This window comes from Camellia sinensis, chromosome 7, assembly GCF_055761805.1.
Source record: "Camellia sinensis isolate YWXY chromosome 7, ASM5576180v1, whole genome shotgun sequence".
NCBI classification, from domain to species: domain Eukaryota; kingdom Viridiplantae; phylum Streptophyta; class Magnoliopsida; order Ericales; family Theaceae; genus Camellia; species Camellia sinensis.
In genome coordinates this window covers 71,818,434-71,890,522 of record NC_138967.1, presented here as the reverse complement: position 1 = coordinate 71,890,522, position 72,089 = coordinate 71,818,434, and the positions used below count along the sequence as shown (strand labels likewise).

The 72,089-nt window shown below is 38.4% G+C and overlaps 1 long non-coding RNA gene across 5 annotated transcripts; it reads left to right on the top strand.

Moving 5' to 3' along the window:
- The first annotated feature begins 24,660 nt into the window (after window positions 1-24,660).
- Window positions 24,661-63,566, top strand: LOC114322481 (uncharacterized). Of its 5 annotated transcripts, none has more exons than XR_014335490.1 (5): window positions 24,661-25,025; window positions 25,182-25,234; window positions 25,339-25,435; window positions 58,979-59,040; window positions 63,252-63,566. It is a non-coding gene; the product is annotated as an uncharacterized LOC114322481 (long non-coding RNA). The 5 variants fall into 5 exon arrangements; XR_014335489.1 differs by having other exon boundaries at window positions 58,979-59,059; XR_014335493.1 differs by lacking the exons at window positions 58,979-59,040; window positions 63,252-63,566 and adding an exon at window positions 37,731-37,998 and having other exon boundaries at window positions 24,662-25,025.
- Window positions 63,567-72,089: the final 8,523 nt, after the last annotated feature.

Genomic DNA, 72,089 nt, shown 5'->3' with positions numbered 1-72,089 from the left:
ATTTTGTCCTTTTGGTCTTTTCCTTTTCCATGAAATGCAAGATTGGCAATCTCCAGTTTTTCATGCTTCAATTTCTCTTCCTTTTGAACACACATGGCCAAAAGTTCATTTACTTACCATTTCTCCTTCTGTGTGTTATAGGAAATTTTGAAGCGCTATAATCCATAGGAAGAGAGTTAAGGATAAAATGTACTAAGAACGACTAAGAAATATCTATCTCAAATGTTTTAAGTTGAGTTGCAACGTTCCGCATTTTCATAATGTGTTCATGCACACCTTTAGAACCATTAAGCTTCATGCTTGAGAGCTTCTTCATTAGGGTGTTGGCTAATGCCTTATTATATGTCACAAATTGCTCTTCAATAGCCTTCATGAAGACCATTACCTTGTCGCAGTCAGGGATTGAACCTCTAATGCCCTTACTGATATGGGACTTAATGAGTATCAAACTTAAGTGATTAGATCATTCCAACCACTCATAAGAAGCCCTCTCAATTAGCGCACTTGATTCCATGGAAATAAGTGGTTCATCCACACGAAGCGCCAAATCAAGGACCATGCACCCCAAAGTCAAAAGAATTTTATCTTTCCTGTCAGAAAAATTTTCTCACTCAAAAACGGAATATGAGATGATTCAGAACTCAATAATGTAGTAGGAATAATTGCAACAACCAAGAACAAATCATGCTATGAAATAATAAAGTAAATTCTTATATCCCTACGGGTAAATATTGCAACATGCATCGAATCTACTTAACTGTATTAATAAGACTAGTAAATATCTCTCACCAAAATAAAAAAATTCCATTATCTATGGACATAGGAAATTTCTATTTCGATATTTAACTAACTATCTTATTCCAGATAAATTAATAAACAATTACATCCCTGTGGGTAAAAATAATTAATTCTACTAGTTTAAATGCAAGTAATACGATGCCATCTAATGTAATTATTTTCTTAATTTATACACATTACAATAATTTAAGATGTTGTGGCTATTCTCAAATTACTATAGTGCTAAACCATCTTATAAATTAGACATAAAAAAACCTTTAATAAAACAAAACACAAATCCATAATGGTCCCAAGATATTATACTTAATTTCTGTAAATAGGTCATTTTGCACCACAAAAAACTTTGAAACAAATTGTTCACAAAACAAAGTTATCAAACATCATGTAAATGTATAGATAATAAAATATGTGTTTTCTATATATCTATACAGAAAATAATATTCTATTCATGTCACTATGATGGATTCGAAAGGTAAATCATTAAAAGAATTAAATAATGCATGATTTAATTCATTATAATATTATGAAAATATGTGCATATACAGTAATAGCATATACCTACACAACTATCAATAGTTAAAAGACTTTATAAAATATTTCAAATAATTCATCTGCATACTGTAAATAAATTAAATTTTAAAATAATTTCTTTTAAATCCATTCCAATTTCATGTACAGTTTGCTAAAGGATAACAATTATTTAATTACAAAACATGATGTGACTGGCATAATATTTATATACACATTGTGAATATGTCAACAGATTATATATATCATTAACAGATAGAAGACATAGTCTAGAATAAATATATAATCAAACTAGTAATTTTTCGATAGACAAACAATTTTGTTTGTAATATAAAATATTTAAATAAAACAAGTTATGATTTCAAGGCATCTCAAAGAGACAACACGTCAAAAAAATCCAAATTTAATAGTATAATTTTAATCGGATGCAAATAGACAAGTTCATGCTAACTATTTATGTAAACCTATTATATATTTAATGTTACATTTTCTAATATATAATCAATATGTATACTGAAAAACATGGATTTAGAAGTAAGCTCTGATACCACAATGTAAGAAAAAATCATACACATATATAATGTTATCATAGTATAGACATACAGCGTAATAAAATTACACTAACCTCCTCTAACCATTGTTGATCAAGTTGTGTGATGTGTGTATATCTTCTGAATCTCTCAATATTATATTACTTACTCACACTTTAGGAATAAATGTCGTCTAACCTATGCAGAACTTGAATGCCTCATTGGTGGAAAACCACAGGCCTATTTATAGCTGCTAGGTTAGGGACCTTTATCAGATAGATACTTTATCAGAGAAACCTTATTACTTTTCTTCCATCAAGGAAACTTATCAATTAGTAGAAATTGATAGGCCTTAGCCAAACCACTGTTAGACTTCTTAGTGTTTAGGAGACCTGAATTATTATCACCCATAACCTTAAATAATTAATAAAATAAAAGATAAATATACATGAAAGGACAAATATACAAATAATACATAATATATACTTTATATAATTAATGTGTACGTGGGCCAGATTAAGTCTCTTATTGGGAGACTTGGCTTACACACTAGGCATTCAAGTAAGTCACAACACAACCATTTCTTTTATTTTCCTCTTTCAAATACATGTTCTTAGAGGTTCCAAACATTATTTTTAGATGTGTTTTAATGGTGTTCTTGTGTTAAAAATAAAAAGAGTTGAGCCTTGTTCCACCCTTGTGTTTTCTCTCAAAAGGTGTAAAACTATTCTATTCTACACCTATCTCACATAATTTCCAAAAGCACACCTTCAATCCAAATTTTTGAGTTTAATATATATTATTTAGCATGTTTTCATCATGATATAATTGAAAAATTATTCATGGTTACCCTTTTTTCTTACTTTTTCTCTTATTTTAAGTTTTGTGCTTAAAGAACTAGTATTTACAGCGCACTTGCAAAAATTCTACAAAAAGGCAAGAAAATATCCTTAACCTCATTTTTATGTCAAAACCTTTATCTAAGTGTTAGATTTCATGGGGAAAAAGTTTTATCAGAAAAGAGTAAGTGGCTTGAGAGAAAACTCGATTTTCGTATCAGTTAACAAATCTGGATAGCGCTGCAGTATTTCTTAAATAACTAAAAATCTAGGAAATCTATGCCACTTCTAAAAAATGTTTTGAAAACTAGATAAAATTCTATACAAATAACAGGATGGCCAAGTTGAGAAAAAAAAATCTTAAAATGTCTCTTTAATTGCAATCTTTAAAGTGCATCAAATCTGGAAATTTACTTTTGTTGATGAATTTATATTCTTAACTTCATGGATGTGCTTATTATCACTTGATTCATGCTTTGGTATGATATCTACATTGCTGTGTCGATATTTCTTTACCATGATACTGTAGACACCCCATTTTTAATGACCCTTACGACTTGGATGTCATCGCTTGCACACCCGATGATGAGTTTGTATGCTTGTCAAGTGCTCGAAGTCCTCAGCGAAATGCCACAGTTTTGAGCCTTTCAAACCTTGCACCTTTTGGACCCAAAACCTTAGCTCTTCAAGCCTGCAACCCTTGGTGGCCTACCGGCCACCTTTTTGGGCTGCCGGCCATCACTCTTGGTTACCGGCCACTAGTGATGGCCGGCCATCAGTGTCTTTTGCAGATATTTTGTGACAGCTGTGCCAGCTGTTTGCACAGATGCTTGCATCTACTCCCACGAGTAGGGCTGGATGTTCTTGAGGGAAATTCATGTTTTCTATATATAGAGAGCCTTCCCTTTTGCCATGGGATTAGAAAATTTTGGAGCAAAATTTTTCCTCTCTCTTTTTCTTCAATTCTCTCTCTCTAGCAAATTCCTTAGTCTTTGCCTATACACTTTTCATCTTTGCCTATATGCTCTTAACAAAACCTCTTTATCTTCAAGTTGAGGTGTCTTTGAGCCTTGTTTGAGCTCTTGAGGGTGTGTGTGCTTTGTTTTATTGCTTGGAATTGAATCTTCTCTTCAAGAGGTATAAGGCTTTGCCTCTTTACTTGCTTTAACTACTCTTTTTCTTTCTATTTTCCAGCTGTTTTTGGGCTGTAAAAACTGTATATTTTTGGGCTGAAGCTTGGGTTTTAAGGCCATTAATGGTTGAGAGGTGATTCACCCTTCTTTGCACCTTGTTTTGAAGGTCTTTCCCCTTGTGTTTCCCATCCTTTTACTATCTATTTTTAAGCTTTTAAACACTATTTTTCAGAATTATTTCAGTGGCCAAAATCATGTTTTGAAGTCCAAATTTTGAGGCGTTAGCCTCTCCTCCTTGTGTCTTGCTTACTAGCCTAGCTTGTGCTATGTTTTAGCTTATTAATCTAGCTTTTTTTTGTCTCAATTCCAACATGTTTTAGGACTATTTTTGGACTGTTTTAGCATTGTTTTTAGTTGATAGTTGCATTTGAGCTTTGTTTTGCATGTTTATAGTGTAATTGTCCTCATAAGTTTGGTGTTCTAGGCCTTAGACACCATCTTATTTGAGTTGATTTGGTTTATTTATGGCTTTCCATACTTGTAATCACTCTTAATCACCTCTGCAACCTCCCTCATTTCTTGGCTTTTGTTTTGCTTTGAAAGTGGTTTCAAACAACTTGTTTGTTTAAACATGAGATTGAGATGTCATGCTTAATGGTTTAAACCCTTTGAGGTTCATTACTAATGGTATGATGTCTCTTTCATGCCCAACACAACACTTGGTTTGAGCCTTCTTTCCAGTAGAGGACTTAAGCTCACGTTTGGACTCAATTTATTAAAGAATGGATGGTAATCTAAAATGAAGTAATAAAATTGAGCCTAAAACGGTGCATGATAATAATTGATTTTGTGTTCAGTTGAACGTTAATTGAACACATGGAAGCTTGAGGCATTTCATGCTCATTACTGATGAAATGATTCAAGTTTCCAAGGTCACCACTTCCCTTGATCAAATCCATGAAAGGGTGGACGTTAGAGTCTTGTTTTGTAGTATTTATTGAAATTGCACATTTTAGTTCAGAAGCCATCATGTAATGGAATTGCTTGAGTTGATAGTTTGTGGACCAAGTTCTGTCTCTCCTTAGATCTGTTCATGATAAGGAGGGGTGAATTGTGCAAACAAACCCTTGAGAACACCCTGTGCATGCTCTGTTTGTTTTCTATTGCAGCAAGATGAATTGTGCAGCAGTGGCCAGCAGGACACTTTCTATGGCCGCCCGGCCATCACTGGCGAGCTGGTAGGCTATCACTCCTGGCCGGCCAACCACTAATGCAAAATCTAGCAGTGTGTTTTTTGAGCAGAGCAAGGTTATTCTGGAAGTGGACAAAGGTGTAAGTGTTCTACTGTGTAACAGAGACCTTCTAGAAGCAAAATAGTGACTTTTCGGGTGGAAATCGAGCACGTGCATGAGCATTCCTCGCATACTGAGCATGTTTAAGTCTAAATATTTAACTTAGATATTTGTTGTAATTAATTAGTTGTAGCTAGTTAATTTTGTAAAGTGTTGTAATTAATTAGCTAGTTAACTAGTTGCTTGATTTCATCTTGTAATTATTTTAATTAGCTAGAATAGTTAATTAATTTGTTGCAATAATTAGTTATGTAGTTTAGCTAATTATTCATTTCGTGTTTGTAATAGTTAGCTTAATTAGCTTAGCTTTAATTAGTTAGCTAGTTAGTTTATTCAGACTTCCTTTCATGAGAGCGCAATGTAATAATGTGTATGTCTTCCATCCACACGTCTTTCTCCCTTTTATTTAATTGCTTACGATGGTTAGATTAAAGCATCATATTTTGTTTAGCATAATCCATGTTTACATCCACTTGTATTGCATGCACCGAGACTCGGTTCATCATTTTAGCTTGCATTATTAGTTTAAATATTTCTTTGAATACATGCTTAGACCGCATGTTATCAAATTGCTTTATTCGACATATTAGTAGCCGATCCTAGTAGTTGCATACCGCATGCGTTACATTAGTCATATCGCATAGTTAGGAATCATGCATCTTTCTAACTTTTTCATCTTTTTTGGCTTGGAGTACGAGGTGAGCCTTTACTCACTTTAGCATAATTGCATGAGTGCTGATGTTGCCATGTCTAGCATGCTTGCCATGAGGCTAAGTGCTTAAGTGCTATAATTGCTTGAATGCCTGCGGATGAGGGCTAATTGCATGAATTGGAATAATTTGAGTAATGTTCGTATGCGATCACTTTTTCAAGTGGTACATATTCGAAACAATTTTCAAAACAAACATGAATCAAGTGCTCTAATTCTTGCAAAGTTAGTCTGTACTTGTGTGTGTGCTCATCACATAGTAATGCTAGCCAAATAAACTGGAACAAGAGCATATATTGTAGATAAGATTCATATTATGATTAGTAGAGGCCAATCTTTGATTGGGCGAGCGACGGTGTTCAATTCATGACATTCCCCTCTCGTACCTAAGTTCCCGAGCCAAGACAATCTTGGTGATGACAGACACGTGGCCTTTGGCACGAGTCATGGGTTTCCTAAATTTCCCTAAACATAATATTTAGGTGGCGACTTTGTATCTGGCAAAGCAGTCCGTTTTTGGTAATTTGATTCAAAAATTGATTTTCCAAAAAGATTAGCCGGATTGGGACTCTTCGGTGATTATCTATTTCACATTGCACTTGTGGAATCAGATTCAGAACCACAGGAGTTCGATACTGTAGGGCTTATTCGACTTCCGAAAAGGGGCCTGAAAAAGTCGAGCTACAGTGTCTGGCGACTCTGCAGGGGAAATTAGAGAGAACATGACTTGAAATTCATGATATGAAATTTTATCTACACTGATATGTTTCTTTGCATTGCATTTGCATTGGTGCGTTTATGTCACACCCCAAACCCGCCCCTAAAAGTTTGGGCATGACCTCTTTAGAGACAGACATGTAACCTGGTAATATAACATACGGGGCCTTATCGGAAGCAGAAAAAAAAAATAGATAAATAATAATGAATAACTAAACTCCATTGAGCTACTCCTACATGCCAGGATCTCATTCATCACATGCATTATACCGGATAAATAAAGTTCCAAACTATATCCCAGAGTATGTAGATACACATTTACAGTTCCAGCCCTAAAGTCGGGCGTTTACAAAAACAAACATGAAAGGTATATACAACAACCTTAGATGGACACTCATAAGCAAACCAACATCTTGACAACTTAAGAAATTAAATGACTTAAACAGTGCTTGAACATATGAAGGTTGACAAAAGGAAGCGGCGTCTTGGCTAGGACTGACCGCCTGATTGGTGACCTACAGAAACAGACATAACAAAGGGTGAGCCGGGCTCAGTGAATAGTAATACATAAATAAACCAATGCTTAACTTGAAACATAATTCATATCAATGAATAAAAAGGTGCAGAGTTCACATAGTTAGTCTGAATTTGTACAAAGTACATAACGGCCTTAGGCCCAATCCTGCAACATAAACATAATGGCTATAAAGCCTTTGAAACATGGTGGCACGAGGCCCTTGAAATGTGTGGCACGAGGCCATTGTAACTTGTGGCATAAAGCCCTTGTAACATATGGCACTAAGGCCCTTGAAACTTGTTGGCATTGAAGCCCTTGAAAGTGGCATAAAGCCCTTGAAAATGGCATGAAGCCCTTGTAAACATATTGGCATTAAAGCCCTTGAAAATGGCATAAAGCCCTTGAAAGTGGCATAAAGCTCTTGAAAATGGCATGAAGCCCTTGTAAACATATTGGCATTAAAGCCCTTGAAAATGGCATGAAGCCCTTGTAAACATATTGGCATTAAAGCCCTTGTAACATATACTTGAAACATACCTGAAACATACGTGAACTCGTAACATACTTGAAACATACCTGAAACACACTTGAACTTGTACATAAGTAAACTTGTAACATAGCTTGTAACATACTTAAGCTTGTATCGTACTCAAACTTGTAACATACTTAAATTTATAACATACGTGAACTTGTAACATGCTTATACTTGTAATATACTTGAACTTGTAACGTACATACACTTGTAACTTAATTATTTAAACCACAGTATTATTACCCCTGGGTAAGGGCCATGTGCTAAGGATATCATGAATTCATTAATTCAAACATAACATATCATAACTAGAGCATTTCTTGATTATTTAGACTTGTTGGCCTTTAGCTCTTACATGTATTGGCATTAAACTTGTTGGCATTTAGCCCAAACATTATCATAGCAAACTTATTTCAGAGTCTTACAGAATTCCAGAATCATAGGAGGGTTGTTTCATTCTTTCTCTTACTTATGTACCTTCCTTGAATCATTTACATAAACATATAACATTTATCTTCCTTGAATCATTTATATACATATAACATTTATCTTCCTTGAATCATTTACAAACATATAACATTTATCTTCCTTGAATCGTTTATATACATATAACATTTATCTTCCTTGAATCATTTACATACATAAGTAACGGAATTAACAGAATACTAATGGCAAGCATTAGCGGTGGTAAGGCGTACTACTACTCACAGTGTTCAGGTGTGTGGTCCGCCCTTGTAGCTAATCCTACACAAGTCACGTAATTCAAACATAATTCATCATAGTATAACATCATTTAGTTCATTAACACCATTTGCAATTCAACATAATAGAAAATAAACCCTTGAATCTCATTTTAACATTCCAAAACCGAGTTCATGTCATCCATATCCTTACTAAATTATTCCCCTAATTTTTCCGTTCCATGATAGCATGAATTCCAACATTTATAACAAAGTTCATTCGCAAATTTTAAACATAATTTCCAAATTCCAAATAAACTTGAACACATCTAATTCAATATCTCAATTTCATTACTCTACTTTCAATTTGGGCCAATTCATTGGTTATCATCATTAGTCAACCTAGGGTTTTAAGGAAATGAGGATTTTTAACAAAAAAATCAAACTTCTTAAATCATCACTTTTAATTCCAATTTTCCCAATGATTCTACATCTAGGATTCCCAATCCATCATTTAAACCCACCAATTTAACTCCCAACATCACAAACCCTAAAACCCCCAATTCTCATACCATACACTACATGCTCAAAATGGAAATTTGTACATTTATATAATGAAGATACCATAAATCTATCTATCAATATAAGTATTGAAGTGGATTAGAACCCCTACCTCAAGAACCAAGCAAGAAAAGTAAGCTTTGAGAAGAATCCTTCGCAATCTCGAATTCCAATCGGTTAAAAGTGTTGATCCTCTCTTGTTCTCCATCCTTGATGTAAGAATCATGGTGGATTGTTGATCAAAGTAAAGGAAATCAAGGTTTTGGGGCTAGGGTTTCGGACCTAGAATGAGAGGAAAGAAGAGGGGAAAAGAAAATATCAAGAATGATCTAGAAATCCCGATTTTAAGCTGCTGTCCCCGCTATTCCCGCTCTAGCATCCCTACACCCGCTCGAGCGGACCTGTCCCCAGCACAGATTTCAAAACTTCAAACATGTATAACTCTCCCATTCGGACTCCGTTTTAGGTCATTCTTGTGTCCAAATTGAAGCCCCGGAAATAAGATTTCCAATAGTTCTAACCTCACATCCAAATTCAAAGTGTGGAAAAAGAAAAGGACAAAAGAGTGACGGCTGATCGCAGACGAATTATTCTAATTAAAGCTTTTGGTCCAATCTTACTTTACCATCATATTACCATCTCAATCAATACCCCAAAATAAGATAAGGAGGTTCTAAATACACTAATAAAAATGTCCAAAAACGAACCTACGTGCCTCAGAAATTTAAACTTAACCAGGAGACCCGCTCGAGCGCCCAACCTTGCACTCGAGCGTGCAGACCAACAAGGCAGTCCGCTCGAGCGCCTAATCCCCCGCTCGAGCGGGAAATCACAACTCGCAGAATCTCAGGCCGCCTGCAAAATTTGCTGGGAACCCCAAAATTACGCTCGAGCGCCAACTATTCCGCTCGAGCAGAGGGAAAATTTTCAGGTTGTTTGGTAAAGGTCACCAATCCAGTTTCAAAGGAATAACCCAACGGATAGTTCTTCAATTCCAATAGAAAACACATTAACCCCTAATTAAATAAGGCTAACTTTCTATACGCATTTTTGGGGTCGTTACATTCTCCCCACCTTAAGAAGTTTGGTCCTCCAAACTTGATTCACCTTGTCACCAGTCTAGTTCGTTCTGGACATATAACATTTCTCAATCATTTCATAAATTATCAAACATAATTCAAACTTGGCAAGTTCACTAGGAACTCCCATTATCATAATTCCTCAAAGGTATATGCTTCTTATAACAATTAGACCCAGAATAGAAATTAAGTGCTAAATCAACGACTTTGGGGCTCTTTACTCATTATCTGAATTAGACTTATCAGTTTAGATCAAATCTCTAACAGGCTCAAATTTAAAATTAAAACTGGCTTATCTCAAAGTCAACGTCTTGACATCAAACATATAATACATTTATCCAAAAGTTAATATATTCTTGTCCCATAGTTAGTCAAATGTTCCTAGCATGGACAAAAACATTTTCCAAGAATATGTAATACATAAGTCCTTTAAACCCTTCATAAGTACAGATAATACGTTGTTCAGAGATATTACTCAGAAACTCAGCAGACCTTTCAAAAATATCAGATGATGAAATAATTCTCAATAGTATTAAACTAATGTAAACTTCGACAGAACAATCTCCAAGCCAACTTAGAACAGATAGGACAGTATAGCTTGAAGCTTAACATAGGGCCTTTATCAATTGGAGGACTTATTCATACATAGCGAAATATTTCTTTCAGAAAACTGGCCAAAAGGTTGACCGGTCACGGACTCTGCCATGATGGGAACACAACCCTTGGATCTGAACTACTGTTGTACTGTTTGATCCGCTTTTCACTTCTTGGTGTTAGGTAGAGGGGTATATATTAGGTAGTCTTGCTAAGGTATCTTTCTATGGCCAACCGGCCATCACTGGTGGGCCAGCAAGCTATCACTCCTGGCCGGCCGGTCACTAATGCAAAATCCAGCAGTGTGTTTTTTGAGCAGAGCAGGTTTATTTTGGAAGTGGACAAAGGTGTAAGTGTTCTACTGTGTAACAGAGACCTTCTGGAAGCAAAATAGTGGCTTTTCAGGTGGAAATCGAGCACGTGCATGAGCATTTCTCGCATACCGAGCATGTTTAAGTCTAAATATTTAACTTAGATATTTGTTGTAATTAATTAGTTGTAGCTAGTTAATTTTGTAAAGTGTTGTAATTAATTAGTTAGTTAACTAGTTGTTTGATTTCATCTTGTAATTATTTTAATTAGCTAGAATAGTTAATTAATTTGTTGTAATAATTAGTTATGTAGTTTAGCTAATTATTCATTTCGTGTTTGTAATAGTTAGCTTAATTAGCTTAGCTATAATTAGTTAGCTAGTTAGTTTATTCGGACTTCCTTTCATGAGAGCACAATGTAATAATGTGTATGTCTTCCAACCCCACGTCTTTCTCCACTTTATTTAACTGCTTACGATGGTTAGATTAAAACATCATATTTTGTTTAGCATAATCCATGTTTGCATCCACTTGTATTGCATGCACCGAGGCTCGGTTCATCATTCTAACTTGCATTGTTAGTTTAAATATTTCTTTGAATACGTGCTTAGACCACATGTTATCAAATTGCTTTATTTGAGATATTAGTAGTTGATCCTAGTAGTGGCATACCACATGTGTTACATTAGTCATATCGCATAGTTAGGAATCATGCATCTTTCTAACTTTTTCATCTTTTTTGGCGTGGAGTACTAGGTGAGCCTTTACCCACTTTAGCATAATTGCATGAGTGTTGATGTTGCCATGTGTAGCATGCTTGCCATGAGGCTAAGTGCTTAAGTGCTATAATTGCTTGAATGCCTGCGGATGAGGGCTAATTGCATGAATTGGAATAATTTGAGTAATGTTCGTATGCGATCACTTTTTCAAGTGATACATATTCGAAATAGTTTTCAAAACAAACATGAATCAAGTGCTCTAATTCTTGCAAAGTTAGTTTGTACTTGTGTGTGTGCTCATCACATAGTAATGCTAGCCAAATAAACTGGAACAAGAGCATATATTGTAGATAAGATTCATATTATGATTAGTAAAGGCCAATATTTGATTGGGCGAGCGGCGGTGCTTAATTCATGACATTCCCCTCTCGTACCTAAGTTCCCGAGCCAAGACAATCTTGGTGATGACGAACACGTAGCCTTTGGCACGAGTCATGGGTTTCCTAAATTTCTCCAAACATAATATTTAGATGGCGACTTTGTATCTGGCAAAGCAGTCCATTTTTGGCAATTTGATTCAAAAATCGATTTTCCACAAAGATTTGCCGGATTGGGACTCTTCGGTGATTATCTATTTCACATTGCACTTGTGGAATCAGATTCAGAACCACAGGAGTTCAATACTGTAGGGCTTATTCGACTTCCGAAAGGGGGCCTGAAAAAGTCGAGCTACAGTGTCTGGCGACTCTACAGGGGAAATTAGAGAGAACATGACTTGAAATTCATGATATGAAATTTTATCTACACTGATATGTTTCTTTGCATTGCATTTGCATTTGCATTGGTGCGTTTAAGTCACTGTGTTTGCCATCTGCTATTCCTGGACGGTTTGCTAGAGGCCTTCCTGAAAAGCTTGCCAAAAGGTTGACCGGTCACGGACTCTGCCATGATGGGAACACAACCCTTGGATCTGGACTACTGTTGTACTGTTTGATCCGCTTTTCACTTCTTGGTGTTAGGTAGAGGGGTATATATTAGGTAGTCTTGCTGAGGTATCTTTCTATGGCCAACCGGCCATCACTGGTGGGCCGGCAAGCTATCACTCCTGGCCGGCCGGTCACTAATGCAAAATCCAGCAGTGTGTTTTTTGAGCAGAGCAGGGTTATTCTGGAAGTGGACAAAGGTGTAAGTGTTCTACTGTGTAACAGAGACCTTCTGGAAGCAAAATAATGGCTTTTCGGGTGGAAATCGAGCACGTGCATGAGCATTCCTCGCATACCGAGCATGTTTAAGTCTAAATATTTAACTTAGATATTTGTTGTAATAAATTAGTTGTAGCTAGTTAATTTTGTAAAGTGTTGTAATTAATTAGCTAGTTAACTAGTTGTTTGATTTCATCTTGTAATTATTTTAATTTGCTAGAATAGTTAATTAATTTGTTGCAATAATTAGTTAAGTAGTTTAGCTAATTATTCATTTCGGGTTTGTAATAGTTAGCTTAATTAGCTTAGCTTTAATTAGTTAGCTAGTTAGTTTATTCGGACTTCCTTTCATGAGAGCGCAATGTAATAATGTGTATGTCTTCCAACCCCACGTCTTTCTCCCTTTTCATTTAACTGCTTACGATGGTTAGATTAAAGCATCATATTTTGTTTAGCATAATCGATGTTTGCATCCACTTGTATTGTATGCACCGAGGCTCGGTTCATCATTCTAACTTGCATTGTTAGTTTAAATATTTCTTTGAATACATGCTTAGACCGCATGTTATCAAATTGCTTTATTCGACATATTAGTAGCCGATCCTAGTAGTTGCATACCGCATGCGTTACATTAGTCATATCGCATAGTTAAGAATCATGCATCTTTCTAACTTTTTCATCATTTTTGGCTTGGAGTACTAGGTGAGCCTTTACTCGCTTTAGCATAATTGCATGAGTGCTGATGTTGCCATGTGTAGCATGCTTGCCATGAGGCTAAGTGCTTAAGTGCTATAATTGCTTGAATGCCTGTGGATGAGGGCTAATTGCATGAATTGGAATAATTTGAGTAATGTTCGTATGCGATCACTTTTTCAAGTGGTACATATTCGAAACAATTTTCAAAACAAACATGAATCAAGTGCTCTAATTCTTGCAAAGTTAGTCTGTACTTGTGTGTGTGCTCATCACATAGTAATGCTAGCCAAATAAACTGGAACAAGAGCATATATTGTAGATAAGATTCATATTATGATTAGTAGAGGCCAATCTTTGATTGGGCGAGCGACGGTGCTCAACTCATGACATTCCCCTCTCGTACCTAAGTTCCCGAGCCAAGACAATCTTGGTGATGACGGACACGTGAGCTTTGGCACAAGTCATGGGTTTTCTAAATCTCCCCAAACATAATATTTAGGTGGCGACTTTGTATCTGGCAAAACAGTCCATTTTTGGCAATTTGATTCAAAAATCAATTTTCCAAAAAGATTAGCCGGATTGGGACTCTTCGGTGATTATCTATTTCACATTGCACTTGTGGAATTAGATTCAGAACCACAGGAGTTCGATACTGTAGGGCTTATTCAACTTCCGAAAGGGGGCGTGAAAAAGTCGAGCTACAGTGTCTGGCGACTCTGCTGGGGAAATTAGAGAGAACATGACTTGAAATTCATGATATGAAATTTTATATACACTGATATGCTTCTTTGCATTGCATTTGCAATGGTACGTTTAAGTCACTGTGTTTGCCATCTGCTATTCCTAGATGGCTTGCTAGAGGCCTTCCTGAAAAGTTTGCCAAAAGGTTGACCGGTCACGGACTCTGCCATGATGGGAACACAACCCTTGGATCTGGACTACTGTTGTACTGTTTGATCCGCTTTTCACTTCTTGGTGTTAGGTAGAGGGGTATATATTAGGTAGTCTTGCTGAGGTATCTTTCTATGGCCAACCGGCCATCACTGGTGGGCCGGCAAGCTATCACTCCTGGCCGGCCGGTCACTAATGCAAAATCCAGCAGTGTGTTTTTTGAGCAGAGCAGGGTTATTCTCGAAGTGGACAAAGGTGCAAGTGTTCTACTGTGTAACAGAGATCTTCTGGAAGCAAAATAGTGGCTTTTCGGGTGGAAATTAAGCACGTGCATGAGCATTCCTCACATACCGAGCATGTTTAAGTCTAAATATTTAACTTAGATATTTGTTGTAATTAATTAGTTGTAGCTAGTTAATTTTGTAAAGTGTTGTAATTAATTAGTTAGTTAACTAGTTGTTTGATTTCATCTTGTAATTATTTTAATTAGCTAGAATAGTTAATTAATTTGTTGTTATAATTAATTAAGTAGTTTAGCTAATTATTCATTTCGGGTTTGTAATAGTTAGCTTAATTAGCTTAGCTTTAATTAGTTAGCTAGTTAGTTTATTCGGACTCTCCTTCGTGAGAGCGCAATGTAATAATGTGTATGTCTTCCAACCCCACGTCTTTCTCCCTTTTATTTAACTTCTTACGATGGTTAGATTAAAGCATCATATTTTGTTTAGCTTAATCCATGTTTGCATCCACTTGTATTGCATGCATCGAGGCTCGGTTCATCATTATAACTTGCAGTGTTAGTTTAAATATTTGTTTGAATATGTGCTTAGACCGCATGTTATCAAATTGCTTCATTCGACATATTAGTAGCCGATCCTCGTAGTTGCATACTGCATGCGTTACATTAGTCATATCACATAGTTAGGAATCATGCATCTTTCTAACTTTTTCATCTTTTTTGGCTTGGAATACTAGGTGAGCCTTTACTCGCTTTAGCATAATTGCGTGAGTGTTGATGTTGCCATGTCTAGCATGCTTGCCATGAGGCTAAGTGCTTAAGTGCTATAATTGCTTAAAGCCTACGGATGAAGGCTAATTGCTTGAATTGAAATAATTTGAGTAATGTTTGTATGCGATCACTTTTTCAAGTGGTATATATTCGAAACAATTTTCGAAACAAACATGAATCAAGTACACCAATTCTTGCAAAGTTAGTCTATGCTTGTGTGTGTGCGCATCACATAGTAATGCTAGCCAAATAAACTGGAACAAGAGCATATATTGTAGATAAGATTCATATCATGATTAGTAGAAGCCGATCTTTGATCGGGCGAGTAGGGTTGCTCAATTCATGATCTTCCCCTCTCGTACCTAAGTTCCCAAGCCGAACAATCTTGTTGTTGACGAACACGTGGCCTTTGGCACAAGTCATGGGTTTCCTAAATTTCCCAAACAAAATATTTAGGTGGCGGCTCTGTATCTGGCAAAGCAGTCTATTTTTGGCAATTTGATTCAAAATCAATTTTCCAAAAAGATTTGCCGAATTGAGACTCTTTGGTGATTATCTATTTCACATTGCACTTGTGAAATCAAATTTAGAACCGCAGGAGTTCGATACTGTAGGGATTATTCGACTTTCGAAAGGGGGTGCGAAAAAGTTGAGCTGCAGATACTTAGATGATGCTTATACTTATGTAGAAATTATTGTCTTGATCAGTTTATTCTAATTTTAACTTAAAACATCTAACTCCATGGGAAACTTAATTGGGGTGGTGGCTGGGTTTCGATCATTTGAATAATGTCATGAGAAAATCTTGTATTTGAGTTGAATTGGTTGGCGGTACGTGTTCCCTATTTGAAGTAAAGTCTTGCACAAGTGTGTTTTCGAATCCTAATATGGCACGAGAGGTATTCTGGTTGCTTAATGAAATTGGAAGGTATAAGGGTAGTAGTGAGGGTCTCACACATAGAGAGTATCCCCGGAAGCCCGTTCCTTTGTGGTAGACCATGATGTCACCACTCAGGTATGTGACCTCAGCATGTGGGCATCATTGGTAATTGTGTGGTATGCGATGCATTGGTATTTGTTTAACCAAGGGGCAGTCAAAATTGCCCGTGGCCAGTGTTAGTGGTTGGGTAAGAACGACATTCCGCGAGAAGTTACCTAGAACTAACTTGATTAACCAATATTCTTGAGAACTAATATTTATTTTAAGCTTTGCTTGATAATTTCTTCTCCTACATAGTATGATCATGTCATTATTGTGTATTGGATTGGGAAAAAAGGGACGAGTTGTTTGTACGTTTACTGGGCATTCAAAACTCATGGCGTTTCATGTTAGGTATTGAAGACTATTAGACCAGTCGAAGGCAAAGCTGAAGCATTTGAGGACATATGGCTATCCTAGGAGAATTCCAAACTAGTTTCATAAATGTGTTTTGAGATTGTAAGTGATAAATCTCCTATTGTATTTAAGACATGATTTTGTAATGATCTTTTGTATTACTTATTTCTTATTTTCTCGTCAACTCATGTAGACCTTATGTTAATACGTTGTTAAGATCTGTCTAAAATGTCATTTTGCTATCTAAGGTTGTTGGACTTTGAAGGAGATTATATTGACTTTTCTGACCTTCTTGGGATCTTACTCGGTTATTACCCAAATGACTTATTAGTAACATTTCCTAAACTTGTAATCTTAGATAAACCATGTATTTATTTGTTAATATATTCCTTGATATTCCTGATTTTTGGAGCATCATAACTTACCATATTGTTTTGAATTTTGAAATTCAACATTATTTTTAAAAAGGCTGAGAGTGATTTACCACATTTGTTTCAATTTTGAAATTCAAAATCATAGATAATTAGAGCCTTTTTATGGTAAATTAACTTGATTTATCTAAATTAGATTTTGGATTAATCATAAAAAGACACACATATTTTAAGTATTATAAAATTCAAAAAATATACAAAAAAATTGGATTGAGATTTTCAGCCTCAAAGAAGAGGCAACGAGTTTACTATAATATAATTGTGTAGGATTTAATTATGAGATTAAAATTTCTTTAGGTATGGCTATAAATTACCCCATGGGTCTATAGATTTAGGTATGAGTATCAACAAAATGGTAAGGGAGAAAAAAAATTAATTACCTAAAAAAAGGTAAGGAAAGAAAATTACAAACAAGGGCTTGAGGTTTGGATAATTTAATCTGATTTATATTTTTATTAGTAAAATTTTATGATATAGCATATGCACCATATCACAAATGATGTAACTTTATCATAAAATTTTATAATATCAACCATAAAATACGTAATCTCGTCACAAATTAACGTAATAAAATGTCTAAAATTTTACTATTCATATAACAAAAGTCTGTGGCTTAATTACTAATTTTTTTGTTAAAATAAAGCTCTCAGAAAGAAATGCAAAAAGTCAAAAGTGATGAAGGGTGTAGAGTGGCAAGAGATAAGGGAACTAGAAAGTAGCATGATTCACTTGTATCTCAGGAACAACATAATTTGAGAAGTCATCAATGAGACAAATCCTACAGAACTTTGGACAAAGTTGGAAAGTGAGTACATGTCAATCCTTGACAAATCGATTGTCTTTGAAGAAGCAATTATACGCACTTCAAATTATAAAGAGAGACATTAGTTCAAAGATCGAGGAAGAGGATAAGACGACCTTTTTACTGGTCTACTTACCTGAAAGTATGCGAAATAAATAAATATTTTCTTTTGTTATTTTAAACCAAAAATTATTAAATCTGGATCATCACATTGAACACATATTAAATATATAACATTAATATTGATGACACCTAATTTAGTGATCCAAACGTTTTGCCTCCAAAGGTATTGTAACTCTTATGGTTTTGTAAAATTTTAATGACACTCAAAAAAACAGATGACTAACATTTGATGTCTCTGGTCTTTTATGGACCTCTTAAAATCAAGAGTTTTCATGTTACTGGATCTTTAGGAATCTCTTTATTTTAATTCTGAAAATCAAATGAAGACATATTGAATCTGGATACACTTATTTATATAATATATTTATCATTTATCATTTAATTAACAAATATATGTATATATTTATCCTTTTAAATATCTATCAAATAGATAATTAGACTTCTACTAACTGTAAAAATGCCCATCAATACATTGCAACTAAACCCTAAAAGTAGAGAATTACAAGTGAGACTTTGTCTTACAATTTAGTCCTTCCACCAAAGATTATCCTACATGAGCGAGGCATGTATGATATATCACTGTCTAATCCCTACACTACAAGAAAAGTGGGCTTAAAAGACGGAATTTTTTGTGACGGCACATTTGCCGTCGCAAAATGTGATTTTTTGAGATGGCACAACTTGCCGTCACGAAAAATGTGAATTTTTGCGACGGCACAACTTGCCGTCGCAAAAAATAGAGTATTTGCGACAACAAAAATTGCTGTTGCAAAAAAAAAAAAATAGAGTATTTGTGACAGCAGAGATTGTTGTCACAAAAAAATAGAGTTTTTGCGATGGCACTAGCTGCAGTTGCAAAAAAAAAAAAAGAAAAAAAAAAGAGTTTTTTGTGACTGTAATAGGTACCGTTGCAAAAAAAAAAAAAAGTAAAATATATATATATATATATATTGTGGCTTTGAGACGGCTTCATATATATATAGTCACAAAATGGTTTAAATAAATGCAACGGTATTTTTCTGTCACAAAAAAAAAATTAAAAAAAACGGTGTCGTCTTACTCTTTTGATATAACATTTCTCTTTTTACCCATTTTTTCATCTTCCTGTCTCTCTGTCTCTGTCTCTCTCCTCTTTCTCTCTCTCACTCATCACTCTTCTTTGTCTGTCTGTCTCTCTTTTTCTCTCTATGTCTGTGTCTATGTCTCTGTCTCTCTTCTCTTTTTCTCTCTCTCACTCATCACTCTTCTCTATCTGTCTGGCTGTCTATCTCTCTCTTTCTCTTTGTGTCTCTCGTCTATCTCTCTTCTCTCTCTATCTCTCTCATCTTTCTTCTCTCTCTGTCTCTCATCTCTCTCTGTGTGTTTCGTTCATCTCTCTTCTCTTTATCTCTCTTGCTCTCTCGCTCATATCTCCCTGTCTCTCTCTCCCGTTTATCTCTTTTCGCTCTCTTTCTCTCTATCTCTCTTTTTGTATATCTCTCATTCATCTTTTGTTTCTCTCTTTCTCTCTCTCTCTCTCTCTCTAATTTATCATTCTTTAATCTCTCTTTCTCTCTCTGTCTACCTGTTTGTTTGTCTATCTGTCTGTCTCTCTCCCCCACTATGTTCGCCTTTGTAGACGTGCCCTCGGGCTTTGCTACTACAGTTCGGACTCAAATGTCACGGTTCTGAATCTAATCCCGCAAAATGCAATGCGAGACCGATAAATCACCAAAGAGTCCAAATCCGACAAATTGTTTTGGAAAACTGATTTTTAAGAAAAAAGTGCCAAACATGGACTACATTGCCAGATACAGAGTCGCCACCTAAATATTTATTTTGGGGGAATTTAGGAAACCCTGACTCATTGCCTAAGGCCACGTGTCCGTCATCACCAAAGTTGCCTCGGCTTGGGAATTTGGGTATAAGAGGGGAAGGTCATGCAATGAGCACCCCCGCTCGCCCGATCAAAGATCGGCCTTTACTAACATGATATCTTGTTTTTGAAAACACATGCGTTCTTATTCCGGTTATTAGCTAATCTTTACTACGTGATGCGCACAACACATAAGCGCCTAATTTGGAACAAAGCATCGCATATCCATTTGTTTGGAAATGGTTTAAAGTTTGCTACTAGCGAGTAGGCTAAAATGCGGATTTCAATGAATTGTCCCAATTCAAGTAATCTAACCTTCACCCACAGGCATTCAGGCAGTTATATCATATAAGCAATTAGCCTCATGGCAAACATGTTGTCATGTTAACACTCATATGCATGCAAAATGCTAAAGCATAAACACTCACAGTGTACTCCGAGCCAAAACAAGAAACTAGTTAGAAATCATGCATGATCCTAGTTCATGTTAAGATGGCTAATGTAACACATGCAAAATGCGACTAGAATAGGCTCGGCTAACCTAAAAAGGCATGTGAGATGCGACAACTCGATACATGTATTCAAGTAGGAATTGAAATACAATGCAGTTAGTATGATGCGCCGAGCCAGGTGCATGCAATATAGATGAATGAATGCAAACATGCATGGCATAAGGATGATAAATGGAACATGCCCTAAAACTAACCATTGTAAGCGAGTAAGTAAAAAGGAGAAAGACGTGGGGTTGGAAGACATTCACACACTCACGCACACTTATTACAAAATTCACCCTCTCGACGGAGGGTCCGAAAGAATAATACAAATCATCTAATTAACTAACTAACAAGCTAATTAATTATTACAAAACACTTAACTAATTAAACAAATTAATTAAGCTATGAAAAACAATAAAGCAGCCTCGGGAAGGGAGACAAATGCATGCTCGGTCGGCTTTGCTCGGAAATCCACCGACATGCTACACGTTGCCTCTGTTTGCACTGCTTTGTACCTCTGAAAACTGTGCCAACTTCTGTGACACTGTTGAACCACCTTCGAGGTATGTTGAGAGGCCATCGGCCAAAGGACAAGGCTATCGGCCAAGGAGAACTGGTCATCGACCAAAAGTGGGGCTCTCGGCCAACAATTCTTAGTCGATCGGCACTGAAAATGGTCAATTGGCCATCTCTTCCTGTAAAAGCTGTTTTGCTGCAGCAGAGGACAAACAGAGCATGGCAATGCATTTGCAAGAAAATGTTTGCACAACCACCCTCCCTATCATGTCATGAACTTAAGGGAGTATGGTTCTCGGCCCTCGGACCATCAATCACGCATTTCAATGCATGATGGCCAAAGGAGCCAAGTGTGCAATTCAATATCAAATGAAATGCACATAACACATAAGGGGGGCCCCGACCTGTATCATGCTTGATCAAGAGGCAAGGGATGCATGCACAATGTTATGCAACCTAAGCATGCAAGAAACTCAAGTATGCAACAAATCTAATGCAACATGAGCAGGTTAACGTGCAATATGCAATGTAATAGGTATGCAACAATAATACCAACAACAAGCATGCAATGACATATAATCTAACAAGCATGCAAGATGAATGATCATGCAACAACATGTCAATTAGCAAGCATGCAACAAGCATGTAAGCATAATGCAATAGTACTAGCATGCCACAACATGCAAGGAAACTAATATGAAATAGGTAAACAACCTAAACATGCAAACATGCATAGCATGTAACGACATGCAAAATGAAACAAGCATGCAACAATGTGGTAAGATGGACTTAAACCAAAATAGGTAGCTCTCAAGCATGCCTAAATCAGTGGCCAAAATGCTAAGAAATGAAGGACAAAAGCATATACAAATATGCATGCTAATTGGCCTATCACCTAGGCATGAAGACGCAACTCTTAAGCACACTTAAAAGAGGACAAATATGGATATGTGACATACATTGTAAGCTTTGAAATCATGTTAGGAAAGGTGCCAAACCAACCAAACAAAGCAAGCAAGTCATGCAAAAAGGCTTAAAGCTTAAGGCTAGCCATGGGGTTCAAACCAAGGCCATGCAAGACAAGCCCCGAAGGGCCAAGGGGACCTAAAACAGTCCCAAGGCAGGTCCAAACAAGACCAAAAACATGCTCGAAACTAGCCAACACAAGCTAGAATACAACTCCAAAAGGCACGAGGCATACAAGGCCACCAAAGGGGTGTTACACTACACCTATCAAAACCAAACATGGCATGACATAAACCAATAAAAACAGAGTTATGGCGTGGTAAAACAAGACCAAAAACCTACTTAGATGGCATCCCAAAGACCTAAACATGATGGCATACACAATGAACCATTCATGAGGCATAAAACATCAACTCTTTAAAGCATTAAAGGAGTAATAGATGCAAGTGTATGGGCATGCTATATGGACTGAAATATCATAACAAATGATGCCAAATCATTGAAATGGTTCAAGTAAAGCATGCTAGTGACTTGGACACTTAAGGCTAACAAGCTAGAATGCCTTATGGCTATACAAAGCATGGCATATATGGTCAAAAAGACCAAAATTAGAGCTTAAGCATGTTACAACAAGGCTAAAAGCTTCATAGAGTTGAGCCAAAATCATGCTAGAATGACATGTTACAACATGATGCATGTTAAGGCAAAAGAGGGGATTTCAAGACAAGTATATGGAGGATGTAAGAGGCCATTAAACCAACTTGAAACAGAGGTATATCATGGAAAAATAACACCAAATACTTGTTGAAATGGAGCTAAAACAAGCTAAGCACACATGCTACCTACATAAGCCATTTATGCAAGCATTCAAGACAACAAGGAGAGGGGATGACCCTCTCCTATTCAAGACACCAAAACCACTTTTCCACCACTAAAAATCCTCTAGATTTCAGTGGTAGAAAGGTCATGCAAGACCTAAAACAAGGGCCAAAAGAGATGGCCTAAAACAAGGCCTAACAAGGCCTTGGAAGGAGTAAACAAACCCAAACCAAAAAGAGACCTTAAACAAAGATCTAAAGCATAAAAAATCAGAACTTTTATCAGTTAAGAGCTAAGCTTAAAACAATAAGCAAGAAGGGCTAAAAGCTTAAGCAAGAATGGGGTAACAAAAGCAAGAATGCTCACCCTTGAAGAACCTCTTCAAGAACACCACTCTAGCAACTTTTCCAAGCTTAAATCACTCCAAGAACTCTGAAACTAACTCCCTAGTGCCTCAGCAACAAGAGGATGGTGTAATGCTAGGTGTTTGTGTGCAATAGTGAGACAAAATCACACTTTTAAGCACAAATACACACACAAATGTAAAGATAGGGAGATATAGAGATAGATAGATACAAACTCTCTAAACCTAAAATTCAGAACCTCTGAGAATAGAGGAGGGCCTCCCCTCTTATAGAAATCCAATTTGCAAAGCTTCTTGGAGAAGCTAAGCAAGGGGCAAATCCCTCCATACACGTGTATGGAGGGGGTGAATTGTGCGTGCCAACTGTGCCAGCAGGCACAAAATATCTGCATAAAGCAGATGAACAGGGTTCAGCCACCAAAAATGGCCGATCGACTAACATAAGGGCCGGCCGACCAAAAATAGTGCCGATCGGCCAACACTTTTGGCCGATGGAAAGAAAACAAGGCCGATGGCCTCAAGCCTTGGCCGGTGGGTTGAGGGGATGGAAAACAAGCCACCCTCTTCCCTTAGAAGCAAAACACAAGTGTTTGGTCCACAACCAAGCACAAAACAGACAAGTTGAGAGATCTTGAGGCAAGGCGCGCGACTGAGACCTCCGGGAACTCAAAATGAACACGAACATGGATGATCATCGAGTGTTCAAACGATGGCGTCCAAGTCTTGAGGACGGTCAAAAATGGGGTGTCTACAGCCTTGCTCACTTTCTCCTTTCCATTTTCTCTATTTATCGAGCTCCCTCTCGATTTATCGATCCCCTACAAGAAAATGCACTTTTAGCGACCACTTTGTCTCTCCCTCGCTCATCACTCTGTCTCTGTCTCTTTATCTCTCTTTTCTATCTGTCTCTCACTCATTTCTCTCTCTCACCACCCATCTCCTCTATTACTTTCACCACTATTGCAAATGTCATTCCACTACCACCACTGCTACCACTGTTGCCACTCCACCTTTACAACTACCATTACTACCACCATCACCACCACTCCACTACCACCACTACTACTATCATTACCTCTTCTCCACCACCACCACTCCATCTCCTCTACCACTACCACAACTTCACCACTAATCTCCTTCGCCATCACCACCACCAACACCTTCACCACTACTACCTACTACCGCTTCCTTTCCTCTACCACAAAAAATTAGTTCCTGATTTATAGTAACCAAAAAAATGGGCCGCAAAAAAAAAAAAAAAAAAAAAAATTCATTGACCACAAAAAATTAACTTTATTTTAATAGAAAATATTTTTCATTAAAATATTACCCTTACTTCTACCAAATAAAAAAAATTTTAATAGAAAATATTTTTTTTTTCATTAACATAAAAATGAAACAAATAATTTTTTAATAAAAAATCAAAAATCAAAAAAAAATTCATTAACTAAAAAAAATGAAAAATAAATAAATAAATAAATTCATTAACTACAAAAAAAAAAAAAAATTATTTTGACGAAAAAAAAATGAACTTGTTTTCGTTTTCCCTCAATTTCTATCTCAATTCCCCCTTAATTCCCCCCCTTTTGTTTCTTACGATCTCTTCAATCCCTAACCTAACACTCCCTCTCACTCTCTCTCACTCTCCTCTCTCTTTATCTCTTTGGCCTACGTCGTCGCCTCTGGTGCCGCCACCGACGACCACCACTACCGCCGCCACACCTCCTCCCTCACCACCATCTCTCTCGTTGCCTCTGTGATTTCAATTCATCTCAGAGAGGGGGCGAGAGATTCATTTCAGAGCAATTTCGCTTTTGATTTCAAAGTTCTCTCTCAATTTCGAAGTTCTGTCTCTCTCAATTTTGAAGACCCACCGCTACCATGGTCTGCACTAGTGAGAGTGAGCACCATCATCTACTAAGGTGAGCACCGCTGTCTACAATCTCAATTTCGTTTTCTCTTCCTTCCCATCGATTCTTCTCCTAGGGTTTGCAATCTTGAATCTTCTCCTAGGGTTTTCAATTAGCCATCTATAATAATCTGCTTAACATAGGTACAATGTTCATTTCGTTGTGCAGATAAGGATCGAAAATTGGGATTAGAACGCCTTAGATAGAAGGCAGTTGAAGATGTTATATTCTATATATCTTCTCTCTACTATGGAATTGCCATTATATATATATATATATATTTAATATAAATAAATGCTAGTCTCAATTCAAATTTGTGTGACAGAGACCTGTGTGATGGAGGCCTGATAGATTAGAAGGTGAAAATGCCCACACTTCTAATCTCAACTCCGTTTGCCTTACTGCTTTTGTTTAATTTTCAGGTATGTATCTTAACTCTATTTGCCCTACTGCTTTTGTTTAAATTTGGAGGAATGATTGAAATTCATTTTGGTGAGAATAAGTTGGTTGTTTTGTGTGTTAATGCTATGATTGGGTTAACAAATTGTTGTTGCTATCTTGCCATATTTTTAATACATTTTGCAAATAAAGGATTTGAAGCTGAAATTGAATTCTATTTTGTCATTTTCACTTATTTTACCAGTCAAATTGAAGTTAAAGAACCTATAAGAGCTATGAATTCTATTTGTGATGAAATCTGTTTCCATGATCTTTTTAATATTCTCTTATTAAGGGTTTTCTTAGTTGTCTCCAAATGTTATTGCTACATCCACAGAGTTCCAGTAGGTTGTGAGCAGCATAGTTCAATTGTTAGTCATTTAATCTGAAAGGGGCATAGTGTAATCCTTTTTGTCATATATCAATTTCTGAATTGTAGCCCTTGGAATAGATTTTGACAGGCATACTTTTTGTAGATTGGTATATTATATAAGAAATTGTTTTCTTTCTATTTTTCCTTGCCAATTCAGACTTTATTTGACGTCTTATAAGCTAATACCAGCTCAAAAGAAATTTGCTTTAATAAAGATAGATTTCTTAGACTAGCTCCTTGCCTTAATGTTGCTTTTGCACCATCAAAAGGTATATCTATATCTCCTTTTATCCTTTATATTATCCAACAAGCACATATATATAAGCACACATCATGTTAATCATTGGATCATTTGGGTGATCACCTGATTAGAGTAGCTTAGGGGAGCATTTCCAAGGCAAGTGGTTCAATAACATTATTATATTGAAATATTGAGTATGACTCTTTTAAGAGTGTTGTTTTGATTCTTATGATTATTGAGTTTATTATGTGCTTGTAGTGTCAGATTCTTGCTGTTGTCGTTAAACTAAATTTGGATCATTCTTGAAATAGGCTTCTTAATCCTTGCACATTTGCTGGATGGTTTGGGCGGTCTTAGTTTGAGCTACGTGTTGTTTCATCAATCCATTTCTATTGTTGTGTGAATTTCCCTTTTGAAGTTAAAAACATGTTAAATTGGTTGAAACTCATCAAAATCAATCATTTTTTATAATACGCATGTTATATCTTAAGTTCTGATAAATCTCAAGCTTCCATAATAAGGTTGGATTCCTGGAATAGGTGATGTTATATCGAAATCTTAGTTGCTCGAAGTGGGAATGGGGGTACATAGAAGAGTCTAAGGTTGAGAGTACCTATGGAAGTGTTTACATAAATTCATATAAAATATTATGTTTTAAGTCTATTTTTTTTGGTGGATAGTTGTAATGTATATATTAAACATGAATAAATAATAGAGTTTTGTGTCAAGTGCACATTCTTTTTGTTTAAATATCAACAACTATTTTGTTAATACAAATTACAAGAATAAGTTTGAGCTAATTTTTTCTCTATAATCTTATGGCTGTTGTAGATTTTCTTTTGCTTGGTAGCTTTTGTTTAAATATATTAGACTCAAATAGGGTTCCCGATTTGGGAGTTAGAGCCAAATTTCACTCTAGACAAATTAGTTTCTTAAGAAACTTAGAATTCAAGGTGTTAACGCCCCAAAATCACCAAACAGCGTCGGAGTAGCACAAAACTTGGCACACATGACCGCCTAGGCACGAGAAACTTGTGGGAGAAGATGGGACTCAAATCAGGTTCCAGGTTTGGGAGTTAGAGTCGGATTTCACTCTTAAGAAACAAACTAGTTTTTCAAGAAACTTAGAATTTGAGGTGTTAATGCCCCCAAATCACCAAACAGTGTCGGAGTAGCACGAAACTTGGCACACACGACTGCCTAGGTATGGGAGAAGATAGGACTTGAATCGGGTTCCCGACTTAGGAGTTAGAGCCGGATTTCACTCTAGGCAAACTAGTTCCTTAAGAAACTTAGAATTCAAGGTGTTGACGCCCCAAAATCACCAAACAGCATCGGATTCGCACGAAACTTAGCATACACGACCGCCTAGGCACGAGAGACTTATGGGAGCAGACAGGACTCGAATCGGGTTCCTGATTTAGGAGTCAGGGCCGGATTTCACTCTAGGCAAACTAGTTTCTTAAGAAACTTAGAATTCGAGGTGTTAATGCCTCAAAATCACCAAACGGCGTCGGAGTAACATGAAACTTGGAACACACGACCGCCTAGGCACGAAAGACCTGTGGGAGAAAACAGGACTCAAATCAGGTTCCGGTTTGGGAGTTAGAGTCGAATTTCACTCTTAAGAAACAAGCTAGTTTCTTAAGAAACTTAGAATTTGAGGTGTTAATGGCCCAAAATACCAAACGGCGTCAGAGTAGCACAAAACTTAGCACACACGACCGCCTAGGAATGAGAGACTTGTGGGAGAAGACGGGACTCGAATTGGGTTCTTGGTTTGGGAGTTAGGGCAGGATTTCACTGTAGACAAACTAGTTTCTTAAGAAACTTAGAATTCAAGGTGTTAACGCCCCAAAATCACGAAACGGTGTCGGAGTAGCACAAAACGTGGTACACACGACTGCCTAGGCATGAGAGACTTGTGGGAGAAGACGAGACTGAAATCAGGTTCCCGATTTGGGAGTTAGAGCCGGATTTCACTCTTATGAAACAAACTAGTTTCTTAATAAACTTAGAATTTGAGCTGTTAATGCCCCAAAATCACCAAACAGCGTCAGAGTAGCACGAAACTTGGCACACATGACCGCCTTGGCATGAGAGACTTGTGGGAGAAGACGAGACTCGAATCGAGTTCCCGGTTTGGGAGTTAGAGCTGGATTTCACTCTAAGCAAACTAGTTCTTTAAAAAACTTAGAATTTGAGGTGTTGACACCCAAAAATCACCAAACGGCATTGGATTAGCATGAAACTTGGGACACACGACCGCTTTGGCACGTGAGACTTCTGGGAGAAGACAAGACTCGAATTGGGTTCCCGGTTTGGGAGTTAGAGCTATATTTCACTTTAGGTAAACTAGTTCTTTAAAAAACTTAGAATTCAAGGTGTTAACGCCCCAAAATCACCAAACGGTGTTGGATTAGCGTGAAACTTGGCACACACGACCACCTTGGCACGAGAGACTTGTGGGAGAAGATGAGACTCAAATCAGGTTCCCAGTTTGAGAGTTAGAGTCAGATTTCGGTCTAGGCACAATTATTTACTTAATTATCTTTCTAATTGTATAGTAGGTAAATTTTTATGTTTTTTTTTGTAATTAACATATTAACACATAATTATATTGTCATTAATTTTTTTTTTCTAGATATTTCTGGAGTAGGAGTTTGCTTCTTGTGGACTTCATGCCTGTGAAGAATGCCACTAATTTTTGTTTTTGTACCACGGAGAATACTAAGGAAAACTTTAAATTTTGATTTATATTATTTTGAATTATGAATAACATTATGTATTTAAATATTATATATGTATTATGGAACATTATGTACTGGGTTAATTTTGTTGATGTATAGTTATGAATGCAAAAATATGTTTATTATGGAGAAATTATTATTTCTATACAAGAATTTTTATATTATTATGCAATTATTGGTTTTTTTTTTAATTGTTTTTCATTGAATACAGGTAATTTTTATATTTTTAATTAATTTACAGCAGGTTTTGTTAGTTTAGTTTTTTTTTTTTTTTTGCGACGACACCAAACCATCGAAAAAAACAAGTATTTTATAATTTTTAATAAATATTGCATTTTTTGCAATGGCACCACACCGTCGCAAAAAATCAAAAACCTTTTTTGCGACGTAATCAATGCCGTCGCAAAAAAAAAATATGCGACGGCAATTTCTACCGTCTCAAATAATACTTTTGGCGACGGTAAAACAGTGTCGTCGCAAAAAGGTCTCTATTTTTACACATTATTGGCGACAGTAAAATGTTGTCGCAAATAGTAACATATGCCGTTGCAAAAAAAAGGCGACGGCATGATGCCGTGGTCAAAAAGTTTTTGCAACGCCCTCTATTGTGACCCCCCATTTGCTGTCGCTAAAAGTTTTTTGAGACAGCATAATGAGCATATGCGATGACATTTTGCCATCGCAAAAAATCAAAATTTTTGTAGTGCTAGCTCATGTACTAAAATTCATTTGCACTTTCTAATTGAACTCCAAAAAATATTTTCAAAATTCTTATTATTTATTATATTAATATTATAAAATATTTATATAAAAAGTCACTAGCCAGTTTTCTGTTGTATCCAATATTATTGTGGAAAATTGAATAGACATATTTCACTTTCATAAAAATAATAGATTTCATGTTGAACACTCATATATCTTACACATAATTCAATATGTCCATATATAGCCTTTGAATTAGCATCATTGATTTACAACATCAAAATTCTATGAATAAAAATTAATTTATACAAGCTTTTCAGATCTAAGAATAACAAGTACATTGTAATAGAACTACCCTTCAAAACTACAGTAATCACTCCATAGGGCGTTTGTATACTAGATGTTGTTTAGTGCATATAATTATTACATTGCACCTACTTGTTTGCTTAAGGTCTTTACCTCAATGATAGAGTAAATCATTCTATCATATAAAAGCACAATAAGTATAGGTCATGGTAGTGTAATGCCCAATATACACTCAAAGCCTAAACAATTTAGAGTCTTTTGGTTCATTAACCATTGGCATCATTTTTCTACAATGTTACCCAAGAAACCTTATGTTCACATCGTATGTGACATCATATAATTATTACCCATAATTTTGTACATGATTATAAACTAAAATATCAAGTAATTTATTAAACAAAATAAATAAATCTAAAATTAAGATTTTTTAGGGCATAAATGCTAACAATCTCCCATTTGCACTCAAAATCAAACATACATATATTTGATACTCATTATTCTAGATGCTTCTCAAACACCTTTTGAGTTAAAACTTTTGTTAATAGATCTGCAATATTTTTCATTAAAGTAGTATTTGTTATTGCCACATCACCTCTGTTAATAATATTACTATAAACACTTTATTTTGATTGGTTCTAAGATTTGACCATGTTCTAAAGCTCCTCAATGATGAACAAATGATGGATGATCATGATATTTTCAAAATAAGCTATACAAGTGGTGAGACCCCAAAACCAATCTGAACCCTCTTTTAGCCAAAAACTATTTTCAAGCCTTAAAAATATTTTCAAAAAGAGTTTTTAGAAGAATTCAAGATGTAACTTTAAGAATTTGACTAGTCCAAACTTTGCTTTTCAAAAAAATAAATAAATAAAAGAGCATGTTTCTTTCAAAGACATGAAGGAATTTAGGAACCAAAAAGAGTGTAACTTAAAAATAGTCAATTTTAAAATGTTAAAAAGGGTTTTAAAGTCTTACTACATATAATAAAAGCAAAAAAGTCTTAATTTCTATAAATAAGTTTCTAATTTGTAATTAGTACTGTAGTAAATTGTTATTTATCCTTTTTCCTTGGGAGGGGGGGGGGAATTTAGTGGAAAATCCACTTTCATGTACTTGTATCTCAAATAATTTATGAGATATTATTGTATTCCAATAAGTCCTATTCTTTTGGATATTTCATCCACCCTAAAATGGATGTCAAAATTTCACAATGTGTACATTATGCGAATGTTCTTTTCACATTTACATTACATTTCTACATACATTGAGCAATTAACAATTACTTTCAGATTCATATGGTATTCTTTCACAAATTTGGAACACCCACAAAAATACCCCCAATTGTGTTTGAGGTTTTCACAATCAAAATTAGGGATTTCAAAATAAAACACATATATTACTTCCTAATATGTCACATTTAGAATTTATAAGGCATTGTAGAACTAATAATAGTTTTTCACTATTTTCAAAAGTATTGTAACAACTAGGATTTCAATAGAACACAAAAAAAGAATTCAAATTGACATATGTTTGGTATCCATCTCCAACTCCTCAGAACTATCAATGAGGTGAATGTGAATATTCGTAACAGGATGGGGTTTCGCTCACCAGTGACGAAACGATATGAAACCAATGATCGAATGATACAAAGTCTGGCGTAGATGATGGATGACTGCTTTTCGGTGCATTTGTCACATTGACAAACTTGAATTCAAATCTTAGAAAAGTTTTGGGAACATGGGAGGCAACAATATCTTTTACAAAACCTGTAAGAGTCTTTGAATCCCAACAGCTTTTCTTAAAGAGGGATCTTGAAGAAGAGGTATACATAGTTCAACTTGATGGATTTTCTTCAAAGGATAATCACTTGGTTTGAAAGTTAAACAAATCTATATATGGACTTAAATAGACTTCGTGCCAATGGTATTTAAAATTTCACAACATTGTTACTTCATTCCGGTTTACGAAGAACATTGTTGATAATTGTATATACCTTAAAGTTAGTGGGAGTAAATACATATTTTTAGTCTTGTATGTAGATGAAATTTTACTTGCAAGTAGTGATTCAGGTTTGCTACATGAAGCAAAAGGATTTTTTTATAAATTTTTTGAATTGAAGGATATTGGTGAAGCCTCATATGTCATTGGCATAGAGATTCATAGAGATAGATCACGTAGAACATTAGGACTATCTCAAAAGGCCTACATTGAAGAGGTTTTGGAAAGATTCAACATGAAGTCTCGTTCACCTTCTGCAGCACCTATTGTCAAAGGAGACAAATTTAGTCTAAGTTAATCACCACAAAATGATTTGGAGAAAGAGCAGATGAAAAACATACCTTATATATCTGCGGTAGGTAGTCTCATGTATGCTCAGGTCTATGGAAGACCTGATATTGGGTTTGTGGTAGGAATGTTAGGCAAATATCAAAGTAATCCAGGCCTTGAACACTAGAAAGCTGCTAAGAAGACTATGAGGTATTTGTAAGGAACTAAGGACTACAAGCTTACATATAGACATGCGAATTCACTAGAGGTGATTGGATATTCAAATTCAAATTTTACTGGATATTCAAACACTAGAAAGTCTATTTCAAGATATATCTTTCTTCTTACTAGAGGAGCTATATCTTGGAGAAACATCAAGCAGTCCATAACTGCTTCGTTGACTATGCAAGCGGAATTTGTTGCATACTATGAAGCTACAACACAGGCCTTATGGTTAAGAAATTTTATCACACGACTAAGGATTGTTGATTCTATATCGAGACCACTAAGGATTTATTGTGATAATTCGGCTGCAGTTTTCTTTTCTAAAAATAATAAAAGTGGCAGTCGAAAAAAACACATTGACATAAAGCACCTTATTGTCAGAGAGAAACTCAAGATGCAAGAAATTGCTATTGAGCACATCAACATTGAGCTGATGGTTGCAAATCCCATGACAAAAGCATTGCTGGCTAAAGTACACAATGATCATGTGCCTCATATGGGACTAACTAGCTCATTTGATGTATGATTTTACTTTCTCATTGTCACGCCCTGAAATAAATACAATAGCACATCCATAACATTGACAAATAACAACAATGATAAAGTAATTGTCTTCCATTAGTTTCTAATTAAATTTACAAAAGAGTAACATATACAGATATACATTCATAAGCCTATCCCTGAATCTATAGCATATGCTCTACAATAAAATGAAATTCAGACAAATAAGGAATTCCCTAAAGGCTTACAGCTTTCCAAGATAGTGCTTGGTTACAACAAAATGGATTAAAACCCAACATAGTTAAAGCCCTAGGTTTATACTATTAAATACAACAAAATAAACAAAATGAAGCCTTTGTTTCCAATTCCTCCCAAGCTATTGCATTGGCGGAGGCATGTCATCAATATCTGAAAATGGTTGTCCACATATGGTGAGCCAAGGCCCCGGTAGAAATAATCCAACACAATATATGAATCTTAACAAAGATATAAGGATGAAATACATATGCAATGCTCATAACAAAACATTTTATATCCTTTTCTGAAACCATGCAGTGCTATGTTTATACCACAATTTATGAATCATTTCATTTACATTAGAAAACAGGGGAGTGAATCATAACTCTGGAAATCTCAAGACGAGTATCACATTTCACTGAAATTTCATTTGTGGGAAACCGTAAACCGGCACCCATATAAACGTAGGCTATATAAGCGCTACAATTGCCATTTTATAGATAATTCGTCAGCAGGATCGGCACCCATGTATACGCGTGGTATTTGGGACTTTCCCCCTAGACACACAGGCTAACTTATTTGATGTAATAACAATTTTCTCCCAAATTCACCCTTTCTCAACACAAGATACATTTTCAATGAAATAAGTATGAAACAATGCTCAATGCAAATAGATAAGAAATTAGTTTTCAATTCTCCTAATTCCCATACAATTTCTACAACAATGATAACTATCCTCCACCGATAACCCAAAATAGATATCTCTAAACAAATAGATAATTCCAATAAAGATAAACTTTCTAAATTCCAAGATGTGAGTGATAATATATATCCAACTCCACCATCCTCATCCACAACAACTCAATTTCACCATTCCAAGATCAATTCCATTTATTACTACAAAATCAACATTTGAGAATTCTAGGGCAAAACCCTCTTTCCTTTATAAATCATTTTCCAAGGTAAAACCCATCATTTTAACATATTTCATAAGTAGATATCCATCCACAACCATTCCAATAAACCATTTGAAAACCTCTCTTGGATTTCAAACCAACACCCAAAGTTTGTTTAAAAAAAAAAAAAATCCATTTTTCTTTCACAATGATGTTTCATAAAAACAAATAACTAAGTTAAAACTCATAAAGGAGTGCGGAGAATCTCTACCTCAAGCTTAGAAGAGGAAGAATGAAGAAAAACCCAAAAGTCAACAGAAATGAAACAACGGCTTGCTCTGATCAAAATAAAGCCCTCGACAAGCTCCGCACTTAATCTCAAATGAGCAAGGTAAAGAGATTCTTCTACGTGAGTAGATCTGAAGATCTTTGTGAAAAATGTGAGTTTTAGAGAGAGAGAGAGAGAGAGAGAGAGAGAGAGATTCACGATTTCAAAGGAGATGAAAGAAGATAAAGTGAAGAAAAGGGTAAGTGAGGACCCTATTTATAGTACTAGGTTAAAGTGAAATAAGGCCCCAAAGTCAACCCAAAAGAATAAGTCAAAACCCCCAAAAAGTAGGGCCCAAAACTTGACTGAAATCTGGGAAAAAAAACACAAGGGTCGACCCTCGGACCAGAGGTGTCAACCCTCAGGAATAAATAGAAACACATCAATGTTGGCAACAGACAAGGTGTTGAGCCTCAGACCAAAGGTGTCGATACCAAATTTCAATAGCCAATACTAGTTTCAGTAGCAGACAAGGGTTGACACCTCCTAGACTGGTGTTAATCCCAAAGGTTAACAACAAAAGGTAAGTGTCGACACCATCAAAGGCTGGTATCAACCCTAAATTTCAGTAGCTATCCAGGAACACAACAACACGAAGGTGTCGACCCTTGGAGCAAAATAAGACAAAGAAGAGAAGGCAGTGTCGACACCAACAAGGATGGTGTTGACCCCTGAAGCCAAAACCAAATACTAAGAAGAGGAACAACCATCTCGGATATGTTTTCTCGCGTTCAAAAGCAATAAATGGGTCGGGTCCAAATCAGGATCACTATACTCATTTTGAAGGATTCACAATTGAGAACAATATTAATTTAGAGAATAAATTCATGACCTTTGATTGTCGACATAAAGTATTTGTCATGTTTGTTATCCATTGGGATAAATAAAGTAGGACCTAGATGGCTATTTATTAGTCATTTGTAAATTAAAGTATTTTATTTAGTACTCATTGGGAAGTGTCATACATTTGTAAATTAAGGTATCTATCTAATAACGATCTCTAACCTAGCAGCTATAAACAGGCTTGTGGTTTTCCATCAATGAGGCACTCAAGTTTTGCATAGGTTAGAAGACACTTATTCCTAAAGTGTGAGTAAGTAATATAATATCGAGAGATTCAGAATGTAAAGCCCCTGAAAAATGTACTTTCTTTAAAAACCCTTATGTTTGAATTATTTTCTTGAAGCCCCTCAGTTCCTGGAATTTATTTCGAATCTTGTCGGTTAGCATTTTATTTTTTTATTTTTATCGAAACAGGAATATCCTAGCCAAATTAGGTTCCTTAGCCTAATTTAATTTAATTCTACATAAGTAAGATTCCAATACATTAATTTAATTCCAAGTCCTCACTTCTTTTATTAATTTCAAAAATTACCCCAAAACTAGTACATGTACTTTTATATTATAGGTACCATCAATCAAATTGAGATATATATATATATATATATACATTGGAAGATGTGTCCCTAGTACCTAAATTGAATAAAAAAATAAGCCTCATCACCCTTCCCAGTGGTCGGCCACCCTAGGTAAGTGTGAGGAGCCTATTTTCAAGAATTGTAATCATGGTGTTCTAGAAACCCTAACACCTAGTACCCATAGACCTAGGATTTTGTTTTCAATACTAGTTTCATTTCAACTAGGAACCAACTAGATATTGCCTAATCCCATGATTAAGCTCCCTAATCACTCCTATTCCATTAGACTCCAAGTAAATCCTAACTTTTCCATCCAATTCCAACTAGTGGGCCTTTTATGTCTTTTTACACCAAAATTTGCCTATAAATACCACCACTCCCTAGCTTGGCAAACACAAACAACACACTCACACACACATTCGGCCTAGAGGAGAGGAAGGAGAGCAAGAGAGAAGTCTTGAGAGGAAGAGGAAGGAAGAGCAGAGCCATCTTGTTCAAAGCTTAGCAAGTAAGTCATAGCACAACCTTCTCTTTCATTTTCCTTTTTCAAATACATGTTCTTAACGGTTCTAAACATTGTTTTCAGATGTGTTATTAATGGTTTCCTTGTGCTAAAAATGATAAGAGTTGAGCCATGATTCTACCTCTCTTGTATTTTCCCACATTTCGGTACAAAACTACCTTTTTCATACCAATCTCTCAAACTTTCCAAAGGCACACTTTCAAGCAAATTTTTTGAGTATAATATATGTTAGTTAGCATGTTTTCATCACCAAAGAAACGAAAATTTTCCCTTAGTGGATTCCTTTCTCACAAATCTTTTTGTTTTGGGTATTATGCCTTAGAATCTGTTTTCGCAGCCAACTTTCAGAATTTATAGAAAAATGTAGAAAATTATTCTGGACCTCTAGTTTATGTAAAAATCTTCCTTAAGGAGTTAGCTTTCAACTAAAATTGGTTTCATGGAAAAACAGTTTGCGGTTTACAAGAAAATCAAATTTTTGTAACGGTCGACGAATCTGGATAGCGCTGGAGTGTTTTCTAAATAACTTAAAATCTAGAAAATCTATCCCATTTCTGAAATATGTTCTGGAAACTAGATTAAATTCTCTATGAACCATAGGAAGGCCAAGTCCGGTAAAAACTCTAAAATAGCCCTTTTTATTCCAATCCTTATGTGATATCGAATCTGGAAATTCTGTTATGCATGGGTGTTTTGTGCTCTTGTGTTCATGAGAATGCTTATTAGCTTATGATCATATCTTGGCATGATATTATTCATGTTATGATTATGTTCTTATTCTACTTCATCTTAATGATGCATGCTTATGTGGATATTATTATCTTGTTAAGTTGGTCTAACCTCGATTTAAAACATTTAATTCAACGGAAAAACTTAATTAGGATGGTATTGGGTTTTCGATCACTTGAGGAATGAAAAGATGATAATGTGTTATGTATGGATTGATGGGAGGTGCTCCCTAATTGAAGTTTAAGTCTTGTGCAAGCAGTTGTCGCGTAAACCCTAGAATGGAATGGACGTGTTCGAACTCTTTGCGATGGTTTGATTGGTGAGACAAGGTTGGGTCCGGATGGGACATTCAGGATGATAAAACTTTTTTTGGAAGGATAAGGTTGGATTCAAGAGATAAAACCCTTTTTTTTTCGCTGTCCCTTTTGAGGCCCTACGGTTGGCGCTACGCGGTATATAACCGTTGGTAGGCATCCGAGGTTAGTTCTACAACAAAGCAGCAAAAGGTGGAGTTTCGAATAGTCCGATGTCCAATTCATGTGGTTGGAAGGATGAAATCTCTTTGAGGGATTTCTAGAATACTAACCACTAACATTATAACCTTGTTATCTATTTGAATGACATGCTCCTTTCTCTATTATTTAAATTACTATTATTGGCTTGGATATCATGCTTCACTACTTGTTTGCCATAAATGTGATGGTGTATTGGATTGGGAAAAAGGGACGGGGTGTGTGTGTGTTTACTAGGCATTCAAAGCTCGCGGCGTATCATGCCAGGTGCCGAAGAGGAGCTTATAGCTGGAGACGACGAGCCTGAAACCTTCAAAGACTTTTGGCTATCATAGAAAAGTTAGAAATTTCCTTTTAATATTTTGTAGGGCTCATATGAAGATTAAATTTTCTTTTGGGATGTAATGTTATGAAAACAAGCTTTTGAAATTAAGGATATTCGTGGTTGTTATGTACTTATATTCTAATACATATATATATGTATGAACCTTATCATTGCTTATGAGACCTTGTGTCAATACCTTTTAAGATCTGTCAAAAGAGTAGTGCGCTGCCTAAGAAAGCTGGACTTAGAAGGGAGGCTAATTTGACTCCTCCGGCGATCTGGGATTTTACTTGGTTATTGACCATAGGACTTATTAGTGACTCTCCCTTGACTGCAACCAATGGTGTAGATTCGGGGCGTCACACAGAAAATACACACATCACACAACTTGATCAACAATGGTTGGAGGAGGTTAGTCTAATTTTATTCCGTTGTATATCTATACATTTATGATTATATTATATATGTGTAGTGAAGTGTTTTCTTAATTTCTTTCCTTCTTCCTCTCCTCCACCACCAAAGCTCTCTTTCTTTCTTTTATCTCTCTCTCAACCGAATGTAGAAGTGTGTGGGTGCGTTTGTGCTTCAAAAATAAGGAGGGGAGTGGTGTATTTATAGAGAATTTGCTGTAAAAAGTCCAAAATTGGTTTCAAATGAATTGAATAGTTCTTTGATTTTGTTTGAATGTAATAGAATAAGGGATGATTATGACCTTAATTATGATCTAATTAGGCTTAGGATTAATTTAATCCATTCTAGTTACAAGTACAATAAATATATAAATCAATGTATTCATTGCAAATCTTTGGTACCAAAGTCATGATTTGTTTTTCATGATCAATAATTATAGCCCAGGGGGTGGCCGGCCATGTGCTTGGACTTGGGAAGATTATGTGTACAATTGATGTAAATATTGTAGATTTTGTATACAAATAAATATTGAATTAAGGTACAACATATATATATATATATATATAAAGGTACTAATTTGGGTTCAATTTGTAATTCAAGTAAAATGTGAGGGCTAAGGCCTTAATTTATGAATTGGAACATTTATTTAAGTGTAGTATTTAATTAAATTAGGATTTCGGAGTTCAATTTAGTTAAAGTTTCATTATTTTGAATTAAATGGCGAATTGTAATGAAATCATAAGCCTAGGGTTTTGAGCAACAAATATGATTAGGGAATTAATTTAATTATTATTAGGACTTTGGAAATGATCCCTTAGTTCCCAGGTTTAATCACAGTTTGCGAGTTTTCAGTTGGCGCGCGTTTTCGACTCTATAGCTAAAATTGAAAACAAATAATAAATCGAGGGTCTTTATTGAAATAATTCAAAAGTAAGGGTCTAAATAAAATTACCAAGGTCAAGGGCCTCATAGTTAAATAATTAGTATTAGAGTGTAGAAACGATTACTAAGCTATCAGTGTTGATAAAGGTTTTTCATTCGTGATGCTTTTTTGGTTCTAGGGTTAAATTTACGAATAAACAAGGAACTAAGGGCTCAAAAGTCAAGGGCTCAAAAGTCAAGGACTTAGGGTTTATAAAAGTTAGGGGCCTCACAATCTATCTCCCTTAAATAAATTTCATCCTCAAAATTTCAACCATTCTTCAAATCACGAAATATTGAGGGTAATTTGTCCACATTGCATCCTTGCATTTTTAGATAGATTCTACCAATGTATTTTTAATCATCCAGATCATCTTCTTCTCTTAAGTTCTTTCTCCCTTCTATCCAGAGCCACCATTGGTTTTGTTCTAATAGTAGCATTTTAAATTGAATTTCCTCCCAATTAATGACGTAAGGGGTGCGTTAATCTTCTGCGTTCTTTAACAATTCTAAACTGCTTGTCATACAGGTAATGACAATGCTGCTTCAGTGTGAGGGCTTGTATTTCCAAATTCTTGATGTGGTGATCTACACTCTTGTTAAGAATTGATCCTTTGTTAATTTGCTAATGCCATTCCGTTTGTGGATTTGTTGAATCATAGAAACTAATCTATCCCCCTTAAATAATAAAAGCATTACATTGGATAAGTAACTTGTCTTCTTTTTTTGGCAATTGTCGATCATAGCTTGATGTTCCAATAATAAATCTATTTCTAAGGTGAGGTCGGAGTTGGGTGTCTTCATGTCTCAGAAATCAAAAATTAAACGTACAAACATTTCCTAAGGGTTCACGTACAATAGTTCTAATGACCTAACATACTACGAAGAAGATATGCGATGAATCAAACACTTACTTGAGTGCTAAGATACCAAGCTAAAAGAGAATCTACACCATCCATGCTTGGATTACAAAAGGCTATTCCAAAAGGGTTTTAACTACTATCCTAGTTACATTTTCCCTAGGTTAGTCATTAATCATATTCCTTCATTCTTATCTACACCACTATTATCATTGTGTACCATAAGGTGCTAATGTGGCCTGATTTATAGTGTTCTCCGATCCTTCTCCCCTTAAATAGTCATCCTTAACTTCTTTCCGTATCATTCTTTTTTCCTTCCACAGTCAAGGTCCTAGAGTATGGTGTTGTATTCTTTCAGTTGCTCCTTTCTGGTCTCTCATGAAGTTCGTTCCCTTTTCACAAGCTCCAAATTCTCTTGGATTCTACCTTATCTCATTCAGAATCCAATGTTGTGTCAACTCTAATTGTAGGGTCTAAACTCCACTCAACTTTCGTGCCTTCTCCTCATCATTTGCCATATATTTGGTTGCATATTAGGCTAACTCTTCGAACTTCGCTACATATTGGGTTACTACCATCTTGCCTTACTTTATCTTCTGAAATTCTTGAATCTTTTCCTATCTGTTTTTGTTTAGGGAATACCTCCCTGAAGATAGATTTCTAAACCGTGCTCACATCATCATCGTGATGACCCTAGATTACCTGATTAGAGTCCACCAATAATCTACTTCCCCTTCCAATTAGTTAATTGCCAAAGCCATCTTATCAGTGTGTTGGGCTATTCCTATCGTATTGCGCATCCTTTCAATCTACCAGATCCAACTCTATGCCACTGTAGCAAGCCCGCGGGGGGACCTTCACTGCTACAGTTCGGACTCGCGATTTTTGTTGTCGCGGTTCTTAATCTGAACCAAAGAGTCCAAATCTGGCAAATCGTTTTGAGAAACAGATTTTTGAAAAAGTAGTGCCAAACATGGACTGCTTTGCCAGATACAGAGTCGCCACCTAAATATTTTTAAAATGGGGAAATTTAGGAAACCCTGACTCGGTGCCGAAGGCCACATGTCCGTCATCACCGGAGTTGTCTCGGCTCGGGAGCTTGGGTACAATCGGGGAAGGTCAGCTATGAGCACCCCCTTTCGCCCGGTCCGAAGACCGGCCTCTACTAACCATGATATCCGATTTTGAAAACGTTATGTGTTCTTATTCCATTTATTAGCCTAGAATTACTATGTTATGCACGCAGCAAACAAATATAGACTAGATTGCCTAATTTGGAAAGAAACATTGCATATCCGTTTGTTTTGAAAATGCTTTGAAATTTGCTAGTCGCAAGTAGGCTAAAACACGGATTTCAATGAGTTTTTCCAACTCAAACAATCCAACCTTCACCCACAGGCATTCAAACAGTTTAACACATAAGCATTTAGCCGCATGGCAAGCATACTGTCATGTTAACATTCACACACATGCGAGATGCTAAAGCATAAATACTTACATCGTACTCCGTGCCAAAACAGTAAACTAGTTAGCAAAACATGCGTGTCCTAATTTATATTAAATTGCCTAATGCAACACATACAGGATGCAATTAGATAGGCTCGGCTAATCTAAGCATGGCATATGAAATGCGATCAACTATCACATATTCAATTTTCTTGAATTGAAGTACAAATGCAGTTAGCGTGATGTACCGAGCCTAATGCATGCAGTACAAATGCATGGATGCACGCATGCATAGCATAAGGTATGCTAAATTAAACGTGCCCTAATCTACCATCATAAGCAGGTAAATAAAAGGGAAGAAAGAAATGGGGATTGGAAGACATACACACCACCCACGCACACTTATTACAGATTTTCCCTCACTCGAAGGGACCAAATAAATATTACAAATTAATTAACTACGCAATCTAATTAATAATTACAAATTGCCTAATCAGCTAAGCAAAATAACTAAAACTAAGAAAAACAGGAAAATCGCCTCGGGAAACGCGCCGCCATGCATAGGCTGCCTCTGTTTTCCTTCCTTCACTCCTCTAGAGGCTGTCAAAACCTCAGGACTGCATCCCTGGACACTGGGGAGTGCCACCGGCTGAGTGGAATTACCACCGGCAGTGGTGTGTGGCCATCGGCACAAAATGAAGCTGTCGGCAGAGGAATTGTTGCCGGTCGGCACCTTACACTGCCGGTCGGCAGAGTGTTCCTGCAGAATCTGCAAATGACAGCAACAGAGGGCAAGGCAAAGCATGGCAGCACAATTCAAGGCATATATGCACCAACCATGTCCCTTATCATGATAATGACTCAAAGGGGCATGTGCCTCGATTCTCGGACCACCAATCACGCATTTCCATGCATGATGGCCCAAAGAACCAAGTATGCAACTTTGATTTCAAATGCATGCAAACCAAATCAAACCAAACAAGGCCCAATTCCTATCACCAATTCAAGGAACAAGGCATGCATGCAAGATGCAATGCAACCTAGGCACACAAGCTAAGGATGCAACATGGCATGGCAACAAACTTATGCAAGCATACAAGCATACATATGTCAATGCAAATAGATGGAGAGATGGACTTAAACATGAATTAGGCAACTCTAAATAGGCCTAAAAATAGTAGCCAAAATGCTATAATGAAGGACCAAATACACATGCACACATACACATGTTGAAAGGCCAACACTTAGGCACAAATTGGACAACCCTCAAACACATTTGAAAGGAGGAATCATGGACTAATTAGCATGCAACATAAGCATTGAAATCATGCTAAAACATGGTGCCAAACCAAGTGATAAATCAAGTCAAACATGCAACAAATGGTCCAAATGCTCAAAGCAAATCAATAGAGTATTGAACTACACTTAGCAAGACCAAACATGGCATGAACTCATTGACCAAAAACAGAGTTTTGGGACATTAATACAAGGCCTAAGGACCACTTAGATGGCATCCAAATGACTCAAAAAACAAAGGCATGCATAAACACCAAAACATGGAGCATTGCTACACAAGCTTATGAGGCATTAAAGATGCATCCAAGGTAAACATATAGGCATGCAAATAGGACTGAAATGACATGGTGGATGATCCCAAATCACCAAATCAATGCAAAGATGTCATGCTATACATTCATATGCTCAAGGCCAACAAGGCCAAATACAAAGGAGCTATACCAAGCATGCCAAGATCAACCCAAACACTTATGGACAGACCTAAAACATGTCAAGATAAGCACAAAATCTTCACAAATGTAAGCCTAAAACATGCTAGAAACAAAGGCACACAACCTAAGACATGTTAAGGCATAACAAGGCATTACATGGCAACTATGCTAAGCATGCATGGGGTACCAAAACCAACTTAAAATCATGTTATATTATGGATATATAAGCATGAAAAATAGCCTAAACATGCTCAACACACACTCAAGCATAGGCTCTCTTTAGAGACCAAAATATGCCCTTTTCAAGGACAACAAGGAGTGGGGGTGGCCCTCTCCTTCTTGGGACTTCAAGGCATCACCTTTCAGTGGTGAAGAGACACCAACACCAAAATCCCGGAGTTCACACAAAAGGGCACAAAATGAGGCCTTTCAAGGCCTAAGGGTATTCAAACTTACCCAAACCACAAAACACACTTAACAAACAACCAAGAGGGTCTAAAAACAGAACTTTTTTGTATTATACACTAAGCTCAAAAACGAATTTAAGATAGGTAGAAATACAATGCAAAAATGGGGTAAAAAGGGGTGAGATTCTTACCCTTGAAGCCTTCTTCAACAATGATGCTCCAATGGTCTTCCTTAGCTTGAATCCAACACCAAAACCTCAAAATCAGTCCCTTAGAACCTCAGTTCCAAGAGGAAGGTGGAACACTAGGTGCTTGTGTGCAATAGTATGGACTAAAACACACACAAGAGCACAAAAGAGAGGGAAAGAGAGATAGAATGTGTATCTAACCCTAACCCTAGAACTCAAACCCTAACAATGACTGTCTAAGCTCTCAAAATATCTTAAATGTCTCTCTTTTCTTAAGCCAAGAGACCAACCTCTCTCTATATGGCACTTCTTGTCTTGTAAAGCTTACAAGACAAGCTTCATAAGAGGGAGATCCCTCCATACACGTGTATGGAGGGGAGCAAAAGCAAGACAGCTGTCTTAAAATATCTGCAAAAGCAGATGCACAGTAATCGGCCGGCCAAAAATGCCATCTTGGCAAAAAAGAGTGCCGGCCGGCACTAAATAGTGCTGACCAGCAACAAATAGTACCGGCCGGCAATATACATTGCCGGTGGCAGCAAAAACCAGCCGGTGGCCTCTAGCCACTGCCGGTGGTGGGTGGGGATGGTCTACAAGCCCTACCCTGCCTCTCCAAGGCAAAACACAAGTGTTTGGTGTGAAACCAGACACTAAACAGTCAAGTTCGGAGATCCTGAGACAAGGCGCGCGAGCCGAAACCTCCGGGAACTCTAAACGAACACATACATGAATAATCACCGAGTGTTCCAAGCGGTGACATCCAAGTCTCGAGGACGGTCAAAAATGGAGTGTCTACAGCCACCTTTGGGTCTGACACTCCTAGAAATTTGGGTGGTTTCTACTTCCTAAACTCCGAGAAAAGATGAATTCTATTGGTTTCCTCTTAAATGTCCTAACTCCTCTAGAATTTGATTCTTGATAGGGTTTGGGATTTCAGTCGCGGTTATAATTTCCCAGCGCTACATTCTTATTGCGTTGCTCGCGAGCTTGTGTGTTATTGCTAGTTTCGGGGCAGTCACTGGCTCATGTGTGGTCCACCATTTTCTATTCTTAGTACAGGGTGAGGCATAATTTGAGTTTTAACTATGGAGGCAGTTTCTCAAGGGTAATAAACTAATCTTAAAATTTAATTTTTCCTAACGTGTCTGAAGAAATAAGATCAAGTTGTAAACAACCGATTTAGGAAGACACACAACCCAGCTTCATATACATATAGGCAAAATAATAGCTACAAGAATTTCAAGATTGAATTAAAGAAAGGAATATAAAGTGAAGATGAAAGAATACGAAACAGTTATATTAACAACATCAAGATCAACTAAAATATGGATGAATGGTATGACATTATAGTTTCAAACTTCAATGTGATCAAGGTTATAGAGGCTATGACTAAACTAGATATCTAACCTAAAACAATGTTGGCCATACACATTTCAAACTGAATATCCAAGATTCATCTCTGAGGGAAGAAAATGAAACTATTTACAAGAAGCCTTGAGCGAAATAAAATAATCAAGGCGCAATGGTTTTTAATTTTACAAATGGTAGTATATAAAATAGGACTAGATGGTCATGACTTAATCTTGAAAAAGAATGACATCGAATAAAGATTACGAATATAAGATGAGGGTATGACGATTGATGGAAGACTTGTAGAAATAATAGTACCCCTACTTCTATATTGTATCTAATGCTCAACGTGATGCTCTGTTCAGGGTTAAAACCATGTCCCTTCATAGGAGATCGTCAAATCGTAACACAACGATTCTAAATTTGAAATACGTCCTCACAAGTTGATGTTGTTATGCCCGGAATCTGAACAAACATCCAAAGGTAGGTCAAGAAAATTTCAATTTTTGGTGTCTTTTAGTTGATCGGATAGATAATTTTATAGTAATATAATATAGTCGGGCAAGGTTATCTCTAATTGCAAATCAAAACGCATGGGTAAGGGTTGAACCTAGGCTCTGACACCAAATTGTAACGCCCCAAAAATCAAGAATATCAAGGAATATATTGACAAATAAATACATGATTTATCTAAGGTTAGAAGTGTAGAAAACATTACTAATGAGTCCTTTGGGTAATAGCCAGGTAAGATCCCAAGAAGGTCGAAGGAGTCAATATATCCTCTCTTCAAAGTCCAACCACCTTAGATAACAAAGCTACCTTTTTGACAGATCTTAACAGGGTATTAATACAAGGTCTACATAAGTCGATGAGAAATACAAAAGATCATTACAAAATCATGTCTTAAATATAACAAGAGATTTATCACTTACAATCTCAAAATATGTTTACAAAACTAGCTTCAAATTCTCCTAGGATGGCCATACGTCATCAAATCCTTCAGCTTCGCCTTCGACCAATCTGAAGGGGGATACGGGTCAGTGATAGAAGTACGTGCGTGGGTGCATTGGGATGACTTGGGAGGCCTTCGTCAACTCCTTCTAGGACAAGTTCTTACCTTCCACTGCTAGGGAGAAGTTCTGGGAGCAGTTTCTAAAAGCTCAAACAGTTGAACACACCAGTAGCTGAGTTTGAGGTAGCTTTTACTAGCCTCTCTAGGTTTGTATCTAAACTCGTGGCGACGGAGGAATGTCGTTGCATTGAGTTTGAGAAAAGGTTGAGGATTGGGCATCTTTTCAAAGTGGTTGGGCTGATGATTAGGGACTACGGACGCCTTGTGGAGGTGGCAGCTCATCTTAAGATTGTGGTTCAGATGGATGAGGGCTCTAGAAGAAGTCAGGAGGTGAGGTTTAGGGGAGACACGGGACAGTAAGAGGTAGAGGAGTTCCACCCCACACTAGTCCCAGGGAGCACAGTCTAGGTCCACTTTTCTTGTACCAAATTCTGGGTCAAGGAGAGTTGGTCAAGGAGGGATCACTTGCTTTAAGTGTGGCTAGCTGGGTCGCAAGTCTACAGTTTGCCTGCAAAAGAGATGAGGGGAACAACCTGCACCGTCGACGACTTGTTCTCAGAGCCAGAGTCAGGGGAGGGGGTAGCTGCCTACCTGTTACCAGTGTGGGCAGTCAGGGCATGTGAGGAGGTTTTGCCCTCAATTGGGTGGCACATTTGGTGCGTCTGGTCAGAGGGAGACACAAAGCCATCAGCCTACACCGTCAGCACAAGCCTCAAGGGCCAATCAAGGAGCCTCTTCGGCTCAGTCTGTGTTTCAAACTTTTTCCCCGAGGGGTAAGTAGGTAGAGTAAAGACCTACAGGGTGTGTGTATGCTGTTACCACGCCAAACTAAGTGTCAATGCCTTTAGTAGTAAGAGGTAACTTCTTGTTATGTAATTCTATTACCAATGTGTTGATTGATACGAGTGCATCCCATTCCTTTATTTCATCTGCATTTGCATCGGCATTAAGGTTAGAAATGGCTCATTTAGCATCTCCACTTAGGGTAGAATTGTGTTGGACCAGGGATGTCGGGGTTGTGAGATAGGGATTGCCGGTCACTAACTTCCTTTTGCATTTGTATTGATTGATATGTCAAGTTTCAATATTATATTGGGTATGGATTGGTTGCCTTTCTATCAGGCTATTATAGACTGTTACCGCCAAAGGGCTACTGTATGTATCTCAAGTGGTGATTGTTTTTATTTTATAAGGGACCAGGCTGATAGTGCCTTGTTGCCAGTGTGTGATTCATGTGGTCAAGGCGAGCTTAGTATCCTTCTTCACTACAACAAAAAAGGTCTTTGGTGATGAAAACGCATGATCGAAAATTTTTTTGTCTCCAAATATACATGTTTTAGAGATAAAAGTAAGATTTCGTCTCCAATTGTAGTATTTTTAGAGAGAAAATTCAAATTTCGTCACCAAATGCTTAAAATCAATAAAACAATAGGTGACGAAAATTTTATTCGTCTCTATATTTTATTTTTCGCAAAAAAAATTCCCACCCTTGGAAAATTTCGCAGGATATTTGGCGCCATTTTAGAGACGAAAATTTTTGTCACCATAGTACAACATTTTCCGCGAGAAAATAATTTCGTCTCCTATAGTTTTATTATGCAAAACGACGTGGTTTCGTCTGCTATAGGAAATAATTTCGTCTCCTATATTTTCCTTCCACCACCACTACCTTTACCCTACCACTACCGTTGCCGCCACTCCACATCCACCGCCGCCGCTCCACTACCACCACTACTCCTCTACCACCACCACTAGCACTCCACCTCCACCACTAGCACTCCACCTCCACCAAACCCATTTAAGCCCCTTTATTAAATAGGTGAGTTTGAATCAATTTCATTTGGTTTTAGTTTTCGAAAACTAATTTTCAAGTTTCAATCCTTATTTTGTTAATTTTTAGTGAATTTTTTAATATTTTAATTATTTTTTTAATTGATTAAAATATTGAAAAATTCTAGTTACTATTTTTTTTAGTCGGGGTATATTGATTATTGGCCACTAAAAAAAAATTTAATCGCTAAAAATGCCACAATTGGCGACTAAAAAAATTTTTAGTCGCCAAAAAATGAGTTTTGGCAACTAAAATTATTTAGTTATCGAATGAAAAATAAAAATTTACTTTTGATCTTTGGCGAAAAAATATTTGGTTGTTAAAAATTTATTTTCAGCTATTAAAAAATTTATAGTCGCCAAAAAATGAGTTTTGGCCGCTAAAATTATTTAGTCGTCGAATTAAAAATAATTTTCTTTTTATTGTCAAAAAATAATTTTCAGCTATTAAAAAAATTTTAATCGCCAAAATATTTAAGGGGATAAAAGCGTTTGGCGCTTTCTTTCTCTTCTTTTCTATCTCTTCTTTTTTATCTCTATTTTCTCAACCCCTCTCTCTTTTTCTCTCAATTTATATTTTTTAGGGTTTCATTCTACTTCTCAATGGAAAATCCAAAGGAATCAAGCCCCCTTACTCCAAGGCACTCAGCATAGACGACGATGAGAAGAGAGCCACCAAGCCAATCGTAGCTCCTCACCTCCTCCTATGCCTACTGCGGCAGCGGAAAAGCATTCTCCGCCGACAGCTTCCGGCAACCCCTATTGGACCGCCGACGGATTGCCGCTAGGGTACGTGAACGTCATGAGTGAACCTCTACGTCGAGCTCAGTGGGACTCCAGCCTCTTCGCTTGTCTCGGTCGCACCGATGAGTTTTGCAGCAGCAATCTTGAAGTTTGTGAGTTAAAATTTTAAGTTTTGTGAGTTTGATGCTCAATGTTGATGGGTTTTTGTAGACGTCCCCAAATGCCCCGGGAGGGTGAGTCCTGTTTTGTTCATTTGGGGTCACTACAGCTCGGACTCTCAAATTGTCACGGTTCTAAATCTGAACCAAAGAGTCCAAATCCGGAAAATCGTTTTGAGAAAACAGATTTTTGAAAGAAGTGCCAAACATGGACTGCTTTGCCAGATACAGAGTCGCCACCTAAATATTTTATTTTGGGGGAAATTTAGGAAACCCTGACTCGTTGCCTAAGGCCACGTGTCCGTCATCACCAAAGTTGCCTCGGCTCGGGAACTTGGGTACGATTGGGGAAGGTCACTTCGTGAGCACCCCCGCTCGCCTGATCAAAGATCGGCCTCTACTAACCATGATATCTATTTTTGAAAACATTATGTGTTCTTATTCCGGTTATTAGCCTAGATTACTATGTGATGCGCGCAGCATACAAGTATAGACTGGATCGCCTGAATTGGAACAAAACATTTCATGTTTGTTTGTTTGAAAATCGTTTGATGGTGCTACCCGCAAGTAGGCTAAGACGTGGATTTGCCACCCTCAGGTGGGCTTAGAAAACATGATTTTGCCACTATCTAGTGGGCTTAAAACACACATTTGATGAATTGTTCCAATTCAAATATCCCAACCTTCACCCACAGGCATTCAGGCAGTTATATCACATAAGCATATAGCCTCATGGTAAGCATGCTATCATGGTAGTCACTCACACGCATGCAAGGATGCTAAAGCATAAAAACTTACCGAGTACTCCAAGCCAAAACAGAAGCTACGTTAGAAATCCATGCATGATCCTAACTACACAGAAATGCCTAATGCAACACATGCAAAAATGCAACTATAGCAGGCTCGGCTATTCTAAGATGGAATATGATGATGCTACAGCTAACATGTATTCAACTTGGAATTGAAATAAAAATGCAGTTAGTATGATGCGCCGAGCCCGGTGCATGCAAGACAGATGAATGAATGCAAACATGCTATCATACTGTATGCTAATTGAAACATGCCCTAATCTAACCATCATAAGCGGGTAAATAAAAGGGAGAAAGACGTGGGGTTGGAAGACATACATCACACACACGCACACTTATTACAACATTGCCCTCGCGCAGAGGGTCCGAATAAATAATATACAGTCCCAAATGAATAAATAATGCAGTCCCGAATAAATACAAAAATCCTAATTAATTTACAAATTAATCAAAGAAAGCTATAAACTGGCATACAAGCCAGGGACTGCCTCGACTCTGATGAATGATGTATGTTTGGGCTGCCTTGCGCGGAAATCCACTAGGATGCCCCAATTAGCCTCTGTTTTGCATTTATTCTTGGAAAGCGCGCCAAGCTCCGGAAGGTTGCTAATTCTTGATTTGCTGCAACAAAGAGCAGGAAAGGGGCATAGCAATGTATTTTCACATATGTATGCATGTCTCGATCCTCATGCCACCAATCACGCATCTCGATGCATGATGGCCGAGGGGTCGAATTGTGCAACTCAATATAGAATGAATGCACATGAAAACAAAACAAAACCTAGACTCCATCATGGATAATCCGGAGTGTTGGTGACTGGGAATTGAGACACGTTCCGTCACTCGAAGTACGAAACGTCCCTCGTTTCCCATGCTCGGGCTAACTCCTATCCCAAGCACGATGCAATATGCATGACATGCATGAATGCGACTAAGATACAACCTAGCATGCACAATGCTATGAATTGGCATACACGATGCACGAGATAACATGGCATACACAATGCACTGACATACAACCTAGCATACGCAATGCTATAAAATAAAATGGCATACACAATGCATAAATGGACTTACACTAACACAAGTGGACCTCAGCCACACTCGCATAAGAGGCCATGAGATGAAAATGAGACAACTCGAGATGCGTGCACGTGTGCACGCAAACCGAGGATTGACCCTAAGGCACGAAATGCCACCCTAACAAGACATGACAAAGCATGGAAAATGGCATACTAGCATGCAAATTTCAGGGGCAATAAGTGATGCAAAACAGCCCCGAAAGATGGCAAAATGACACCCAATGCACGGAATGGTCCCGAAATGCAAGATTAAGCACATGAAATGACTTGTAGCTACATCAAGAATGCATTATTTGAACATGAAATGTAAAGACAGACTCAAGGAAGCCCCAAAAAAAGCATGTTTACAGTTTTAGGTGAGGCCAAAAAATGAACACAAATGGGGCTAAGCTAGCATGCAAAAATGGCCCTAAATGTGAGATGAAGAAGCAAGTCATGGCTGCTGGCCTCAAACACGAGAGGGCCCTTCAAAAATGTTGAAGAGGGACCCAAAAAATGGCATTTTTCAGTTTATGATCAAACCCAAAACAGTGCACAAGCATGCTCAAAATACTATGCAAAACAAGGCCAAAAAGAGAGCTATAACACAAAGTACAAAAAGGATGCCTCAAACAGTAAAAGACCCTTAATGAAACATGAAGAGGGGGTCAAAATAAGGCTGTTTTAATTTCGGACCAGAGTCCAAAAACAGAAGCACAAAAGGCTAATAAATCATGCAAAAATGGAGCCAAAAAAGGGATATAAAGGCAAGTGAAAGATGGAAGCCTCAAACAGTGATGAGACCTTCAACAACATTGAAGAAGGGCTCAAAATAAGTAACTTTATAGTTTATGACATGCCTCAAAACAATTTATACACAGGCCAAAAATACTACACAAGAAAATGGCATACAAGAGAGGTAATGAAGCAAGTGCAACAAGGAGGCCTCAAATAGTGAGAGGCCCTCAAACAAACATGAAAAATATCTCAAAATAATCCTAGTTCCAGTTAGGGTCGGAGCCCAAAACAGCAAGCAAGTGTGGCTAATGTATTGAACAAAATAAAGCACAAAAAAGGATAATAGGGACTCACCCTTGAAGACTAGTCTTTGACACCCTCTTGGACCAAGATGCAGCACTCCTAGGCTCTGAAGAACAACCTCCAGCTTCTGGGATGGAGGATGGAAGGGTGGGGCTATGGGTTGGTGAAGAAATGAGTGTAGGACTTGAGGGTTTGGAGCTTGGAAGTATAGAGAGAGAGAGGTTGAATGAAAGAGGCTTGGGGGAAATTTTTTTGTAACCCCAAGAACAGAGCTGGAGCTGCTATTATATAGACAAAAGAGGGGGGAAAATGGGGGAAAATGGAGGGAAAACAATCCAAGTTTCCCCCCAAAATGCAGCCCCCCGGATACAGAATCTGGGGGAAAAAAGAGGGTGTATCTGCACTGTACTTGATGCAAGGATTCTGGTCGGCCAGTTATTGAAACTGCAGGTGGCCGGTCGGCTTTCCCCATGGCCGGCCGGCCAAGGGTCAAAACGGTCAATGAGAATTAATGGCCGGCCACCACAGAAAGAGGGCCTCCCATGTGTGCACAACACAACCCTGTGGTCAAAAACTGGAGAAAGTGAACCAGGAGAGAGAACAACCCACTTTTCAAAGGGGTTCAAAAGGTTCAAAAGCAATTACTGGCCGGCCACCAAATATTGGTGGCCTCCCAGATGTGTACATCACAAATATGGGGTTTAGGGTGCAAGAAAATGGCCCAATGGTGGTCAACATTGGCTTTGAAGTGAGAAAAATCGGGCGACGGAGGGCGATGAAGGGTTAAAGTTGGCTGACAGAACAATTACTGGCCTCCCATCCTTGTATGACCTTCCTAGCAATGAAACAGAGGTCCCTGCCAAAAATGAACCAAAACCGATGCAACATGGAGGTTTGGGGGCCGCAACGCGCAGTCCGGGGCCCCGAAAACTGGCTGTTAGGCACCAGGAGTGGTGTTCGACCACGAAGTCGGTCTCTCGGACCGTAGTGTCCCTCAAAAGGGAGCAAATAAGATGTATGCCAAAAATCGGGGCAAACGGAGGTGGTTAAGCGGTCCCGAACCGAGGCACACGGCCAACGGCTCCAAAAAACCGGGAACCGGGCTCCAAACAGGCAAAATGGCCTACGACCACGAAACGTAGCCTACGGCCACTGAGAGATGATCTACGAAACCTCTCCCTCCCTTCGGGAGCAGAAAATGGAGAAAACGGAGCCTGGTTCGCAAACTGAGGCAAAGCACGAAAGAGTCCGAAAGTCCGGAGGCAAGGCTTGCAGCCAAGACTCTGAAACTTTTGAACGAGCACAATATGCAATATCACCGAGCGCTCAACTGGTGACGTCTGAGTCTCAAGGTCGGTCAAAAATGGGGTGTCTACAGTTTTCCTATTTAATTTTCCCAATTTGATCGCTAATTGTTAATTTTTCCCATTGTGAAATTGGCTAATGAAGTCGAATATTACATAGGTATGTTTGCATTGGTATGTTTATGCGTGTGTAAATGCATTGACTATTAACGGATAGAGAGGGAAATTGATCGGCTGGTGAATTATTTATTTATTTATTGTTAAATAATTATGGAGTCTGATGTAATTGGACCTAGTGATACCATTTTGTGTGTAGATTGCTATGATTGTTGTAGGATATATGATTGCAGATTCAAATATGAAATATTTATGATACATCAATTGATTATTATCACTATTAGTTGTAGCTGAATTTATGATGAAAGAAAAAATACGTCGTGTGTGGAAGAGCATCAAATTTTCGTTTTTTTTTGTACATGGCAATTTTCTTAACGGTAGTCATGCTAATTGAGAAGTCTAATTTCTCCATATATATATATATATATGTATGTATCATATTTGATCATAGTGATTATTTGCAACCATGGTTAGAGTGACCCAAGTCCCCAACTTAATCAGATTTTCTCTAATTTGATATGTTATTGAGTGAAAACTTCTTGCTGTTGACCTTCCCCTGAATTGAGTTTGTTCATCAGCAGTATATCTATGTTATCCTGATGGAGATTAGCTATTAGGAAGTTATCCAAATATTCTAGTTTATTTGCCATATCTTATTGTCCTTGTATACTTTTCCAACTTAAATTTATCCATATTTTTTTGCTCGAGTCTCCTTTAGGTTTTTGGTTCCTTATTGTAATATTTAGATGGGTTCTTTAAGGATCTGTCAGTTATGGGGATTTAGATGGGAGTCATTATGTAGTTTGTAATAGGCGTCCTTCACTCTTAAGTCCTATATATGTAATTATATCACTTTTTGTGGCTATCCTCCTAAAATAGTGAAGAAAATGCCTAAGAAGGATCTTGTGAAGGAGGTGATCATATATCTCATAGTATCCCTTTCCATTTTATATCTATTTAAGTACGGTAGTACTGTCTACGAACGAGTCTTTGGGACTACTAAGTGTAGCACGTCCGCGAGGGACCCCGCTACAGTTCGGACTTGATTTGTGTCACGGTTCTTAATCTGAACCAAAGAGTCCAAATCCGGCAAATCGTTTTGAGAAACAGATTTTTGAAAAGAAGTGCCAAACATGGACTGCTTTGCCAGATACAGAGTCGCCACCTAAATATTTTAAAATGGGGGAATTTAGGAAACCCTGACTCGGTACCGAAGGCCACGTGTCCGTCATCACCAAAGTTGCCTCGGCTCGGGAGCTTGGGTACCATTAGGGAAGGTCAGCTATGAGCACCCCCTCTCGCCCGGTCCGAAGACCAGCCTCTACTAACCATGATATCCGATTTTGAAAACGTTATGTGTTCTTATTCCGGTTATTAGCCTAGAATTACTATGTTATGCGCACAGCAAACAAGTATAGACTAGATTGCCTAATTTGGAAACAAGCATTGCATATCCGTTTGTTTTGAAAAGCGCTTTGGAATTTGCTACTCGCAAGTAGGCTAAAACACGGATTTCAACGAGTTTTTCCAACTCAAACAATCCAACCTTCACCCACAGGCATCCGAACAGTTTATCTCATATAAGCACTTAGCCACATGGTAAGCATACTATCATGGCAACATTCACACGCATGCAGTATGCTAAAGCAAAAAATACTTACATCGTACTCCGTGCCAAAACAATAAACTAGTTAACAAACATGCATGTCCTAGTTCATGTTAAAATGACTAATGAAACACAAGCAAAATGTGATTAGGATAGGCTCGGCTATTCGACGATGACATGTGAAATGCTACAACTAACACGTATTCAATTTGGAAATTGAAATACAGATGCAGTTAGAATGATGCGCCGAGCCCGGTGCATGTAAGACAAATGTATGGATGCACGCATGCATAGCATAAGGTATGCTAATTTAAATATGCCCTAATACTAACCATCAAAAGCAGGTAAGTAAAAGGGAGAAAGAAGTGGGGGTTGGAAGACATGCACACACGCACCCACACTTATTACAAATTCGCCCTCGCTCGGAGGGACCAAAAGAATAATACAGTCCGAATAACAAATCAACTATCCTAGCTAATTCATTATTACAGACCCTTAATTAATTAACAAAATAAATGCAGACAGAAGGTGGCCGCAGCCGTGCCTCGGAATGCGCAAATGATGCATGCTCGGTCCATTTTGCCTGGAAACCCATACCATGCCACTGTTGCCTCTGTTAATGCTGCCCTGCTCCTCTGAAAATTGCCAAAGTCTCAGGGTATCTTCAATGAGAACTGCATAACACCACCGGCTAAGTGAAATGACCACCAGCCATGGGAAATTTCCATCAGCTGCTTTCAAGTCCATCGGCCTCATATCTTTTGCCAGTCGGCATTCTTCAGTGCCGGTCGGCAGAAACTTCCTGCAGAAGCTGGTTTTTGACAGCAACAAGGACAAACAGTGCATGGAATAGAATTTCAAGCACATGTATGCGCGGGCACACTCCCTATCATGCAAGGGACTCAAAGGAGCAATGACCCTCGACCCTCGGGCCATCAATTATGCATGATGGCCTAAGAGGCCAAGTTTTGCAACTTTGATATCAAATGAAATGCAAGCACAAAACACATCAAAGGGCCCCAACCCCTATCATGATTGATCAAGAGGCAAGGGATGCATGCTCGATGAAATGCAACCTAGGCATGGAGGCTACATGAACATGCAAATGAGCAGTGTATACTAGGCGCGCAACCTAAACATGTAAGCAAACATGGCATGCAACAACATGCGATGATGGACTTAAACTAACATGGATAGCTCGCAAGCATGCCAAAATCAGTGGCCATTAGATGAAAAATGAGACTCTCGAAATGCGTGCACGCATGCACGCAAACCGAGGACCAAACCTAAGGCATAGTATGCAACTCTAACAAGGCATGGCAAGGCATGAAATATGGCATACAAGCATGTAATTCCAGCACTGAAATGTGATACAAAACAGCCCCAAATCATGGAAACATGGCACCCGATGCATGGAATGGCCCCGAAACGCAAAACTAGGCATACGCATTGGCCTATAGCTATACAAAGCATGCATTATTTGATCATGAAGCATGAAGACAGATGCAAGACAGTCCCAAAACATGCATATTTCCAGTTCAAAGCATGGCCAAAAGATGTTAGCAAGACGGACTAAAATAGCATGCAACTTTGACTAGCAAACATGGGTTGTATGGCAAGTATATGATGCACATGGAATCTCACCAAACCATCAAAAATCAGTGAATAAAATATGTGAAAATAGGCCCAAATAACCACTGATATGCAACCATGGCATGCAAAAATGATGAGTTACTTTAGAGGGCCATCCAAGGAGTTATTAAGCACATGCAAGATAGACATCTAGCAAGACCAAATCAACTCTGAAAATGAGTTCTAAGGGTCCTAAAACCCACTGAAAAATGCCTGAACTGAGCTCAAGAAGTGTGCAAACATAGGCCCCTTTGTAAGGCCAAAAATGCAAGTAATGAAGACAATAAGGAGAGGGGATGGCCCTCTCCTTCTTAGGACCTTAAGACACCCTCCTCACCACTGAAATCCCTTAAGATTTCAGTGGTGAGGAGGCCTAAACAATGGTGGTCCCGGAGCTCACAAAAAATGCATAAAAAAGAGGCCAAACAAGGCCTAAGGGGGGGTAGACAACCCCAAACACAAAAGTGTTCTTAAACAAACTTGAAAAGGAGCTAAAAACAAGACTTTTTTCAGTTATACACTAAGCTTAAAACAGAAAGCAAGGCAGGCTAAAAGTGTGTGCAAAAATGGGGAAACTAAAGCAAAGAAGTTACCCTTGAAGAACCTTTGATGAACAGCAAGGTCAGACCTCTTCTTGTGATCAAAACCAGCTTAAAACTCCAAGAACAAACCCTCAAGGCCTCTCAAGTCGAAGTGTGGTGTAATGGTGTGTGTGTTGGTGCAATAATAAGGCCAAAACACACTTTCTAGGCCTTCAAACACACACTAAGGATGAGAGAGAGGGAAATATAGAGAGAGAGAGAGAGTATATGACAGATGTATATATGTATAATCTCTGGTTTTTTGTTCAAAATCTCTAACCCTTAACAATGGAGAAGGAGAGGCCCTTAAATAGGCAATGGAAAAGGCTCTAAGCTTCTCAAAGAAGCTAAGTGAAAGGGCAAAGGAGTCAAGGCTTCTTGAGGAAGCTAGGACAGCTGGTAAGCTTCTTGAGGAAGCCAAGACAAGGGGTCAAAGCTTCCTCAAGAAGCCTTGAGCAAAGGGTGCAAAAAGAGGGGTCAAAGGTGATCAAAGATGCAAAATAGCCACACCTGTGCACGGGGGGACAGGTCTGTGCACTCCAGCTGGCACAGCTGGCATGCACCAAGCTTGAGGGATGCAAAAGGGTCATATCGGCCATGAAAGGAGGTCATCGGAAAAATAAATGGCCGGTCGGCACAATATATTGCCGACCTGCAATTTATACTGGCCGGTAGGATAAATAGAGTGCCGATGGATGGCTGATGAGGTCAAAAAGTTCCGGTGGATGTCTAGATTGAAGCCCCGGAAGTTATCTTTCCAATGGCGCAAACCTTGCATTAAAATTCTTCGTGTGGAAAATGTTATGCCCATTTTGGTGAAGCCGCGCAGATTTGATCCAACCGGGATGATGCCCAAATTTAGCTGCTCATATCTCCCCCACCCGGACTTGGCTTTAAGAGATTCTTGAGCGAAAAATGAAGCCCCGGAAGTAAGCTTTCCAACGGTGGTGGCCCCATAGCTAAAATCCAAGTGTACAGACAGATAAGCGCGATTCAGCGAGGGCTGCTCGACTCGCTTCTACCCGGATTCATGCCGAACTTCTCCCAAACTAGTTTTCTCCTCTCCTTTCCTCTCTTTTCTTCAACTTCAAACCCCTAAGCAAGGTGTTTTGAAAGATTTTTCAAAAATTTCATCTCTCTTTCATTCATTTCCACTTCGTCCCTGCTCGGTTTACCGAAAAGCGCAACGTTTGACAAAATGCGAGCCTCGGAACAACGCAGAAGCTTTATTTCAAAAAAAAGTTTTGAAATAGAGGGTTTTAAGGTCTAAAAACCATCCAAAATAGCTTTGGTCCAAAACGGGGTGTGAATTTGAGACTTGTCTCTCTCCTTGCCGAAGAAACTGGATCTTTGCCCTGCACACCTTTTATCACCAAGTAAACCATCAGTAACGCCCAAGTCTTATGGGCTGTCAAAAATGGTGTGTCTACACTAAGGTTGACTAAGATGCACATGTAACTTTTGGGTGGCCATGTAAGTTTTATTTAATTCCTCTTTGTAACATATATTCATTGCACTTCTCTTTATTTAATTCCTCTGATTCGTTGACTATTACCTTTTCAAAGCAGATATTCACTTACAACTTTGTGAGTCTACTTATTGAATTTCATTCATTGATGAATTCCATGAAGAAAACTTTTAACATTATGGAGTTATTATTTACTATCCTTTCACGTATTTAAAAATAAATAAATTCTAAGAATTTTTTTTTCCTGAGCTTACTTCATACTTTTTTTGATATGTACTCTTAACTTTTAACATTTTACTTGTTTTAAGTCATTATTTTCTTGGTTTTCGTTATAATTTTTTTGGGGGGGTCTCCCAAATGATCAAGTCTCTCTATTCATTACAATTGTTGTATCACACAGTGCTCGAGTTTGATTGTATTTCTTTCCTGTTTTGCACTTGATTCTCTTGCATGTTAGGTTTGGAGACTTCAAGCAGCTCTTGGTGAGCAAACAGAAATCACAAAATTTAGCCAGTAGGGGTATGAAAGACTTCAAAGTGTAATATTCTTAAGTTTATGGCTTTAGTATTTTTTTCCCATTCAATATAAATTTGTTTTAGGACTTTATAAAATTTTACACTAATCAAATTACATGCTTTAATGTTCGACATTATTTTTTATTACACCTTGTGCTTGTTAGATGTTCGAATACAGTTTTTCAACAATTAAGTTCATGAGAAATTTACATATTTTGAGGTGCATGGTATATGTACTCGTGTCAAACCGAGTTACTCATTAAACAGTTGCACTTATATGAATCCCAAAATCGTGCAACATCCACGAGACGACCCAGGTAACACCTCAAACACCTCAGGAGGGACCAATGTGAGTTGTGAAAACTTAAAGAAATAGCACGGGACTCTTAGTTAGAAAAATAAGTCCAAAAATGCCCTATTTCAAACTTAAGATTGAAAATAGGCCATCGGAGGCCAAAATCATCCAACAGCCACAAGATGGCCCGGGTAACACCTCAAACACCTCGGGAGGGACCAATGCGAGTTATGGAAACTTACAAAACTAGCACGGGACTCCCAGTTTGAAAACTAACTCCAAAAATGCACTTTTTCACACTTAAGATTGAAAATAGGCCATCGGAGGCCAAAATCGTGCAACAGCCACGAGACGGCTTACGTAACACCTCAAACACCTCGGGAGGGACCAATGTAAGTTGTGGAAACTTACGAAACTAGCAAGGGACTCCCGGTTTGAAAACTAAGTCCAAAAATGCACTTTTTCACAATTAAGCTTCAAAATAGGCCATCGGAGACCAAAATCATGCAACAGCCACGAGACGGCCCGGGTAACACCTCAAATACCTCTGGAGGGACCAATGTGAGTTCTGGAAACTTACAGAACTAGCACGGGACTCCCAGTTTGAAAACTAAGTCCAAAAATGCACTTTTTCACACTTAACCTTGAAAATAGGCCATCGGAGGCCAAAATCGTGCAACAGCCACGAGACGGCCCGGGTAACACATCAAACACCTCGGGAGGGACCAATGTGAGTTATGAAAACTTACGAAACTAGCACGGGACTCCCGCTTAGAAAACAAAGTTCAAAAATACACTTTTTCACACTTAAGCTTGAAAATAGGCCACCGGAGGCCAAAATCGTGCAACAGGCACGAGACGGCCCAGGTAACAACTCCAACACATCGGGAGGGACCAGTGTGAGTTTTGGAAACTTACGGAACGAGCACGAGACTCCCGGTTTGAAAACTAAGTCCAAAAATGCACTTTTTCACACTTAAGCTTGAAAATAGGCCAACAGAGGCCAAAATTGTGCAACAGCCATGAGACGGCCCGGGTAACACCTAAAACACCTTAGGAGGGACCAGTGTGAGTTGTGGAAACTTACGGAACTAGCACGGGACTTCTGGTTTGAAAACTAAGTCCAAAAATGCACTTTTTCACACTAAAGCTTCAAAATAGGCCATCGGAGGCCAAAATCATGCAACAGCCATGAGACGGCCCAGGTAACACCTCAAACACCTCAGAAGGGACCAATGTGAGTTGTGGAAACTTACAGAACAAGCACGGGACTCCCGGTTAGAAAACTAAGTCCAAAAATACACTTTTTCACACTTAAGCTTCAAAATAGGCCATCGGAGGCCAAAATCATGCAACAATCACGAGACGGCCCAGGTAACACCTTAAACACCTCGGAAGGACCAATGTGAGTTGTGAAAACTTACGGAACTAGCACGGGACTCCTAATTTGAAAACTAAGTCCAAAAATGTACTTTTTCATACTTAAGTTTGAAAATAGGCCATCATAGGCCAAAATCGTGCAACAGACACGAAACGGCCCGGGGAACACCTCAAACACCACAGGAGGGACCAATGTGAGCGGTGGAAGCTTACAGAACTAGCGCGGGACTCCCGGTTTGAAAACTAAGTCCAAAAATGCACTTTTTCACCATCAAGCTTGAAAATAGGCCATCGGAAGCCAAAATCGTGCAACAGCCATGAGACGGCCCATGGAACACCTCAAACACCTCAAGAGGGACCAATGTGAGTTGTGGAAACTTACGGAACTAGCACGGGACTCCCGGTTTGAAAACTAAGTCCAAAAATGCACTTTTTCACACTTATGCTTGAAAATAGGCCATCAGAGGCCAAAATTGTCCAACAGCCACGAGACGGCCCGGGTAACACCTCAAACACATCGGGAGGGACCAATGTGAATTGTGGAAACTTACGGAACTAGCATGGGACTCCTAGTTTAAAAACTAAGTCCAAAAATGCACTTTTTCATACTTAAGCTTGAAAATAGGCCATCGGAGGCCAAAATCATGCAACAGCCACGAAACAGCCCAAGTAACACCTCAAAAACCTCGGGAGAGACCAATGTAAATTGTGGAAACTTACGGAACTAGCACGGGACTCCCAGTTTGAAAACTAAGTCCAAAAACGTACTTTTTCACACTCAAGCTTGAAAATGGGCCACCAAAGGCCAAAATCATGCAACAGCCATGAGACGGCCCAGGGAACACCTCAAACACCTCGGGAAAGACCAATGTGACTTGTGAAAACTTACAAAACTAACACGGGTCTCCCGGTTTAAAAACTAAGTCCAAAAATGTATCTTTTCACACTTAAGCTTGAAAAGTAGGCCATCGGAGGCCAAAATCGTGCAACAGCCATGAGACGGCCTGGGTAACACCTCAAACACCTCGAGAGGGACCAATGTGAGTTTTGGAAACTTATGGAACTAGCACGGGACTCCGGGTTAGAAAACTAAGTCCAAAAATGCACTTTTTCACACTTATGCTTCAAAATAGGCCATCAGAGGCCAAAATCATGCAATAGTCACGAGACGGCCCGAGTAACACCTCAAACACCTCGGAATGGACCAATGTGAGTTGTGAAAACTTACGGAACTAGCACGAGACTCCCAGTTTGAAAACTAAGTCCAAAAATGCACTTTTTCACACTTAAGCTTGAAAATAGGCCATCAGAGGCCAAAATCGTGCAACAGCCATGAGACGGCCCAGGTAACACCTAAAACACCTCGGGAGGGACCAATGTGAGTTGTGGAAACTTACGGAACTAGCACGGGACTCCCGGTTTGAAAACTAAGTCCAAAATGCACTTTTTCACACTTAAGCTTCAAAATAGGCCATCGGAGGACAAAATCGTACAACAGCCACGAGACGGCTCGGGGAACACCTCAAACACCTCGGAAGGGACCAATGTAAGTTGTAGAAATTCACCGAATTAGCACGGGACTCCCGGTTTGAAAACTAAGTCCAAAAATGCACTTTTTCACACTTAAGCTTGAAAATAGGCCAGCAAAGGCCAAAATCGTGCAAGAATCACGAGACGGCCTGGGGAATACCTCAATCACCTCGGGAGGGACCAATGTGAGTTGTCGATACTTACGGAACAAACACATGACTCCCGGTTTTAAAACTAAGTCCAAAAATGCACTTTTTCACATTTAAGTTTGAAAATAGGCCACCGGAGGCCAAAATCGTGCAACAGCCACGTGACGACCCAGGGAATACCTCAAACACCTCGAGAAGGACCAATGTGAGTTGTGGAAACTTACGAAACTAGTACGGGACTCCCGATTTGAAAACTAAGTCCAAAAATGTACTTTTTCACACTTAAGTTTGAAAAGTAGGCCATCGGAGGCCAAAATCATACAACAGCCAGGAGACAGCCTAGGTAACGCCTCAAACACCTCGGGAGGGATCAATGTGAGCTATGAAAACTTACAGAACTAGCACGGGGCTCCCGGTTTGAAAGCGAAGTCCAAAAATGTACTTTTTCACACTTAAGTTTGAAAATAGGCCGTCAGAGGCCAAAATCATGCAACAGCCACAAGACGGCCCAGGGAACACCTCAAACACCTTGGGAGGGACCAATGTGAGTTGTGGAAACTTACAGAACTAGCACGGGTCTCCCGGTTTGAAAACTAATTCCAAAATTGCACTTTTTCACACTTAAGCCTGAAAATAGACCTTCGGGAGCCAAAATCTTGTAACAGCCATGGAACGGCCCGGGGAACACCTCAAACACATCGGGAGGAACCAATGTAAGTTGTGGAAACTAACGGAACTTGCACCGGACTCTCGATGTGAAAATCAATTCAAAAAATGCATGTTAAATTGTATATTTTATGGATAAGATAATAATTGTCTAACTTGCATTTTTTTTTTTTTTTGTGTTTTATTTTTTTGCAGATTGGTGATTTGATATGGACATGTTTGATAATTTGGAGGGCATATGGTAGCTCATTTTTTTTTTCATATTACCTTACATGTATTTTAGTTGCGTTGTAAATTTTATATTTTTGTTGGTATTACAAGACATGTTTGGTAATCCGATATTTTATTTTTGTTGATATTAGTAGACATGTTTTTTGTTGGATATTAGGAGATGTGTTTGGTAATCCGCATGCGGTTGATATTATATTTTTGTGGATACTAGTAGACGTTTTTTGTGGATATTAGGAGACATGTTTATAATCCGCATGCAGTTTATATTGTATTTTTGTGGATAGTGTTGAAATTCAATTGTGATGTTTATGAAAATGAACAGATTTTTGTATTGATTTGTAATAGACATTTTATTGAACAGGTTATTGAAATGCGCAGGGAATTGTTACTGAAAAGAAAAAATTTCGGAAGAAAATAGTCCCTTGATTTTCAAATTTTTTAATTTTTATTAGTGACGAAATAAAAAATGTCGCTATTAGTTTTCAAAAAACATGACGAATAATTTTGTCACCAATGATATAGTACGAAACAAATAATTTCGTCACATTTGCTGAATATTTCGTCTCTAAATTGAAATATTTGGTGACAAAATGTTTTTTGTCATTGAATAATTTTCTTTTTTGCTCATTTTAGTGATGAATTTTTTTGTCACCTTAATCTATATCCAAAAACAATTAAAATAAAATATTATTTAGTTTTGATGACGAAATTGGTGTTTTAGAGGACGAAAAAATCAACATTTGGAGACGAAACATTTCGTCGCCAAAAACGAAAAATAGGCGACGAAACTGTTTTTCATCACCAGGTACTTTCAGCGATGACGTATAGGCCACGAACGTAGTGACAAATTTTTTTCGTCGTAGATCACTTTAGTGACGAAAATTTAATGTTTGGAGACAAAATCAGTCTGTCACCAATGGCCTTTTTTTTTGTAGTGCTTGCTATATTCTTTGGTGTTGAGGGTGATACGGTCCTAGTTGAGTTGCCGAGGGTCCTAGTTGAGTTGCCGAGGGTAGTTTGTGAATACTCGAACGTCTTTCCCGAGAATCTCACTAGTTTACCACCTCATCGTAAGATCGAGTTCTCTATTGATTTAGTGCTTGGCATGACACCGATTTCCATGGCACTGTATAGATTTGCACTCGCCGAGTTGAGTGAGTTGAAGATTCAACTCTAGGAATTATTAGATAAGAGTTTTATTCGCCCTAGTACTTCAACTTGGGGAGCACCGGCTCTCTTTGCCAAGAAAAAGGATGGCACATTGCGACTTTGTATTGATTACTGAAACTTGAATCGGGTAACTATTAAGAACAAGTACCTATTGCCTCGTATAGATGACTTGTTTGACCAGTTGAAGGGGTCTTGTTGCTTCTCTAAGATAGACTTGAGATTGGGTTATCACCAGTTGAGAGTGAAGGAAGAGGACATCCAGAAGGTGGCATTCAGTACGCGATATGGCCATTATGAGTTCCTAGTGATGCCTTTTGGGTTAACCAACGCACTAACCATGTTTATGGATTTGATAAATCCGATCATTCATGAGTTCCTAGACCGTTTTGTAGTTGTTTTTGTTGATGACATTTTGATCTACTCGCCTTCGGAGGAGGAACATGAGAAACACTTGTGGATTGTACTTGAGTTGCTTAGAGCCCACAAGTTGTATGCCAAGTTCGGGAAGTGTGAGCTTTGGTTGATAAAAGTTAAGTTCTTAGGCCATGTGGTACCCGGGGAAGGAGTGACTATATACTCTTTTAAGATAGAAGCAGTGCAAGATTGGGAATAACCTAAGAATGCCTTTGAGATTCGTAGTTTCTTGGGGTTAGTCGGGTATTACCGTCGATTTGTAAAGGATTTCTCTAGATTAGCCTCATCATTGACTAGATTGACGAGGAAGGGAGTTAAGTTTGTGTGGAATGAAACTTGTAAGAAATCATTTCAAGAGCTTAAGGTTAGACTTACCACTGCTCCAGTGTTTATTATTCCAAAGAGGGATTTAGGCTATTTTGTGTATTGTGATGCGTCACAGAAATGTTTGGGTTGTGTCTTGATGCAAGAAGGGAATGTTGTAGCTTATGGCTCACATCAGTTGAAAACACACGAGAGAAACTATCCTACACATGACCTAGAGCTAGCAACAATGATATTTGCCTTAAAGATTTAGAGACATTATCTTTATGGTGAGAAGTTTGAGGTGTTTTATTGAATCTAAGGCAGAGATGGTGGATGGAGTTTATGAAGGGTTATGACTTCAAGTTGTACTATCATCCGAGAAAGGCCAATGTAGTGGTTGATGCATTGAGTAAGAAGCCCATTAGCAGTATAGCAAGTATTGCCATATGGGAATGGAAAATGTTGGGTGCTATTGGCGAGTTTGACTTACATCTTGGCGAGTCTGATGAGTCAGCTGCTTTGTTTACCATAGTTGCACAACCTACACATGTGAGCTAAGTTATAGAAGCACAATGGGATAACCTTGAGGTAGAAACCGTTTGGGAGAAGATATCTACTGGGAAGGTAGAAAAGGGCTTGAACGTATATTCTGACTTGAGTGTTAGATACCTTGACCGTCTTTTCGTGCCAGAGTCTTGTCGGGAGGAGGTACTCCGAGCATTTCACCATTCACACCTTCTGGTACACCCGGGAGCCACTAAGATGTATCACGACCTTAGTCTTCAGTTTTGGTGGAAGGGAATGAAGAAAGATGTAACCGTGTTTGTATCGATGTGCCTTACTTGTCAACAAGTGAAGGTCGAGCATCAAAGACCAGTGGGTTTATTGCAATCCTTGCCTGTAGTGGAGTAGAAGTGGGAGCATGTCACGATGGATTTTATTGTGGGTTTTCCGAGGACTCAACGGGACAATAATGCCATTTGGGTGATAGTTGATCAGCTAACTAAGTCAACGCACTTTGTACTGATGCACACGAGTGACTCGGTAGATTTGCTTGTTGACCTTTATGTTAGGGACATTGTTCGACTACATGGGGTCTCTGTGACTATTGTTTCAGAAAGAGATTCGCATTTTATAACTAGATTATAGCAAAGCCTATAGAATACATTGGGCACTAGACTGACTTTTAGTACTGCTTATTATCCTCAGACTGACGGGCAGTCAGAGCGTACCATTCAGATCCTAGGGATTATGCTTCGTGGTTATGTTCTTCACTTTAAGGGGTCATGGGAGAGGCACTTGCCCTTTGTGGAGTTTTCCTACAACAATATTTTTTAATCGAGTATTGACATGGCACCACTTGAGGCCTTGTATGGCCGACGGTGTAGATCTCTAGTGTGTTAGGCCGAGATGGGTGATGCACCTATGATAGGTTCAGAGTTGGGTCGGGAAACAACAGAGAAGGTTGCACTTATCCGTAAGAGATTGGTTACGGCTTAGAGTCGTTAGAAGAGCTAAGCCGACTGTAGGAGGAGACCGTTATCCTTTGAGGTAGGAGACCACATCTTCTTGAAGATATCACATAGACGGGGTTTAATAAGGTTTCGGAAGAGTGAAAAGTTGTACCCTAGATTTATTGAGCCCTTTGAGATCCTAGAGCGGATTGGGGAGGTAGCCTATCAGTTAGCATTGTCACCACAACTTTCTAGAGTTCATGATGTGTTTCATATCTATATGCTTTGGAAGTATGAGCCGTATACATCACATGTGTTAGATTGGACCAAGTTAGAGGAAGATAAAAATGCCTCGTATGAGGAGAAACCTGTTAGAGTTTTAGATGTACGATACCAAATCTTGCAAGACAAGACAATTTCATTGGTAAAGGTGTTGTGGAGACACTACGGAGTTGAGGAGACGACTTGGGAATGTGAGTTAGAAGTCCGTGAGAAGTATCTGGACCTATTTGTTGATGTTTGAACTTGTATTGAAATCTTATCTTGCTAATTTAATATAAACATTGTGTATGTTTTGAAAATGTGAATTGCATATTCAGTATTGAGAATTTGTTTATCATTATAATGAGAATGGATGACCGGTAGATGGGTCATGGTGACTGTAGACGTCCCCGAACGCCCCAGGAGGGAATCCCCCCTCGTTTTGTTCATTGGGCTCACTACAGTTCAGGACTCAATGTCACGGTCCTGTATCTAATCTCACAGAGTGCAATGCAAGACCGATGAATCATCAAAGAGTCCAGATCCGACAAATCGTTTTTGAAAACAGATTTTTTTGAAAGAAGTGCCAAACATGGACTGCTTTGCCAAATATAGAGTCGCCACCTAAATATTTTATTTTGGAAAATTTAGGAAACCTTGACTCGTTGCCTAAAGCCACGTGTCCGTCATCACCAAAGTTGCCTCGGCTTAGGAACTTGGGTACGATTGGGGAAGGTCACTTCGTGAGCACCCCCGCCCGCCCGATCAAAGATCGGCCTCTACTAACCATGATATCTAGTTTTGAAAACATTATGCGTTCTTATTCCGGTTATTAGCCTAGATTTACTATGTGATGCGCACAGCATACAAGTACAGACTGGGTCGCCTGAATTGGAACAAAACATTTCATGTTTGTTTATTTAAAAATGGTTTGATGGTGCTACCCGCAAGTAAGACGTGGATTTGCCACCCTCAGGTGGGCTTAGAAAAACATGATTTTGCCACTATCTAGTGGGCTTAAAACTCACAATTAATGAATTGTTCCAATTCAAATAACCCAACTTTCACCCACAGGCATTCAAGCAGTTATATCATATAAGCACATAGCCTCATGGTAAGCATGTTATCATGGCAGTCACTCACACACATGCAAGGATGCTAAAGCATAAACACTTACTGAGTACTCCAAGCCAAAACAAAAGCTATGTTAGAAATCCATGCATGATCCTAACTATACAGAAATGCCTAATGCAACACATGCAAAATGCAACTAAGATAGGCTCGGCTATTCTAAGGATGGCATGTAAAATGCTACAGCTAACACGTATTCAACTTGGAATTGAAATACAAATGCAGTTAGTATGATGCGCCGAGCCCGGTGCATGCAAGACAGATGAATGAATGCAGACATGCTATCATACTGTATGCTAATTGAAACATGCCCTAATCTAACCATCATAAGCTGGTAAATAAAAGGGAGAAAGACGTGGGGTTGGAAGACATACATCACACTCACGCACACTTATTACAACATTGCCCTCGCTCGGAGGGTCCGAAAGAATAATACAGTCCGAATGAATAATACAGTCCGAATAAATAGTACAGTCCGAAAAAATTCTAATTAATTAACAAATTAATCTAGAAAAGCAGGTAAATTAGCATGTAAGCCTATGGCCTGCCTTAGCTCTGTTCCAACTGACGAATGATGCATGCTCGAGTTGCCTGGCGCAGGAATCCATTGCGATGCCCCGATTCGCCTCTGTTTGCAATTAATGCCGGAATGCTGTGCAACGCTCTAGAAGGCCGCTGATTTCTGATTTACTGCAACAGAGAGCAACAGAGGGGCATGGCAAAGTATTTCACACATGTATGCATGACTACTCTTCAGGGAGTGTATTCTTCGATCCTCGTGCCACCAATCACGCATATCGATGCATGATGGCCGAGGAGCCGGATTGCACGACTCAATATGAGATGAATGCACATGAAAACACAACAAGATCTAAACTCCATCATGGGTAATCCGGAGTGTCGGTGACAGGGAATTGAGACACGTTCCGTCACTCGGAGTACGTAACGTACCTCGTTTCCCGTGCTTGGGCTAACTCCTATCCCAAACACAATGCAAATGAGATGGCATATACAATGCGACTAACATATAACCTAGCATACGCAATGCTATGAAATGGCATACACAGTGCACGACGCAACATGACATACACAACGCTCTAACATACAACCTAGCATACGCAATGCTATGAAATGGCATACACAATGCATAATGGACTTACACCAACATGAGTGGACCTCAACCACACTCACATCAGTGGCCATAAGATGAAAATGAGACAACCGAAATGCGTGCACACATGCACGCGTACCGAGGACCAAACCCAAGACATTAAATGCCACTCTACCAAAACATGGCAAGGATGAAGCATGGCATTCAAGCATGTAATTTTCAGCACTGAAACATGATGCTAAATGGTCCCGAAACATGGAAATATGGCACTTGATGCATGGAATAAGCCCCGAAACTCAATACTAGGCACATGCATTGAACCACAAGTATACAAAGAAAGCATTATTTGATCATGAAGTCAAAAGACAGAGCCAAGGCAGTCCCAAAACATGCACATCTCTAGTTTAGAGCATGGCCAAAAGATGCTAACACGATGGACTAAAATAGCATGCAACATTGGCTAGCAAGCATGGTTTACATGGCATGTATGTGAAGCAAATGAGAACTCACCAAACCAGCCAAAAAAAGTGAATAAAACATGCCAAAATATGCCCAAATAATCACTGAAATACAGCCAATGCATGCAAAAATGAGGGGCTTCTTTGGAAGGCCATTCAAGGGGTTGTTAAGCACATACAAGATGGACATGAAGCATGACCAAAACAACTCTGGAAATGGATTATGACAACCCTAAAGCTCACCAAATAGGCACTGAAATCAGTCAATAAGGCATACGATGAAAGGCTCCCTCAAAAGGCCTCGAATGGAATTGTTCTACACATGCATTGTAGACATAAAATATGATCAAAAGGGCCCCCGACAGACCTAAGGCAGACTCTAAAACTCATAGAATGAGGCCTGAAATCAGACTTCGATGCATGAAAAATGGGGTCTCTTTGGAAGGCCCAAAAGACCCCCAAACAAGACAAGGAGAGAGAGGGTCACCCCCCTCTAATTTTGGCCCTCAAAAATGCATCAAAGCCACTAAAAATCCACTGGATTTCAGTGGCTAAGAGGCCAAACCATGGCCAATGCAAGTGCTCTAATGCATAGCCTTAATCATGAAGAGATGAAGCATGCATAGAGGGAAGATGACCCCAAACAGAAATGGGACCTTAACAAAACTTGAAGAGGATGTCAAAACAAGACTTTTTCCAGTTTATAGAATATCTTGAAAATGCTTACAAGTAAGGTTAAAATAGGATGCAAAAATAGCCCTAAAAGAGAGATAGAGGATAAGGGGAAATAAATGACATCAAACAGCAAAGTGCCCTTAAACAAAGTTGAAGAGGGGATCAAAATAAGGCACTTTAAAGTTTGGGTCGAAGCCCAGAAATGCTTTCAAATAAGGCTAACCAATCATGCAAAAAAATGCAAGTTTAGGGGAACTAGGCACTTACCCTTGAAGAGCCGGCCTCCAGCAGCTTTTGGACCAAGTTGGTGAGCTTTCAACCTCTGAAAATGACTTCCAAGGTGCTGGAATAGAGGATGGAGGTGTGGTGCTAAGGGTTGTAGTGCAAATGGACCAAGAAAGTGAGGGTTTTGGAGCTTTGAATAGTGACAATGGAGGATGGATGGTGTATGCCTTAAGCAAAAATCTCTAACCCTTAGATATGAAGAGGAGGGCCTCTCTTATAGAGAAGAGAGGTCAAAGCTTCTCTTGGAAGCTTCAAAGATCCTCCATACACGTGTATGGAGGATGCACCAAATGGTCCCCAGCTGGCACAGCTGGATTACACTAAAAAAGGGCAAAAGCAATAAGCCGGCTGGCCAGTTCAAGTGGCCGGTCGGCCACTCCCCCTGGTCGGCCGACCGGGGGTCAAAAGGTTCAAGAACAATTGCTAGTCGGCCTACCCAGAAAGGTGGCCTCCCAGATGAGTAGAACACAGCCCTATGGAGAAAAACCAGAAAATGTGACCCAGGAGAGAGAAAAGCTAGTTTTTTAGAGGGGTTCAAAAGGGTCAAGAGAAATTACTGGTCGGCCTACCCTTATTGGTGGCCTCCCAGATGAGTAGATCACAATGGTGGTACGAAAAGCCAGAAAATGCGGCTCAAAAGTGGGAAAAACCAGTTTTTTGTCAGAAAAATTGGCTTATGGAGAGAGAAATGAGAAAACTAGTTTTTCAGGGGAAGAGGTAGCCGGCCACCATCCTACCACCTCCCTAACAGTGAAAATAGGGTCTCCGCCAAAAATGGACCAAAACAGATGCAAAACGAAGGTTCGGGGGCCAAAATGCGCGGTTCGGGGCCCCGAAAACAAGCTGTTAGGCACCAGAAGTGGCGTATGACCACGAAGGTGGTCTCCCGGGCCACAGTGTCCCTCTAAAGGGAGGAAATAAGGTGTGTGCCAAAAACCGGAGCAAACGGAGGTAGTTAAGCGATCCCGAACTGAGGCACACGATCGACAGCTCTAAAAATCGGAAACCGGGCTCCAAATGGGAAAAATGGCCTACGACCACGAAACGTAGCCTACGGCCACTGAGAGATGATCTACGGGACCTCTCCCTCCCTTCGGGAAGAGAAAACAGGACCTGGTTCACAAACCGAGGCAAAGCACAAAAGAGCCCCGAAGTCCGGAGGCAAGGCTCGCAGCTGAGACTCTGAAACCTCAGAACGAGCACAATATGCAACATCACCGAGCACTCAACTGGTGACGTCTGAGTCTTAAGGTCGGTCAAAAATGGGGTGTCTACAGTTGCCCCTCTTTGACAGAACTCGGAAGTCTCACGTGACAGGAGTGAATGTCAAAGCCCAGAGACGATTCATTTTTGACAAGGCCGAAGACTTAGACAAACAGGCAAGATAACACAGATGTGCCCGCAGGCATGCCCGCAAGCAGGGGGCAAGACGCAAAATGATATGCACAAAAACTGACATAACTCATGATCATGCAAAGCAGCAAGCTGTAATGAAGCGCACACGCAACAGTTTTAAGTAAGAATGCAAAGCAACAAC